The sequence below is a fragment of the Passer domesticus genome, unplaced genomic scaffold (assembly GCF_036417665.1).
Source record: "Passer domesticus isolate bPasDom1 unplaced genomic scaffold, bPasDom1.hap1 HAP1_SCAFFOLD_192, whole genome shotgun sequence".
In the NCBI taxonomy this organism is placed as follows: Eukaryota; Metazoa; Chordata; class Aves; order Passeriformes; family Passeridae; genus Passer; species Passer domesticus.
In genome coordinates this window covers 11315-74004 of record NW_026989973.1, presented here as the reverse complement: position 1 = coordinate 74004, position 62690 = coordinate 11315, and the positions used below count along the sequence as shown (strand labels likewise).

The 62690-nt window shown below is 56.1% G+C and overlaps 1 protein-coding gene and 1 long non-coding RNA gene across 2 annotated transcripts; one reads left to right on the top strand and one right to left on the bottom strand.

Annotated features, from left to right (window-relative positions):
* Positions 1 to 2185: 2185 nt before the first annotated feature.
* LOC135292062 (SH3 and multiple ankyrin repeat domains protein 1-like) lies at positions 2186 to 45955 on the bottom strand. Its single transcript, XM_064406307.1, is given in 15 exon segments — positions 2186 to 2292; positions 3487 to 3600; positions 8505 to 8683; positions 13012 to 13187; positions 13189 to 13289; positions 15677 to 15743; positions 17113 to 17190; positions 18279 to 18395; positions 21643 to 21810; positions 23057 to 23214; positions 26200 to 26308; positions 27733 to 27804; positions 29501 to 29704; positions 35142 to 35379; positions 45822 to 45955. Coding segments are annotated over 14 exon segments (1665 nt in total). The 5' UTR covers positions 35184 to 35379; positions 45822 to 45955; the 3' UTR covers positions 2186 to 2212.
* Positions 45956 to 48180: 2225 nt separating this feature from the next.
* On the top strand, positions 48181 to 51857 carry LOC135292061 (uncharacterized). Its single transcript, XR_010354614.1, has 2 exons — positions 48181 to 48339; positions 51470 to 51857. It is a non-coding gene; the product is annotated as an uncharacterized LOC135292061 (long non-coding RNA).
* The last annotated feature ends 10833 nt before the right edge of the window (positions 51858 to 62690 follow it).

Here is a 62690-nt window from a genome sequence, read left to right as displayed (position 1 = left end):
TTGGGAAATTCTGGGGGGATTTGGGAGGATTTTAGGCAAATTTTGGGGGGATTTAGGGGGATTTGGAGAATTTTGGGGGATTTAGGGGGATTTAGGGGAATTTTGGGGGGATTTAGGGGGATTTGGAGAATTTTGGGGGAGATTTTGGGGAATTTTGGGAGAATTTTGGGGGGATTTAGGGGGATTTGGGGGATTTGGGGGATTTGTGGTAAATTTGGGGAGGTTTAGGATGAATTTGAGGAACTTTGGGGGATCTGGGGAAAAACTGAGGGGAATTTGGGGGGATTTAGGGGAAATTTTTGGGGATTTTAGGGCAATTCGGGGGATTTTGGGGGGATTTGGGGTGAATTTAGGGGGATTTTAGGGAGATTTAGAGGAAATTTAGGGGATTTTGGGGTGATTTGGGAGGAATTTGGGGGATTTTGAGGGGATTTTAGGGGATTTGGGGTGGTTTGGGGGGATTTAGGAGAAATTCAGGGGATTTGGGGTTTTTCAGGAGGATTTAGGAGGAATTTGGGAGATTTTTGGGGGATTTTTGCAGGATTTGGGAGGAATTTGGGGGCATTTTAGGGTGATCTGGGAAGAATTTGGGGGAAATTTGGAGGATTTGGGGGATTTTAGGGCAATTTTGGGGGGATTTTGAGGGAATTTAAGGGAAATTTGGGCAGATTTGGTGGAAATTTGGGGGATTTTGGGGAGATTTTGGGGGGATTTAGGGGGGATTTGGGAGGAATTGGGGAGATTTAGGGGAAATTTGGGTGATTTGGGGGAATTTAGGAGCAGTTTGGGGGATATTTAGGTGATTTTATTGGGATTTGGAGGAATTTTGGGGAAATTTGGGGGATTTTAGGGTGATTTTTGGGGGGGTTTGAGGAATTGAGGGGCATTTATGGGAAATTTGGGGGATTTTAGGTTGATTTGGGGGATTTTTAGGGATTTTAGGTTGATTTGGGAGGAATTTGGGGGATTTGTGAAAGTTTAGGGGGCTCTGGGGCAAAATTCAGGAGGATTTGGGGAGATTTCAGAGGAATTTGGGGGATTTTAGGGTGATTTAGGGGTTTTTGGGTTATTTTTTTGGGATTGTGGGAATCCAGACAGAATTTTTGGGGTTTTTTGGGGTCCCCAGAGGGATTTTGGGGTCCTGGGGGGGTTTTGGGGTCTCAGGGAAGAGTTTGGGGAGATCCATGGGGGATTTTTTGGGGGATTTTTTTTTTTATTTTGGGGGTTTTTTTGGGGGGGTTTTGGGATTTGGTGAATCCAGAGCAAATTTTGGGGCTTTTTTTGGGGTCTGGGGGTTTTGGGGTCTCGGTCTCAGGGAGATTCATGGTGGTTTTTTTGGGATTTTTTTTTTTTTTGTTCTTTTGTAATTTTTTTGTGATTTTGGGTTTTTTTGGGATTGAGTGAATCCAGACGGAATTTTGGGTTTTTTTGGGGTCTGGGGGTTTTGGGGTCCAGGGGGTTTTGGGGTCTGGGATTTGGGGTGGGGGGTTTTGGGGTCTGGGATTTTGGGGTTCAGGGGTTTTGGGGTTCGGGGTTTTTGGGGTTGGGGGTTTTGGGGTCTGGGATTTTGGGGTTCAGGGGGTTTTGGGGTTCGGGGATTTTGGGGTCTGCGGGTTTTATGGGTCAGGGATTTTGGGGTCGGGTTTTGGGGTTGGGGATTTTGGGGTTGGGGGTTTTTGGGGTCTGGGTTTTGGGGTCAGGGGGGTTTTGGGGTCGGGATTTTGGGGTCTGGGATTTTGGGGTCCAGGGGGTTTTGGGGTGGGGTTTTGGGGGTGGGGGGTTTTGGGGGTCTGGGATTTTGGGGTCCAGGGGGTTTTGAGGTTCGGGGTTTTTGGGGTTGGGGGTTTTGGGGTCTGGATTTTGGGTTCAGGGGTTTTGAGGTTCGGGGTTTTTGGGGTCCAGGGGGTTTTGGGGTCAGGGTTTTGGGGTCGGGGGTTTTGGGGTTGGGCTTTTTGGGGTCCGGGGGTTTGGGGTTGGGGTTTTGGGGTCAGGGGGGTTTTTGGGGTCCGGGGGGGTTTTTGGGGTCCGGGGGGTTTTTGGGGTCAGGGTTTTGGGGTCGGGGTTTTTGGGGTCAGGGTTTTGGGGTTCAGGGGTTTTGGGGTCGGGGGTTTTGGTGTCCGGGGGTTTGGGGTCTGGGTTTTGGGGTCAGGGGGTTTGGGGTCAGGGGGGTTTTTGGGGTCAGGGGGGTTTTGGGGTCGGGGTTTTGGGGGTCTCACCTGGGGGCGTCGAAGCTGTCGTAGGATCCCACGGTGTAGTGGCGGAACAGACGCTTGGCTTTGTCACTGCGCGACTCTGGGGGCGGTTCGGGGTTTTTTGGGGTTTTTTTGGGGTTTTTGGGGGTCAGAGGGGTTTGGGGGAATTGGGGTCCAGGGAGGGGTTTGGGGTCCAGGGAGGGATTTGGGGTTTTTTGGGTTTTGGGGTTTTTGGGGTCCAGGGAGGGATTTGGGGGTCCAGGGAGGGATTTGGGGTTTTTTTGGGTTTTGGGGTTTTTGGGGTCCAGGGAGGATTTGGGGTCCAGGGAGGGATTTGGGGTTTTTTGGGGTTTTGGGGTTTTTGGGGTCAGAGGGTTTTTGGGGTCATGGGAAGGGATTTGGGGGTTTTTTTTTGGTTTTTGGGGGTCAGAAGGTTTTGGGGGATTTTTGGGTGTTTGGGCTCCAGGGAGAGTTTTGGGGTCCAGGGAGGAATTTGGGGGGTTTGGGGTTTTCGGGGTCCAGGGAGGGTTTTTGGGGTCAAGGGAGGAATTTGGGGTTTTTTGGGGTTTTGGGGTCAGAGGGGTTTGGGGATTTTGGGGGGGGATCAGGAATTTTGGGGTCAGGGGAGGGGTTTGGGGTCCTTGTGGAGTTTTTGGGGTCTGGGAGGGATTTTTGGGGTCCAGGGGGGGTTTTTGGGGTCAGGGGGAGTTTTGGGGTCGGGGGGGGTTTTGGGGGTCAGGGGTGGTTTTGGGATTGGCGGGGTTTTTGGGGTCGGGGGGTTTTTGGGGTCGGGGGGTTTTTGGGGTCGGGGGTTTTGGGGTCGGGGGTTTTGGGGTTGGGGGGTTTTTGGATCGGGGGGGTTTTTGGGGTTGGGGGTTTTGGGGGTCGGGGGGTTTGGGGTCGGGGGTTTTGGGGTCGGGGGGTTTTGGGGTCCAAGAAGGGATTTTTGGGGTCAGGGATGTTTTTGGGTCGGGGGGGGTTTGGGTCGGGGGGTTTTGGGGTCCAAGAAGGGATTTTTGAGGTCAGGATGTTTTTGGGGTCTGGGGGTTTTGGGGTCGGGGGGTTTTGGGGTCCAAGAAGGGATTTTTGGGGTCAGGGATGTTTTTGGGGTCGGGGGGTTTTGGGGTCAGGGGTGGTTTTGGGATTGGGGGGGTTTTTGGGGTCAGGGGGTTTGGGGTCAGGGGGTTTGGGGTCGGGGGGTTTTTGGGGTCGGGGGGTTTTTGGGGTCGGGGGTTTTTGGGGTCGGGGGTTTCTGGAGTCGGGGGGTTTTGGGGTCGGGGGGTTTTTGGGGTACCTGTTTTTCCCTCGGGGGTCCGGGGGGGCACCTCCTCCACGCACTCGGACGGGAACCAGCCGACCCGGCCGCGGGCCTGGCCCTCCCAAAATCCGCCCTCGCCCACGCTCAGCACTGCGGGGCACCCCAACGTCAGAGACACCCCAAAAACCCAAAAATGAGAAATTCCCACCCAAAAAAACCCTCAGAACCCCTAAAAACCCCAGAAACCCACCCAGAAACACCAAAAACCCCAAAAGGGACCCCAAAATCCCCCAAGGGACCCCAAAATCTGCCCTCGCCCCGCGCTCAGCACTGCGGGGCACCCCAAAGTCAGAGACACCCCAAAAACACCCCAAAAACACCCAAAACCCCCCCCAAAAATCCCTCCTCAGAACCCCTAAAAACCCCAAACCCCACCCAGAAACACCAAAAACCCCAAAAGGGACCCCAAAATCCCAAAATCCCCCAAGGGGACCCCAAAATCCGCCCTCGCCCGCACTCAGCACTGCGGGGCACCCCAAAGTCAGAGACACCCCAAAAACACCCAAAAACCCCCCAAAAATCCCTCCTCAGAACCACAAAAAAACCCCAAACCCCCCCAGAAACACCAAAAACCCCACAGGGACCCCAAAATCCCAAAATCCCCCACAGGGACCCCAAAATCCCCCCCAAGGGACCCCAAAATCCGCCCTTGCCAGCGCTCAGCACTGCGGGGCACCCCACAATCAGAGACATCCAAAAACACCCAAAAATCCCCAAAACGAGAAATCCCCACCCAAAAAAAACCCCTCAGAACCCCTAAAAACCCCCAAACCCCACCCAGAAACACCAAAAACCCCAAAAGGGACCCCAAAATCCCCCACAGGGACCCCAAAATCCGCCCTCGCCCACGCTCAGCACTGCGGGGCACCCCAAAGTCAGAGACACCCCAAAAACACCCAAAACCCCCCAAAAATCCCTCCTCAGAACCACAAAAAAACCCCAAACCCCCCCAGAAACACCAAAAACCCCACAGGGACCCCAAAATCCCCCCAGGGACCCCAAAATCCGCCCTCGCCCGCGCTCAGCACTGCGGGGCACCCCACAATCAGAGACACCCCAAAAACACCCAAAAAAAACCCAAAATGAGAAATTCCCACCCAAAAAAACCCCTCAGAACCCCTAAAAACCCCCAAAACCCACCCAGAAACACCAAAATCCCATAGAGACCCCAAAACCCCAAAATCCCCCACAGGGACCCCAAAATCCGCCCTCGCCCGCGCTCAGCACTGCGGGGCTCCCCAAAGTCAGAGACACCCCAAAAACACCCAAAAATCCCAAAAATCCCCTCCTCAGAACCCCTAAAAACCCCAAACCCACCCAGAAACACCAAAACCCCAAAGGGACCCCAAAACCCCAAAATCCCCCACAGGGGGCCCCAAAATCCGCCCTCGCCCATGCTCAGCACTGCGGGGCACCCCAACGTCAGAGACACCCCAAAAACACCCCAAAAATCCCTCCTCAGAACCCCTAAAAACCCCAAACCCACCCAGAAACACCAAAAACCCCAAAAGGGACCCCCAAAATCCCCCACAGGGACCCCAAAATCCCCCAAGGGACCCAAAATCCGCCCGCGCTCAGCACTGCGGGGCACCCCAACGTCAGAGACACCCCAAAAACCCAAAAATGAGAAATTCCCACCCAAAAAAACCCCCTCAGAACCACGAAAAACCCCAAAACCCACCCAGAAACACCAAAAACCCCAAAATCCCCCACAGGGACCCCCAAAATCCCCCAAGGGACCCCAAAATCCGCCCTCGCCCGCACTCAGCACTGCGGGGCACCCCAACGTCAGAGACACCCCCAAAAACACCCAAAAAAACCCCAAAATGAGAAATCCCCACCCAAAAAAAACCCCTCAGAACCCCTAAAAACCCCAAAACCCACCCAGAAACACCAAAAACCCCAAAATCCCCAAGGGACCCCCAAAATCCGCCCCCAACCCCCCCCCACAAAAAACCTTAAAATCCCCTAAAAAAACCAAAAATCCCATTAAAAAAAAAAAAAAAAAACAAACAAAAAAAACCCAACAAAATCCCCTAAAAAACGTCAAGACCCTTCCCCAAAAATCCCCCAAAAAATCCCCAAAAATATTTTTTTTTAGGAATTTCAGGGAGGAATCCCGGGATTTTTTGGGGAGGGGCACCGGGAGGTTTGGGGTTTTTTTGGGGTTTTTGGAGGTTTTTTCGGATTTTTTCAGGGTGGAATCCCGGGATTTTGGGGATTTTTGGGGATATTTTGGGGTTTTTTTGGGATTTTTTTAGGGAATTTCAAGGAGGAATCCGGGATTTTTTGGGGAGGGGTACCGGGAGGTTTGGGGGTTTGTTGAGGTTTTTTCAGGGATTTTTTTGAGGAAGAATCCGGGATTTTTTCAGATTTTTTTCAGGGTGGAATCCCGGGATTTTTGGGGTAATTTTTGGGGATATTTTGGGGTTTTTTTGGATTTTTTTAGGGAATTTCAGGGAGGAATCCTGAGATTTTTTGGGGCAGGAGTACTGGTTGTTTTGGGGTTTTTTGGAGGATTTTTCAGGGATTTTTTGAGGAAGAATCCCGGATTTTTTCAGGGTGGGATTCCCAGGATTTTGGGGGTTTTGGGATATTTTGGAATATTTGGGGTTTTTTGAGATATTTAGGGGTTTTTTTGGGATTTTTTGGGAGGAATCTTGGGAATTTTGGGACAGGAGTACTGGGAGTTTTGGGGTTTTTTGGAGGTTTTTTGAGGAAGAATCTGGGATTTTTTTGGGATTTTTTTCAGGGTGAAATCCCGATATTTTGGGGTTTTTTGGGGGGTATTTTTGGGGTTTTTTGGGGGCGCTGTGACCCACCCTTGATGCGCTCGCCCTTGCTGAGGCTGAGCTCGCCCTCGCCCTGCGGCCTGCGCGGGTCTCACAGCCCAAAATGCCGCAAATTTTGGGAGATTTGGGGTTTTTTGGGATATTTTTGGGCTTTTCGGATATTTTGGGGGTTTTTGGGATTTTTTTAGGGAATTTCAGGGAGGAATCCTGGGATTTTTTGGGGAGTGGTACCAGGAGTTTTGGGGGTTTTTTTTGAGGGTTTTTTGGGGGTTTTTTCAGCGTTTTTTGGAGGGTTTGTTTGGGTTTTTTGAGGAAGAACCCGGGATTTTTTCAGGACAGAATCCCAGGATTTTGGGGTACTTTTTAGGGTTTTTTGGGGTTCTTTGGGGCGCTGTGACCCACCTTGATGCGCTCGCCCTTGCTGAGGCTGAGCTCGCCCTCGCCCTGCGCCTGCCGGGGTCTCACGGCCCAAATGCTGCGGATTTTGGGACATTTTGGGGGATTTTGGGGTTTTTTGGGGTTTTTTGGGGATATTTTGGGTTTTTTTTGGGATTTTTTTAGGGAATTTTAGGGAGGAATCCTGGGATTTTTTAGGGCAGCGGTTCCGGGAGTTTTGGGGTTTCTTGGAGGGTTTTTCAGGGATTTTTTTGAGGAAGAATCCCGGGATTTTTTCAGAATTTTTTCAGGGTGGAATCCCGGGATTTTGGGGATTTTTTGGGATATTTTTGGGGTTTTTGGGGCGCTCCGACCCACCCTTGATGCGCTCGCCCTTGCTGAGGCTGAGCTCGGCCTTGCCCTGCGCCTGCCGGGGTCTCATGGCACGAAATGCCGCAAATTTTGGGAGATTTGGGGGTTTTTTGGGATATTTTTGGGCTTTTCGGATATTTTGGGGGTTTTTGGGATTTTTTTAGGGAATTTCAGGGAGGAATCCTGGGATTTTTTGGGGAGTGGTACCAGGAGTTTTGGGGTTTTTTTCAGGATTTTTTGGGGGTTTCTTCAGCGTTTTTTGGAGGGTTTGTTTGGGTTTTTTGAGGAAGAACCCGGGATTTTTTCAGGACAGAATCCCAGGATTTTGGGGTATTTTGGGGGTTTTTTGGGGTTCTTTGGGGCGCTGTGACCCACCCTTGATGCGCTCGCCCTTGCTGAGGCTGAGCTCGCCCTCGCCCTGCGCCTGCCGGGGTCTCACGGCCCAAATGCTGCGGATTTTGGGACATTTTGGGGGATTTTGGGATATTTTGGGGTTTTTTGGGGATATTTTGGGGTTTTTTTGGGATTTTTTTAGGGAATTTCAGGGAGGAATCCTGGGATTTTTTGGGGAGTGGTACCAGGAGTTTTGGGGTTTCTTGGAGGGTTTTTTGGGGGTTTTTTCAGCGTTTTTTGGAGGGTTTGTTTGGGTTTTTTGAGGAAGAACCCCGGGATTTTTTCAGGGTGGAATCCCAGGATTTTGGGGTATTTTGGGGGGTTTTTTGGGGCGCTGTGACCCACCCTTGATGCGCTCGCCCTTGCTGAGGCTGAGCTCGCCCTCTCCCTGCGCCTGGTAGGGTCTCACAGCCCAAAATGCTGCGGATTTTGGGACATTTTGGGGAATTTTGGGATATTTTGGGTTTTTTTTGGGATTTTTTGGGAGGAATCCTGTGATTTTTTGGGACAGGGGTTTCGGGAGTTTTGGGGTTTTTTTTGAGGGTTTTTTGGGGGTTTTTTCAGCGTTTTTTGGAGGGTTTGTTTGGGTTTTTTGAGGAAGAATCCCGGGATTTTTTCAGGACAGAATCCCAGGATTTTGGGGTATTTTTGGGGTTTTTTTGGGGTTTTTTGGGGCGCTCTGCCCCACCCTTGATGCGCTCGCCCTTGCTGAGGCTGAGCTCGCCCTCGCCCTGCGCCTGGTAGGGTCTCACGGCCCAAAATGCCGCAAATTTTGGGAGATTTGGGGTTTTTTGGGATATTTTTGGGCTTTTCGGATATTTTGGGGGTTTTTGGGATTTTTTTAGGGAATTTTAGGGAGGAATCCTGGGATTTTTTGGGGCAGCGGTTCCGGGAGTTTTGGGGTTTCTTGGAGGGTTTTTCAGGGATTTTTTTGAGGAAGAATCCCGGGATTTTTGGGGGGATTTTTTCAGGGTGGAATCCTGGGATTTTGGGGAGTTTTTGGGATATTTTTGGGGGTTTTTTGGGGTTTTTTTGGGGGTTTTTTGGGGCGCTGTGACCCACCCTTGATGCGCTCGCCCTTGCTGAGGCTGAGCTCGCCCTCGCCCTGCGCCTGGTAGGGTCTCACGGCCAGGAAGGTGCGGCCGGGCACGGCCGAGTAAAGTTTCCTCTTCACCCCCCGCGACCCCAAAGTGCCCCCGGGGGTCCCCCCCGGGCCGGGGTCGCGGCTGAGGCCGCTGGAGCTGGGGGGGCAGGGGGGGACACGCGTCAGACCCCCGGGAGGCGCCAAAATTGGGGTCCCCGGGTCCAAAATTGGGGTCCCAGGGTCACAAATTGGGGTCCCAGGGTCACAAATTGGGGTCTCAGGGTCTGAAATTGGGGTCCCAGGGTCACAAATTGGGGTCCCAGAGTCCAAAATGGGGGTCCCAGGGTCACAAATTGGGGTCTCAGGGTGAGAAATTGGGGTCCCCGGGTCCAAAATTGGGATCCCAGAGTCCAAAATTGGGGTCCCAGGGTCACAAATTGGGGTCCCAGGGTCACAAATTGGGGTCCCAGGGTCCAAAATTGGGGTCCCAGGGTCACAAATTGGGGTCCCCGGGTCCAAAATTGGGGTCCCAGAGTCCAAAATTGGGGTCCCAGGGTCACAAATTGGGGTCTCAGGGTCACAAATTGGGGTCCCAGAGTCAAAAATTGGGGTCCCAGGGTCACAAATTGGGGTCCCAGAGTCCAAAATTGGGGTCCCCGGGTCCAAAATTGGGGTCCCCGGGTCACAAATTGGGGTCCCAGGGTCCAAAATTGGGGTCCCAGGGTCACAAATTGGGGTCCCCGGGTCCAAAATTGGGGTCCCAGGGTCACAAATTGGGGTCCCAGGGTCCAAAATTGGGGTCCCAGGGTCCAAAATTGGGGTCCCAGAGTCTAAAATTGGGGTCTCAGGGTCAGAAATCGGGGTCCCAGGGTCACAAATTGGGCTCCCATGGTCACAAATTGGGGTCCCCGGGTCCAAATTTGGGGTCCCAGGGTCACAAATTGGGGTCCCAGAGTCCAAAATTGGGGTCCCCGGGTCCAAAATTGGGGTCCCAGAGTCCAAAATTGGGGTCCCCGGGTCACAAATTGGGGTCCCAGAGTCCAAAATTGGGGTCCCCGGGTCCAAAATTGGGGTCCCAGAGTCCAAAATTGGGGGTCCCAGGGTCCAAAATTGGGGTCCCAGGGTCACAAATTGGGGTCTCAGGGTCAGAAATTGGGGTCTCAGGGTCACAAATTGGGGTCTCAGGGTCCGAAATTGGGGTCTCAGGGTCAGAAATTGGGGTCCCCGGGTCCAAAATTGGGGTCCCAGGGTCCAAAATTGGGGTCCCAGAGTCACAAATTGGGGTCCCGGGGTCTAAAATTGGGGTCCCCGGGTCCAAAATGGGGGTCCCAGAGTCCAAAATTGGGGTCCCAGGGTCACAAATTGGGGTCCCAGGGTCAGAAATTGGGGTCCCCGGGTCCAAAATTGGGGTCCCAGGGTCAGAAATTGGGGTCCCCGGGTCCAAAATTGGGGTCCCAGAGTCCAAAATTGGGGTCCCAGGGTCACAAATTGGGGTCCCAGAGTCCAAAATTGGGGTCCCAGGGTCACAAATTGGGGTCCCCGGGTCCAAAATTGGGGTCCCCGGGTCCAAAATTGGGGTCCCAGGGTCACAAATTGGGGTCCCAGTGTCCAAAATTGGGGTCCCCGGGTCCAAAATTGGGGTCCCAGGGTCACAAATTGGGGTCCCCGGGTCCAAAATTGGGGTCCCTGGTCACAAATTGGGGTCCCCGGGTCCAAAATTGGGGTCCCCGAGTCCAAAATTGGGGTCTCAGGGTCAGAAATTGGGGTCCCGGGGTCCAAAATTGGGGTCCCAGAGTCCAAAATTGGGGTCCCAGGGTCACAAATTGGGGTCCCCGGGTCCAAAATTGGGGTCCCAGGGTCACAAATTGGGGTCCCCGGGTCCAAAATTGGGGTCCCCGGGTCACAAATTGGGGTCCCCGGGTCACAAATTGGGGTCCCCGGGTCCAAAATTGGGGTCCCAGGGTCACAAATTGGGGTCTCAGGGTCACAAATTGGGGTCCCAGGGTCACAAATTGGGGTCTCAGGGTCACAAATTGGGGTCTTAGAGTCCAAAATTGGGGTCCCAGGGTCACAAATTGGGGTCCCCGGGTCCAAAATTGGGGTCCCAGGGTCACAAATTGGGGTCCCAGGGTCACAAATTGGGCTCCCATGGTCACAAATTGGGGTCCCCGGGTCCAAATTTGGGGTCCCAGAGTCCAAAATTGGGGTCCCAGGGTCAGAAATTGGGGTCCCAGAGTCCAAAATTGGGGTCCCAGAGTCCAAAATTGGGGTCCCAGGGTCACAAATTGGGGTCCCAGAGTCCAAAATTGGGGTCCCCGGGTCCAAAATTGGGGTCCCCGGGTCACAAATTGGGGTCCCCGGGTCCAAAATTGGGGTCCCAGGGTCACAAATTGGGGTCTTAGAGTCCAAAATTGGGGTCTCAGGGTCACAAATTGGGGTCTCAGGGTCCGAAATTGGGGTCCCCGGGTCCAAAATTCGGGTCCCCGAGTCCAAAATTGGGGTCCCAGAGTCCAAAATTGGGGTCTCAGGGTCCGAAATTGGGGTCCCCGGGTCCAAAATTTGGGTCCCCGAGTCCAAAATTGGGGTCCCAGAGTCCAAAATTGGGGTCTCAGGGTCCGAAATTGGGGTCCCCGGGTCCAAAATTGGGGTCCCAGAGTCCAAAATTGGGGTCCCCGGGTCACAAATTGGGGTCCCAGGGTCCAAAATTGGGGTCCCAGAGTCCAAAATTGGGGTCCCCGGGTCACAAATTGGGGTCCCAGAGTCCAAAATTTGGGTCCCAGGGTCACAAATTGGGGTCCCCGGGTCCAAAATTGGGGTCCCCGGGTCACAAATTGGGGTCCCAGTGTCCAAAATTGGGGTCCCCGGGTCCAAAATTGGGGTCCCAGAGTCCAAAATTGGGGTCCCATGGTCACAAATTGGGGTCCCGGGGTCATAATTTGGGGTCCCAGGGTCACAAATTGGGGTCCCAGAGACACAAAATGGGTCCTGACCCCTAAAATTGGGGTCCCGGGGTCACAAATTGGGGTCCCAGAGACACAAAATGGGTCCTGGGGTCCCGATTTGGAGTCCCCGACTCAGAGACCCCCACCCAAACCCCAAATTTGGGGTCCTGGATCCTCAAATGGGGCACCCAGACCCCCCAAAAGGGGGCCTAGACCCCAACCCAAGGCTCCCAGCCCCCCAAAAATCCCCCCCAAAACCCCCCCAGGTGCCCCCCCCATACCTGGGACCTCTCAGGGTGCCTTTTCCAGGGGTCCCAGCCCCCCAAACCCCCCCAAATCCATTCTGGACCCCTCCAGGACCCCCCCAAACTGGTCCCCCGTACCTGGGCCTGTCCTGGAGCTCTTCCAGGTGCCTTTTCCAGGGGTCCCAGCCCCCAAATCCCCCCCAAATCCCCCTCAAACCCCCCCAAATCCCTCTCAACCCCCCCCAGATCCCCCTCAAACCCCCCCAAACCCACTCTGGACCCCCCAGGTGCCCCCTCCCCTACCTGGGGGCTCCTCTGGATGACTTTTCCAGGGGTCCCAGCCCCCAAATCCCCCCCAAATCACCCCCAAACCCCCCCAAACCTACTCTGGACCCCCCCAGGACCCCCCCAAACGCCCCCCCGTACCTGGGCCGGCCCCGGGGCTGTCTCTGGGGCTCCTCTGGGTGCCGCCCCTGGGGGTCCCAGCCCCCCAAACCCCCCCAAATCCCCCCAAACCCACTCCAGATCCCCCCAGGCGCCCCCCCCATACCTGGGGGGCTCCTCTGGGTGCCTTTTTCAGGGGTCTCAGCACGCCAAATCCCCCCCAAATCCCTCCAAACCCATTCTGGACCACCCCAAGCCCCCCCAGGACCCCCCCCAGACCCCCCCAGGACCCCCCCAGACCCCCCCGTACCTGGGCCGGCCCCGGGGCTGCCTGCGGGGCTCCTCGGGGTGCCGCCCCCGGGGGTCCCAGCCCTCCAAATCCCCCCCAAATCACCCCCAAACCCATTCTGGACCACCCCAAATCCACTCTGGAGCCCCCCAAACCCCCCCAGGTGCCCCTCAGGTGCTCCCCCCATACCTGGGGGGCTCCTCCGGGTGCCTTTTCCAGGGGTCCCAGCCCCCCAAATCCCTCCCAAACCCCCTCAGATCCACTCTGGACCCCCCCAAACCCCCCTAGGACCCCCCCAGGTGACCCCCCCTTGCACCTGAGCCTGTCCTGGGGCTCCTCCGGGTGCCTTTTCCAGGGGTCCCAGCCCCCCAAATCCCCCTCAACCCCCCCCCCAAATCCCCCCAAGCCCCTCTAAACCCACTCTGGACCCCCCCCGGACCCCCCAAACCGTCCCCCCCATACCTGGGCCTGTCCTGGGGCTCTTCCAGGTGCCTTTTCCAGGGGTCCCAGCCCCCCAAATCCCCCCCAAATCCCCCTCAAACCCCCCCAGACCCACTCTGGACCCCCCCAAATCTACTCTAGACCCCCCCAGGACCCCCCCCGGACCCCCCCAGACCCCCCGTACCTGGGCCGGCCCCGGGGCTGCCGCCGGGGCTCCTCGGGGTGCCGCCCCCGGGAGGGGGAGCGGGCCCGAGCCCCCCGGGGGGAGCTGGAGCTGCGCAGGGTGCCCGAGGGGGGCCGGGGGGCCGGGGGGGCCCCGGGGGGGCCCCTGAGCACCCACTCGGGCAGGGCCCCCCCCCCCGGTGTCGCTGTTGGCCCGAAGCAGGCGCTGGGGGGGGAGGGGCAGCGCCCGGAGCCCCTCCCGGCGGCGCCCGGCGAACTGGGGGCTCTCCTGGAAGGGAACTGGGGGGATTGGGGGGTCAGGGGGGGCTTTGGGGGGGTTTAGAGGGGTCTGGGGGCTCTCCTGGAAGGGAACTGGGGGGATTGGGGGGTCAGGGGGGGCTCTGGGGGGGTTTAGAGGGGTCTGGGGGCTCTCCTGGAAGGGAACTGGGGGGATTGGGGGGTCAGGGGGGGCTCTGGGGGGGTTTAGAGGGGTCTGGGGGCTCTCCTGGAAGGGAACTGGGGGGATTGGGGGGTCAGGGGGGGCTCTGGGGGGCTCTGGGGGGCATTGAGGGGTCTGGGGGCTCTCCTGGAAGGGAACTGGGGGGATTGGGGGGTCAGGGGGGGCTCTGGGGGCATTGAGGGGTCTGGGGGCTCTCCTGGAAGGGAACTGGGGGGATTGGGGGGTCAGGGGGGGCTTTGGGGGGCTCTGGGGGGGTTTGGGGGGTCTGGGGGCTCTCCTGGAAGGGAACTGGGGGGGGTTGGGGGGGATTAGAGGGGTCAGGGGGGGCTTTGGGGGGCTCTGGGGGGGTTTAGAGGGGTCTGGGGGCTCTCCTGGAAGGGAACTGGGGGGATTGGGGGGGCTTTGGGGGGCTTTGGGGGGTCTGGGGGCTCTCCTGGAAGGGAACTGGGGGGATTGGGGGGTCAGGGGGGGCTCTGGGGGGGTTTAGAGGGGTCTGGGGGCTCTCCTGGAAGGGAACTGGGGGGATTGGGGGGGATTAGAGGGGTCTGGGGGGGCTTTGGGGGGTCTCCTGGAAGGGAACTGGGGGGATTGGGGGGTCAGGGGGGGCTCTGGGGGGGTTTAGAGGGGTCTGGGGGCTCTCCTGGAAGGGAACTGGGGGGATTGGGGGGTCAGGGGGGGCTCTGGGGGGCTCTGGGGGGCATTGAGGGGTCTGGGGGCTCTCCTGGAAGGGAACTGGGGGGATTGGGGGGTCAGGGGGGGCTTTGGGGGGGTTTGGGGGGTCTGGGGGCTCTCCTGGAAGGGAGCTGGGGGGTTTGGGGGTCAGGGGGGGCTTTGGGGGGCTTTGGTGGGTTTAGAGGGGTCTGGGGGCTCTCCTGGAAGGGAACTGGGGGGATTGGGGGGTCAGGGGGGGCTTTGGGGGGCTCTGGGGGGGTTTAGAGGGGTCTGGGGGCTCTCCTGGAAGGGAACTGGGGGGATTGGGGGGGTCAGGGGGGGCTCTGGGGGGCTCTGGGGGCATTGAGGGGTCTGGGGGCTCTCCTGGAAGGGAACTGGGGGGATTGGGGGGGATTAGAGGGGTCTGGGGGGGCTTTGGGGGGTCTGGGGGCTCTCCTGGAATGGAACTGGGGGGATTGGGGGGTCAGGGGGGGCTCTGGGGGGCTCTGGGGGGCATTGAGGGGTCTGGGGGCTCTCCTGGAAGGGAACTGGGGGGATTGGGGGGTCAGGGGGGGCTCTGGGGGGCTCTGGGGGGCATTGAGGGGTCTGGGGGCTCTCCTGGAAGGGAACTGGGGGGATTGGGGGGTCGGGGGGGCTCTGGGGGGGTTTGGGGGGTCTGGGGGCTCTCCTGGAAGGGAGCTGGGGGGTTTGGGGGGATTTTTGGGGGATTTGGGGGGCTCTGGGGGAAGGAAGGGCCGGATCCCCCCAAGCTCCTCCCATCCCCAAAACCCCCCAGTGTCCCCAATGTCCCCAGTGATGTCCCCGCTGTCCCCAATGTCCCCATGTCCCAATGTCCCCATGTCCCCAATGTCCCCAATGTCCCCATGTCCCAATGTCCCCATGTCCCCAATGTCCCCAATGTCCCCATGTCCCCGCTGTCCCCATGTCCCCGCTGTCCCCAATGTCCCCAATGTCCCCGCTGTCCCCAATGTCCCCAATGTCCCCAATGTCCCCAATGTCCCCAGTGTCCCCATGTCCCCGCTGTCCCCTCAGTGTCCCCAGGCTCACCCACGTCGCTGTCCCGGTGTCCCCATGTCCCCTCACTGTCCCCATGTCCCCAGGGATGTCCCCAATGTCCCCTCAGTGTCCCCCGGGCTCACCCACGTCGCTGTCCCCAGTGTCCCCAGGGATGTCCCCATGTCCCCAGTGTCCCCGCTGTCCCCTCACTGTCCCCATTGTCCCCAGGGCTCACTCACGTCACTGTCCCCAGGGATGTCCCCATGTCCCCAATGTCCCCAGTGTCCCCAATGTCCCCAGTGTCCCCTCACTGTCCCCTCAGTGTCCCCAGGGCTCACCCACGTCGCTGTCCTGGTGTCCCCATGTCCCCTCACTGTCCCCATGTCCCCAGGGATGTCCCCATGTCCCCATGTCCCCAATGTCCCCATGTCCCCATGTCCCCGTGTCCCCTCACTGTCCCCATGTCCCCAGTGTCCCCAGTGTCCCCAATGTCCCCAGTGTCCCCAGTGTCCCCTCACTGTCCCCATGTCCCCAGTGTCCCCATTGTCCCCAGGCTCACCCACGTCGCTGTCCCGGTGGTTCTTGATCAGCTCCCCCAGCTCGAAGTTCCCGGCGATGACGGCGACCTGAGGGGACAGAGGGGACAGAGGGGACAGAGGGGACAGAGGGGACAGAGGGGACAGGGGACAGGGACAGGGACAGAGGGGACATTGGGGACATTGGGGACAGGGACAGGGGACAGGGACAGAGAGGGGACATCGGGGACAGTGGGACAGGGGACAGGGACAGGGAGGGGACAGGGACGGGACATTGGGGACAGGGGACAGGGACAGGGGACAGCAGGGACAGGGACAGGGACAGGAGACAGGGACAGAGAGGGGACATTGGGGACAGCGGGACAGGGACAGGGACAGGGACAGGGAGGGGACAGAGGACAGTGGGACAGGGACAGGGGACAGGAGGGGACAGGGACAGGAGGGGACAGGGACAGGGGACAGGAGGGGACAGGGGACAGCGGGACAGGGACAGGGACAGGGACGGGGACGGGGACGGGGGGGAAAGAGGGACAGGGGGGACAGGGACAGGGAGGGGACAGAGGGGACAGGAGGGGACAGAGGGGACATTGGGGACAGGGGACAGAGAGGGGACATTGGGGACAGGGACACAGGACAGGGACAGAGGGACAGGGACAGGAGGGGACAGAGGGGACAGGGGAGAGAGAGGGGACATTGGGGACGGTGGGAGACAGGAGGGGACAGAGAGGGGACAGGGACAGGGGGGACAGGGACAAGAGGGGGCAAGGATGGGGGAAAAAAGGGGACAAAGGGACAGAGAGGGGACACTCACATGGGGGGTCACCCCCTGCACAGTGACCCCAATGTCCCCATGTCCCCAGTGTCACCTGGAACAGCGTCTGCTCCCAGTGTCCCCAGTGTCCCCAGTGTCCCCAGTGTCCCCAGTGTCACCTGGAACAGGCTGTGTCCCCATGTCCCCCAGTGTCCCCCGTGTCCCAGTGTCCCCATGTCCCCTCAGTGTCCCCATGTCCCCAGTGTCACCTGGAATGGCGTCTGCCCTCAGTGTCCCCATGTCCCCCCAGTGCCCCCATGTCCCCGCAGTGTCCCCAGTGTCCCCTGGAGCAGGTTGTGTCCCCATGTCCCCAGTGTCACCCCACTGTCCCCATGTCCCCCGTGTCCCCTCAGTGTCCCCAGTGTCACCTGGAACGGCGTCTGCCCTCAGTGTCCCCATGTCCCCCCAGTGTCCCCCCACTGTCCCCATGTCCCACCAGTGTCCCCAGGCCCCCACTGTCCCCAGCTGTCCCCATGTCCTCCCAGTGACCCCATGTGCTCAGTGTCCCCGTGTCCCCAGTGTCCCCTCAGTGTCCCAATGTCCCAATGCCCCCATGTCCCCCCAATGTCCCCAGTGTCCCCCCAGTGTCCCCAGTGTCACCTGGAGCAGGCAGTGTCCCCCGTGTCCCCTCAGTGTCCCCAGTGTCACCTGGAACGGCGTCTGCCCGCTGTTGTTCTTCACCTCCTTGTTGGCCCCTCGGTACAGGAGGATCCGGGCGCAGCTCTCCTGGGGACACCGGGGACACCGGCGTGTCACCAGCGCGGTGGCACCGGCGTGGCACCAACGTGGCACCAACATGGCATCAAAGTGTCACCAGCGTGGTGGCACCAACGCGGCATCAAAGTGTCATCAGCATGTCACCAACGTGGCACCAATGCGGCATCAAAGTGTCACCAGCGTGTCACCAACATGGCACCGCGTGTCACCAGAGCGGTGGCGCCAATGTGGCACCAACGTGGCATCAAAGTGCCATCAGTGTGTCACCAACATGGCACCAATGTGGCACCAACGTGTCACCAACGTGTCACCAGCATGGTGGCACCCACATGGCACTGTGTGTCACCAGCATGGCACCAACGTGGCACCAACGTGGCATCCAAGTGTCACCAGTGTGTCACCAATGTGTCACCAACGTGTCACCGGCGTGTCACCAACGTGGTGGCATCAATGTGGCACCGTGTGTCACAGGTGTGTCAGCAGTGTGTCACCAACGTGGCACCAACGTGGCATCAAAGTGTCACCAGCGTGTCACCAGCGTGTCACCAATGTGGCACCAACGTGTCACCAATATGCTGTCACCAACGTGGTGGCACCAGTGTGGCATCAGCGTGGCACCAAGGTCCCCAATCCCCCGGATCCCCAGTGCCCTCAGTGTCCCCATGATGTCCCCGATGTCACCCCAATGTCCCCAATCCCCTCAATGTCCCCCATGTCCCCAATGCCCTCAGTGTCCCCAATGTCCCCGGGGTGTCACCTTGTTGTAGAGGGCGCAGACGTGCAGCGCGCTGGTGCCGGACATTCCCGTGTCCCCGTGTCCCCAGTGTCCCCAATCCCCTCAATCCCTCAATGTCCCCGATGTCCCCAATCCCCCCGGTGTCCCTGATGTCCCCAGGGTGTCCCCAGGGTGTCCCCAGGGTGTCCCCGGGGTGTCCCCAAGGTGTCACCTTGTTGTAGAGGGTGCAGATGTGCAGCGCGGTGTTGCCGGACACGTTCTGTGTCCCCGTGTCCCCAATGTCCCCTATCCCCTCAATGCCCTCAATGTCCCCGATGTCCCCAGGGTGTCCCCAGTGTCCCCAATGTCCCCGGGGTGTCACCTTGTTGTAGAGGGCGCAGATGTGCAGCGCGGTGTTGCCGGACGCGTTCTGTGCCGCCGCCTCGGCGCCGTAGAACAGCAAATGCTCCAAGTGCTGCGAGTGGCCGTGCTGGCACGCCTGGGGACACGGGGACGTCAGCGGGGACACCGGGGGCATTGGGGACACTGGGGACATCAAGGGCACCAGGGACACCAGGGACATCGGAGGGACTGGGGACATTGGGGACATCAGATTGATTGGAGTCTTGGGGGCATTATGGGGACATTGGGGACATTTGGGGACACTGGAGGCATTGGGAACATTGGGGACATCAGGGACATTGGGGGCATTGGGGACATCGGGGACACCAGGGACATTAGGGACACTGGGGACATTGGGGGGACTGGGGGCATTGGGGACGTTGGGGGTGTTGGGAATATTGGGGACATCAGGGACATTGGGAGTGTTGGGGACATCGGGAGTGTCGGGGACATTGGGGACATCGGGAGTGTTGGGGACATCGGGGACATTTTGGACATTGGGGGTTTGGGGACACTGAAGACATTGGGGACATTGAGGGTGTTGGGGACATTGGGGACATCAGGGACATTGGGGGCATTGGGGACATTTCGGACATTGGGGGTTTGGGGAAATTGGGGGTGTTGGGGACATTGGGGCATTGGGGACATTGGGAGGATTGGGGACATCGCGGAGGGTTGGGGGGTGTTGGGGACACTGGGGGGATTGGGGACATTGAGGTCATTGTGGGGACATCAAGGGCATGGGGGACATTGGGACTTTGGGGACATCGAGGGAGATTGGGGCATTGGGGACATTGAGGGGGATTGGGGACATGGGGGAATATTGGGGACATTGGGGACATTGTGGGGGCAATGAGGACATCAAGGGCATCAGGGACATTGGGACTTTGGGGACATTTGGGGACATTGGGGGTGTTGGGGACATTGTGGGGATTGGGGACATTGGGGACAGGGATGATGGGGTGACGCAGTGACACGGTGATGTGGCAGCGTGACAGAGTGACACGGTGACATCTGCCACGGGCAGGGTGATTCAGTGACAGGGTGACAGCAGGGTTGGGTGACACAGTGACAGGGTGACAGGGTGACACGGTGACAGCAGGGTTGGGTGACACAGTGACACAAGGACAGGGTGACACGGTGGCAGTGTGACAGGGTGGCACTGTCCCTGTCACCTGGTGGATCTGACAGCCGTTCTTGTGGGGGTGACACGGGGTGACACGGGTGGGATGGTGGGGTGACAATGTGACACGGTGACAGTGGCAGTTTGTCACCTGGTGTATCTCCTGCCAGCCGTTCTCGTCGGCTGTGCCAATGTGACAGTGACACAGTGACACAGGGACACAGTGACACAGTGACACGGTGACACAGTGACACAGGGACACAGGGACACAGTGACACGGTGACACAGTGACACAGGGACACAGGGACACAGGGACACAGTGACACGGTGACACAGTGACACAGTGACACAGGGACACAGTGACACAGTGACACAGGGACACAGTGACACGGTGACACAGTGACACAGGGACACAGGGACACAGGGACACGGTGACACAGTGACACAGGGACACAGGGACACAGGGACACAGTGACACGGTGACACAGTGACACAGTGACACAGGGACACAGGGACACAGTGACACAGGGACACAGGGACACAGTGACACGGTGACACAGTGACACAGTGACACAGGGACACAGGGACACAGTGACACAGTGACACAGTGACACAGTGACACGGTGACACAGTGACACAGGGACACAGGGACACAGTGACACAGGGACACAGTGACACGGTGACACAGTGACACAGGGACACAGGGACACAGGGACACAGTGACACGGTGACACAGTGACACAGTGACACAGGGACACAGGGACACAGTGACACAGTGACACAGGGACACAGTGACACGGTGACACAGTGACACAGTGACACAGGGACACAGTGACACAGGGACACAGGGACACAGGGACACAGTGACACGGTGACACAGTGACACAGGGACACAGGGACACAGGGACACAGTGACACGGTGACACAGTGACACAGTGACACAGGGACACAGGGACACAGGGACACAGTGACACAGTGACACAGGGACACAGTGACACGGTGACACAGTGACACAGGGACACAGGGACACAGGGACACAGTGACACAGTGACACAGGGACACAGTGACACGGTCACACAGTGACACAGTGACACAGGGACACAGGGACACAGTGACACGGTGACACAGTGACACGGTGACACAGTGACACAGGGACACAGTGACACAGTGACACAGTGACACAGTGACACGGTGACACAGGGATGAGATAACGGGGTTTCATGGTGACAATGTGACACGGTGGCCAGGTGACAGTGACACGGCTGTCACCTGGTGTATCTCCTGCCAGCCGTTCTCGTCGGACGTGCCAATGTGACAGTGACACAGTGACACGGTGACACAGTGACACAGGGACACAGGGACACAGGGACACAGTGACACGGTGACACAGTGACACAGGGACACAGGGACACAGGGACACAGTGACACGGTGACACAGTGACACAGTGACACAGGGACACAGGGACACAGGGACACAGTGACACGGTGACACAGGGACACAGTGACACGGTGACACAGGGACACAGGGTGATGATGGGATAACAGGGTGATGGGGTTACACAGTGATGGGATAACGGGGTCCCACAATGACAGGGTGACACGGTGACACGGTGCCAGGTGACAGTGACACGGCTGTCACCTGGTGTATCTCCTGCCAGCCGTTCTCGTCGGCTGTGCCGATGTGACAGTGACACAGTGACACAGGGACACAGGGACACAGGGACACAGTGACACAGGGATGGGATAACGGGGTGATGGGGTCCCACAGTGACACGGTGATGGGATAACGGGGTGACACAGTGGTCCCACAGTGACACGGTGACACGGTGCCAGGTGACAGTGACACGGCTGTCACCTGGTGTATCTCCTGCCAGCTGTTCTCGTCGGCTGTGCCGATGTGACAGTGACACAGTGACACAGTGACACAGTGACACAGTGACACAGTGACACAGGGACACAGGGATGGGGTGATGACAGGATAAGGGGGTCCCACAGTGACACGGTGATGGGATAACGGGGTCACACAGTGACAGGGTGACACGGTGCCAGGTGACAGTGACACGGCTGTCACCTGGTGTATCTCCTGCCAGCCGTTCTCGTTGGCCATGCCGATGTGACAGTGACACAGGGACGCAGGGACACAGTGACACAGGGATGGGATAACGGGGTTTCATGGTGACAATGTGACACGGTGACACGGTGACAGTGACACGGCTGTCACCTGGTGTATCTCCTGCCAGCCGTTCTCGTCGGCCGTGCCGATGTGCGCGCGGTTGTAGAGCAGCAGCTCGCAGCACCGCGGGTCGCCCCCCACCATGGCCGTGTGGTACAGGGGGGTCAGGCCCCGCCGGTCCTTGTAGTTCGGGGACCCCCCCAGGTCCAGCAGCGCCTGCGGGGACACGGGGACACCCGTGGGACACCCGTGGGACCCTCCCATGGCACCTCAGACCCCCCTGTGCGACACCCAAAGATCCCCCAGCTGCACCCAGGGGTGTCACCCCCTTTATTCGGGGAACCCCCCCAGGTCCAGCAGCGCCTGCGGGGACACGGGGACACCCGTGGGACACCCGTGGGACACCCTGGGGACACCCGTGGGACCCTCTGTGATATCCTTGGGACCCCCTGGTGACACCCATGGACACCCCATGGTACCCAAAAATCCCCCTGTGGCACCCAGAGGTGTCACCCCCTTTATTTGGGGACCCCACCAGGTCCAGCAGCGCCTGCGGGGACACGGGGACACCCGTGGGACACCCTGGGGACATCTCCAGACCCCCCGTGGCACCCATGGGTGTCACCTCCATGTCCCCAGGTGTGCCCAGCTGTGCTCAGCTGTGCCCAGGTGTGGCTGTGGCTGTCCCCAGGTGTGCCAGGTGTGTCCCCAGGTGTCCCCAGGTGTCCCCAGGTGTGTCAGGTGTGTCCCCAGTGTCCCCAGGTGTCCCCAAGTGTGCCCAGGTGTCCCCAGGTGTGCCAGGTGTGTCCCCAGGTGTCCCCAGGTGTCCCCAGGTGTGTCAGGTGTGTCCCCAGGTGTCCCCAGGTGTCCCCAGGTGTTCCAGGTGTCCCCAGGTGTCCCCAGGTGTGTCCCCAGCTGTCCCCAGGTGTGCCAGGTGTGTCCCCATGTGTCCCCAGGTGTGTCCCCAGGTGTGCTGTGGCTGTCCCTATGTGTCCCATGTGTCCCCAGGTGTCCCCAGGTGTGTCCCCAGCTGTCCCCAGGTGTCCCCAGGTGTGTCCCCAGGTGTGCCAGGTGTGTCCCAGGTGTGTCCCCAGGTGTGTCCCCAGGTGTGTCCCCAGGTGTGTCTCACCAGCAGGGCGGGGTAGCGCCGCGTGCACACCGCCCGGTGCAGCGCCCGCCCTGTGCCAGCCCTGTGTCCCAGCGGTCCCCAGGTGTGTCAGGTGTGTCCCCAGGTGTCCCCAGGTGTGTCAGGTGTGTCCCCAGGTGTGTCAGGTATGTCCCCAGCTGTCCCCAGGTGTGCCAGGTGTGTCCCCAGGTGTGTCAGGTGTGTCCCCAGGTGTCCCCAGGTGTGTCAGGTGTGTCCCCAGGTGTGCCCAGGTGTCCCCAGGTGTGCCCAGGTGTCCCCAGGTGTGTCCCCACGTGTGTCCCCAGGTGTGCCCAGGTGTCCCCAGGTGTGTCTCACCAGCAGGGCGGGGTAGCGCCGCGTGCACACCGCCCGGTGCAGCGCCGTGGCTCCGTCGCGGGCGCGGAAGTCCAGGTGAGCCCCGCCCAGGCAGAGCAGGCGGATGATCTCCACCTCGGCCGGGCCCTCGCGCTGTGCCGCCAGCGTCAGCGGCGTCTCTGGGGACACCATTGGGGACGTTGGGGACATCGGGGACATTGGGGACGTTGGGGACATCGGGGACATTGGGGACGTTGGGGACATCGGGGACATCGGGGACATCGGGGACATCGGGGACATCGGGGACGTTGGGGACATCGGGGGCGTTGGGGACATTGGGGACGTTGGGGACATCGGGGACGTTGGGGACATCGGGGGGCGTTGGGGACATCGGGGGCGTTGGGGACATTGGGGACGTTGGGGACATCGGGGGCGTTGGGGGGATTGGGGGACATTGGGGACATTGAGGGGATTTGGGATGTGGGGGACATTGGGGGCGTTGGGGGTGTCAGGGACATTGGGGACATTGGGGACATTGGGGATGTTTGGGACATTGGGAGGATTTGGGGACACTGGGGCGTTGGGGACATCGGGGGCGTTGGGGGGATTGGGGGACATTGGGGACATTGGGGACATCAGGGGCGTTGGGTGGAATTTGGGACATTGGGGACATCGGGGCGTTGGGGACATCGGGGACATTGGGGACATTGGGGACATCGGGGCGTTGGGGACATCAGGGGCGTTGGGTGAATTTGGGACATTGGGGACATCAGGGGCGTTGGGGACATCGGGGACATTGGGGACATTGGGGGCGTTGGGGACATTGGGGACATTGGGGGCGTTGGGGACCCTGAGGCTCCACCTCGGCCAGGCCCTCATGCTGCGCCGCCAGCGTCAGCGGCATCTCTGGGGACACCATTGGGGACATCAGGAGGATTTGGGGACATTGGGGGGATTTGGGATGTGGGGGACATTGGGGACATCGGGGGATGTTGGGGGCATTGGGGACATTGGGGACAATGAGGACGTTGGGGGGATTTGGGGACATTGAGGGTGTTGGGGACACGGGAAATTTGGGGTGTTGGGGACATTGAGTATCTTGGGGACACTGAGGGAATTTGGGGACATTGGGGACACTGGGGATGTTTGGGGCGTTGGGGGGATTTGGGGACACTGGGGACGTTGGGGACATTGGGAGCGTTGGGGACATTGGGGACGTTGGGGACATTGAGGAAATTTGGGGACACTGGGGACGTTGGGGGATTTGGGGACATTGGGGACATTGGGGGGATTTGGGGTGTTGGGGACACTGGGGACCTTGGGGACATTGAGGGAATTTGGGGACATTGGGGCAATTTGGGACACTGGGGACATTGGGGGTGTCCCCAAGGATTTTGGGGGCGTCCCAAATGATTTTTGGGGTGACTTTGGGGGTTTTTGGGCCTCACCCCCCGAGTCCGAGTCGTGGTAGTTGGGAATTTTTCGAGGTGATTTTGGGGTGATTTTGGGGATGATTTTTTGGGGTGATTTTGGGGTGATTTTGGGGGGTGATTTTGGGGGTGATTTTTGGGGTTCACCCCCCGAGTCGGAGTCGTGGTAGTTTGGGACGGTTTGGGGATGATTTTTGGGGTGATTTTGGGTGAATTTTGGGTGGTTTTGGGGTGATTTTTTGGGTGATTTTTCAGGTGATTTTGGGATGATTTTTGGGGTGATTTTGGGGTGAATTTGGGTGATTTTGGGGCTCACCCCACGAGTCCGAGTCATGGTAGTTTGGGATGATTTTGGGGTGATTTTGGGGTAAATTTTGGGGTTTTTGGGGCTCACCTCCCTAGTCAGAGTCGTGGTAGTTTGGGATGGTTTGGGAATGATTTTTGGGGATGATTTTGGGGTGATTTTTGGTTGATTTTGGGATGATTTTGGGATGATTTTTGGGGTGATTTTGGGGGGTTTTGGGGCTCACCCCCCGAGTTGGAGTCGTGGTAGTTGGGGATGGTTTGGGGATGATTTTTGGGGTGATTTTTTGGGGTGATTTTGGGGTGATTTTGAGGTGGTTTTTTTGGATGATATTGGGATGATTTTTGGGGTGATTTTGGGGTGAATTTGGGTGATTTTGGGGCTCACCCCCCGAGTCAGAGTTGTGGTAGTTGGGGATTTTTTGGGATGATTTTTGGGGTGATTTTTGGGGTGATTTTTGGGGTGATTTTTGGGGTGATTTTGGGCTCACCCCCCGAGTCGGAGTCGTGGTAGTTGGGGATTTTTTGGGATGATTTTGGGGATTATTTTGGGGTGAATTTTGGGGTTTTGGGCTCACCCCCCAAGTCGGAGTCGTGGTAGTTGGGGATGGTTTGGGGATGATTTTTGGGGATGATTTTGGGGTGGTTTTTTTGTGATTTGGGGTGATTTTTTGGTGATTTTGGGGATGATTTTTGGGGTGAATTTTGGGGTTTTTGGGGCTCACCTCCCTAGTCGGAGTCGTGGTAGTTTGGGATGGTTTGGGAATGATTTGTGGCGTGATTTTTGGGGTGATTTTTGGGTTGATTTTGGGGTGATTTTGGGGTGTTTTTTTGGATGATTTTGGGGTGATTTTTGGGGTGATTTTGGGGTGAATTTGGGTGATTTTGGGGCTCACCCCCCGAGTCCGAGTCATGGTAGTTTGGGATGATTTTGGGGTGATTTTGGGGTGAATTTTGGGGTTTTTGGGGCTCACCTCCCTAGTCAGAGTCGTGGTAGTTTGGGATGGTTTGGGAAATGATTTTTGGGGTGATTTTTGGGGTGATTTTTGGGGTGATTTTTGGGGTGATTTTGGGGGAATTTAGGTGATTTTGGGGCTCACCCCCCGAGTCCCAGTCATGGTAGTTTGGGATGATTTTGGGGTGATTTTTTGGGTGATTTTTGGGGTGATTTTGGGCCTCACCCCCCGAGTCCGAGTCGTGGTAGTTGGGGATTTTTTGGGATGATTTTGGGGATTATTTTGGGGTGATTTTTTTGGGTGATTTTGGCTCACCCCCCGAGTCGGAGTCTTGGTAGTTGGGGATGGTTTGGGGATGATTTTGGGGACGATTTTGGGGTGAATTTTGGGTGATTTTTGGGGTGATTTTTGGGTGATTTTTGAGGTGATTTTGGGATGATTTTTGGGGGTGAATTTTGGGGGTTTTTGGGCTCACCCCCCGAGTCGGAGTCGTGGTAGTTGGGGTCCAGCCCCCGCTCCAGCAGCCGCGCCACCTTCTCGGCCGAGCCGTGCTGGACGTAATCCAGAAACTTCCGCAGCCCCGTCTGGGGACACCGAGGGGACAGCGGGCACATTGGGGACATTGGGGACACCGAGGGGACAACGGGGGACAACGGGGACATTGGGGACATTGGGGACAGTGGGGACATTGGGGACACCGAGGGGACATTGGGGACATTGGGGACACCGAGGGGACATTGGGGACATTGGGGACAGTGGGGACAGTGGGGACATTGGGGACATTGGGGACACCGAGGGGACAACGGGGACATTGGGGACAGCTGGGACATGGGGGACACCGAGGGGACAACAAGGACATTGGGGACACTGGGGACATTGGGGACATTGGGGACACTGGGGACATTGGGGACACTGGGGACACTGGGGACATTGGGGACATTGGGGACATTGGGGACACTGGGGACATTGAGGACACTGGGGACACTGGGGACACTGGGGACATTGGGGACACTGGGGACATTGGGGGACACTGGGGACACTGGGGACATTGGGGACATTGGGGACACTGGGGACACTGGGGACACTGGGGACATTGGGGACATTGGGACACTGGGGACACTGGGGACACTGGGGACATTGGGGACACTGGGGACACTGGGGACATTGGGGACATCAGGGGACGTTGGAGACAGGAGGGACACCAGGGGACACTGGGGACATCAGGGCACAGGAGAGGACAGGAGGGGACATCAGGGGACATGTGCGGGACACTGGGGACATTGGGGACACCAGGGCACAGTTGGGGACAGGAAGGGACATTGAGGACACCGAGGGGACATCGAGGGCATGAGGGGATGCTGGGGACACCGGGGGGGGCATTGGGGGGACATGGGGGACAAACAGGATGGGGGAGGGACCCTCGGGGACATGTGGGGACACTTGGGGACACTTGGGGACCCTCGGGGACATTTGGGGACCCTCGGGGACACTTGGGAGTCCCCTGGGGTCATCTGGGGACATCCAGGAGGGGCGTGGCCATGCAGGCTGGGGGCGTGGCCAAAGGGAGGAGGGGTGATGGCATCATTTAATGGGCGTGGCCAAGCCACAAAGGGGTGTGGCCAGGGTGGGGTGTGGTCATGACCTAAGGGGCGTGGCCACAGAGAGGGGCGTGGCCAGGTGAGTTGTGGATTTTAAAGGGGCGTGGCCAAGGTGCAGGGGGTGTGGCCAAAGAGCAGAGGGGTGTGGCCCACACACAGGGGCGTGGCCACAGGAAAAGGGGGCGTGTCCAGGGATTTGGGAAGTCCAAGGGGCGTGGTCAACGACCAGAGGGGGCGTGGTCAGAGATTCAGGGGCGTGGCCAGAGCTGGGTGCGCTGCTGAGGAAAAGGGGCGTGGCAAAAACACAGGGAGGGCGGGTCCAGGAACCCGGGGCGTGGTCAATGATCGGAGGGGCGTGGCCGGGAGGCGGAGGGGGCGTGGCCTCGGGGCAGGGGGCGTGTCCCACGCACCTTGGTGTGCAGCTTGGCCAGCTGCTTCTCGTCCAGGTTGGTTTGTTTGTACACCCGGGTCTTGTACCGGAACTGGGGGCGGGGTCAGCACGGGGACACGCCCCCCAGCCGGGGGACACGCCCCCTCCCTGCCCGCACCACGCCCACCCCGCGGGAAACACCCTACGCCTGCCTCAAGCCACGCCCACCCTGCCTGAGACCCCCTAAGCCACGCCCACTCTTCTGACCACACCCTACACCTGCCCCAGGCCACGCCCACTAGGTAGGACACGCCCATAACCTGTTCCTGACCACGCCCACCTCACTAAACACAGTCACTCAAGCCCCTCCCCTTTCCTGGCCACACCCCTTTCACCCAAACCTAGCTCCGCCCCTTCCCCCAAATGTTCCCCCTTTGGCCCCGCCCCTTTCACATCTCCCTGCCAAAGCCACGCCCACTCCATGACCACGCCCACTCACCACCATTTAAACCTCAAATTCACCATTTTTACCCAAATTCTCCTCACTAACCCCGCCCCAAATGGAAACCACGCCCCTGGAACCACGCCCATGGTGGCCACGCCCATCAACCAATAGGCCACGCCCACCCCATCAATCTAACTCTAAATTTGCCACTTTGATCCAAATTTTATCCACTTAGCCCCTCCCCAAATGGAAACCACGCCCCCTATGACCACACCCACCACATAAACCACACCCACATTGGCCACGCCCCCAGGGCCACACCCAAACCCTGGCCACGCCCACTGTCCATCATTTTAAACCCAAATCTGCCACTTTTACCCCAAATCTGCCCCATGAGCCCCACCCCAAACTGACACCGCACCCCCTGGACCACACCCACAGTGACCACGCCCACCCGCCAACAGGCCACGCCCACCCCGCGCCGTTTTAAACCCCAAATCTGCCACTTTTACCCCAATTCTCCCTCATTTATCCCATCCCTAATTGGTGCTAAATCCCCAGGACCGCCCCCACTGTGGCCACGCCCTTGGGACCACACCCACTATGACCACGCCCACCAGGACCACACCCAAACCCTGACCACGCCCACTGCACATCAATCTAACCCCAAATTCTCCACTTTTACCCCAATTCTCCCCCATGTACCCCACCCCAAATTGACACCACGCCCCCCAGGACCATTCTCACCGTGACCACGCCCATTAGGCCACGCCCACTCCTCATCATTTTAACCCCAAATCTGCCATTTTCACCCCAATTCTCCCCCATGCACCCCACCCCAAATCAACACCCCCAAATCAACACGACCCCCAGGACCGCCCCCACCGTGACCACGCCCCCCGGGCCCGCCCCCAGAGGCTGACCACGCCCACCTCACATCATTTAAACCCCAAATTCTCCAGTTTTACTCAAATTCTCACTTATTAACTCTACCCCAAACTGACACCACGCCCCCCAGGACCACCCCCACCGTGACCACGCCCCTGAGACCACACCCAAACCCTGACCACGCCCACTCTCCTTCATTTTAACCCCAAATTCTCCACTTTTACCCCATTTCTCCCCATTTATCCCACCCCAAACTGACACCACGACCCCAGGACCGCCCCCACCGTGACCACGCCCCCGAGACCACACCCAAACCCTGACCACGCCCACCTCATATAAACTTAACCCCAAATTCTCCACTTTTACCTAATTTTTTCCCCACGTACCCCACCCCAAATTGACACCACGCCCCCCAGGACCGCCCCCACAGTGACCACGCCCCCCGGCCCCGCCCCCAACCGCTGGCCACGCCCACCTCGAGGTAGGGCACGCCCTGGTCGAAGCTCTGGGGGTAGTCGCGCAGCGGGCGCTCCTCGTCCAGGAACTTGGCGTCGCGGCCGGCGGCGGCGGGCTGGAAGAGGCCGTAGTTGAGGCCGTCGTGGAGCCCCTCGGTCAGCGCGCAGAGCAGCTGCTGCTTGGCCGCCCACACCGCCGCGCCCGGGTCGAAGCGCAGGCACTTCTGGGGAGGGGGAGACGGGGGGTCAGGGCCCCGAAAACCCGCCCGGAAATGAGGGAAATTGAGAAAAAAACGAGTTTGGGGGTGTTGGGTGGGGAAATTGCCTCAAATGGCCTCAAAATGGCCCAAAATGGCCCTGGGATGAGATCCCCAGCACTTCTCGGGGTAAAAAATGGGGGGTCAGGGCCCCGAAAACCCAGACGAAAATGAGGGAAATTGAGAAAAAAAACGAGTTTGGAGGCACCAGGTGGGGAAATTGCCTCAAATCTCCTCAAATTGGGCCAAAATGGCCCTGGGATGAGACCCCCAGCACTTCTGGGGAGGGGGAGACGGGAGGTCAGGGCCCCGAAAACCCGCCCGGAAATGAGGGAAATTGAGAAAAAAACGGGGGTTTGGGGGGTGTTGGGTGGGGAAATTGCCACAAATCTCCTCAAAATGGCCCAAAATGGCCCTGGATGAGACCCCCAGCACTTCTGGGGGTGAAAAATGGGGGGTCAGGGCCCTGAAAAGCCAGCCGAAAATGAGGGAAATTGAGAAAAAAACGAGTTTGGGGGGTGTTGGTGGGGAAATTGCCACAAAGGGCTTCAAAATGGGCCAAAATGGCCCAAAATGGCCCTGGGATGAGACCCCAGCACTTCTCGGGGTAAAAAATGGGGGGTCAGGGCCTTGAAAAGCCAGCCGAAAATGAGGGAAATTGAGAAAAAAACGGGTTTGGGGATGTCGGGTGGGGAAATTGCCACAAATGGCCTCAAAATGGGCCAAAATGGCCCAAAATGGCCCAAAATGGCCCAGGGATGAGACCCCCAGCACTTCTCGGGGGGGAGAAACGGGGGGTCAGGGCCCCGAAAACCCACCCAGAAATGAGGGAAATTGAGAAAAAACCCGGGTTGGGGGGTGTTGGGTGGGGAAATTGCCACAAATGGCCTCAAAATGGCTCAAAACCCCTAAAATGAGGCACAAAAATGTGGATTTGGGGGGTCAGGGCACGGGGAACCCGAAATGAAACCCCCAAATGAGGGGATCGCAAAAAATCCCGAGTTTGGGGAGCACTGGGTGGGGAAATTGCCACAAATGGCCTCAAATTACCCCCAAAATGGCCCTGGGATGAGACCCCCGGCACTTCTGGGGGAGTGAAAAATGGGGGGTCAGGGCATGGGGAGCCCCGAAAATCCACCCAAAAATTAAGAAAATTGAAAAAAACCCAGGTTTGGGGGGTCCCAGGTGGGAAATTGCCACAAATGGCCTCAAAATGCCCCCAAAATGGCCCAAAATGGCCCCAAATGGCCCTGGGATGAGACCCCCGGCACTTCTTGTGGGGGGGAAACGGGGGTCAGGGCCCCGAAAATGAAGAAAATTGAAAAAAAACCTGGGGTTGGGGGGTGTCGGGTGGGGAAATTGCCCTAAATGGCTTCAAAATTGCTCAAAAACCCCAAAAATGAGACACAAAAATGGAGATCTGCGGGCTCAGGGCATGGGGAGCCCCAAAAATCCACCCACAAATGAAGAAAATTGAAAAAAAACTGGGGTTGGGGAGCACTGGGTGGGGAAATTGCCACAAATGGCCTCAAAATGCCCCCAAAATGGCCCAAAATGGGCCAAAATGGCCCTGGGATGAGACCCCCGGCACTTCTTGGCGGGGGGAAACGGGGGTCAGGGCCCTGAAAATCCAGACGAAAATGAGGGAAATTGAGAAAAAACCCGGGGTTGGGGGGTGTCGGGTGGGGAAATTGCCACAAATCTCCTCAAATCGCTTCAAAATGCCCCAAAAAACCCCCTTGGATGTGTCCCCAAAAGGGGAGCCAGACTGATTTTGGGGGGGGTCAGATCACGAGGAACCCCAAAAGTGAAACCCCGGAGGGTTTCGGGGTGAGGGGATCCTAAAAAACTCCGGGTTTGGGGGGTGTTGGGTGGGGAAATTGCCTCAAATCTCCTCAAAATTGGCCAAAAATGGCCCAAAATGGCCAAAAATGGCCAAAAATGGCCCAAAATGGCCCCGGGATGAGACCCCCAGCATTTCTGGGGGGGGGGAAAATGGGGGGTCAGGGCACGGGGAGCCCCGAAAATCCACCCGAAAATGAAGAAAATTGAAAAAAAACCCCAGGGTTGGGGGGTGTGTCGGGTGGGGAAATTGCCCTAAACGGCTTCAAAATGGCTCAAAAAACCCTAAAATGAGGCACAAAAATGTGGATTTGGGGGGTGAGGCCACGGGGAACCCCAAAAGTGAAACCCCAAATGAGGTTTTTCCCTCCTCCCGCAGTGTTTTTGGGAAAAATTCTGAATTTTTGGGGGAAAATTTCTGAATTTTTTTTGCACTTCCCCCAATCTTTTAGGACAAATCCCCAATTTTTTTTGTGTTTCCCCCCCCAGTTTTTTTGGGGAAAATCCCACATTTTTCCCCTCCTCCCGCGGTGTTTTCGGAGAAAATTCTAAATTTTTGGGGGGGAAAATTTCTGAATTTTTTTTGCACTTCCTCCCCATTTTTCAGAAGAAAATTCCCAATTTTTTTGCGCTTCCCTCCAATTTATTTTTGAGAATTTCCCAATTTTTTTAGAGGAAAATTCCCAAATTTTTTTGCACTTCCCCCCAGTTTTTTGGGGTGAAAATCCCCAGATTTTTCCCTCCTCCCACAGTATTTTGGGGGAAAATCCCCAGATTTTTTCCTCCTCCCGCAGTGTTTTTGGGGAAAATTCTGAATTTTTGGGGGGAAAAGTTCTGAATCTTTTTTCTACATCCTCCAATTTTTTAGGACAAATTCCCAAATTTTTTTGCGCTTCCCCCCAGGTTTTTGGGGAAAATCCCCAGATTTTTTCCCTCCTCCCGCAGTGTTTTTGGGGAAAATTCCTGAATTTTTTTTTGCCCTCCTCCCAATTTTTCAGAGGAAAATTCCCAATTTTTTTTTGAGAAATACCCAATTTTTTTAGGGGAAAATTCCCAAATTTTTTTGTGCTTCCCCCCAGTTTTTTGGGTGAAAATCCCCACATTTTTTTGCACTTCCCCTCAGTTTTTTGGTGAAAACCCCCGTATTTTTTTCCTCTTCCTGCAGTGTTTTTTGGGGAAAAATTTCTGAATTTTTTTTGTACTTCCCCCCAGTTTTTTGGTGAAAATCCCCAAATTTTTTTGCGCTTCCTCCAATTTTTTTTGAGAAATTCCCAATTTTTTTAGGGGAAAATTCCCAAATTTTTTCCCTCCTCCCGCAGTGTTTTCGGAGAAAATTCTAAATTTTTGGGGAGAAAATTTCTGAATTTTTTTGCACTTCCCCCCAGTTTTTTGGGAGAAAATCCCCAGATTTTTCCCCTCCTCCCGCGGTGTTTTTGGGGAAAACTATAATTTTTTTGGGGAAAAATTTCTGAATTTTTTTTCTACATCCCCCAATTTTTTAGGACAAATTCCCAAATTTTTTTTGTGTTTCCTCCCCACATTTTTCCCCTCCTCCCCAAAGTGTTTTTGGGGGAAAATCCCCACATTTTTCCCCTCCTCCCGCGATGTTTTCAGAGAAAATTCTAAATTTTTGGGAGAAAATTTCTGAATTTTTTTGCGCTTCCCCCCTGTTTTTTTGGTGAAAATCCCCAGATTTTTTCCCTTTTTCCACCAGTTTTTTGGGTGAAAATCCCAAATTTTTTTGGCTCCTCCCCGAGTTTTTTGGGGGACAATCCCCAGATTTTTCCCTCGTCCCCCCAGTTTTTTAGGGTACACTCCCCACATTTTTCCCCTCCTCCTGCAGTGTTTTTGGGGTACAATCCCCGGATTTTTTCCCTTTTTCCCCCCAGTTTTTTGGGGTACAATCCCCGGATTTTTTCCCTTTTTCCCCCCAGTTTTTTGGGGTACAATCCCGGATTTTTTCCCTTTTTCCCCCCAGTTTTTTGGGCTCAATCCCCAAATTTTTCCCCTCCTCCCGCGGTGTTTTTGGGGAAAATCCTAAATTTCTCGGGGGAAAATTTCTGAATTTTTTTCTGTTTCCCCCCAATTTTTTAGGACAATTTCCCAAATTTTTTTGTGTTTCCCCCCCCCCAAATTTTTTTGCTCCTCCCCCAGTTTTTTGGGTGAAAATCCCCACATTTTTTTGCACTTCCATCCAATTTTTTAGGGGAAAATCCCCATATTTTTTCCCTCTTCCCGCAGTGTTTTTGGGTGAAAATCCCCAGATTTTTTCCCTTTTTCCCCCAGTTTTTTGGGGGAAAATCCCCAAAGTTTTTCCCCTCCTCCCCCCAGTTTTTTGGGGTACAATCCCCGGATTTTTTCCCTTTTTCCCCTCAGTTTTTTGGGGTACAATCCCCGGATTTTTTCCCTTTTTCCCCCCAGTTTTCGGGGTACAATCCCCGGATTTTTTCCCTTTTTCCCCCCAGTTTTTCGGGGAACAATCCCCGGATTTTTTCCCTTTTTCCCCCAGTTTTTCGGGGTACAATCCCCACATTTTTCCCCTCCTCCCCCCAGTTTGTCGGGGTACAATCCCCGGATTTTTTCCCTTTTTCCCCCCATTTTTTCGGGGTACAATCCCCGGATTTTTTCCCTTTTTCCCCCCATTTTTTCGGGGTACAATCCCCGGATTTTTTCCCTTTTTCCCCCCAGTTTTTTGGGGTACAATCCCCGGATTTTTTCCCTTTTTCCCCCCATTTTTTCGGGTACAATCCCCAGATTTTTTCCCTTTTTCCCCCATTTTTTCGGGGTACAATCCCCGGATTTTTTCCCTTTTTCCCCCCAGATTTTGGGGGACAATCCCCGGATTTTTTCCCTTTTCCCCCCATTTTTTCAGGGTACAATCCCCGGATTTTTCCCCTCCTCCCCCCATTTTTTCGGGGTACAATCCCCGGATTTTTTTCCCTTTTTCCCCCCAGTTTTTTGGGTGAAAATCCCCACATTTTTCCCCTCCTCCCCCCAGTTTGTCGGGGTACAATCCCCGGATTTTTCCCCTCCTCCCCCCAGTTTTTTGGGGTACAATCCCCGGATTTTTTCCCTTTTTCCCCCCATTTTTTCAGGGTACAATCCCCACATTTTTCCCCTCCTCCCCCCAGTTTTTTTGGGGGACAATCCCCACATTTTTCCCCTCCTCCCCCCAGTTTTTTGGGGTACAATCCCCGGATTTTTTCCCTTTTTCCCCCCATTTTTTCGGGGTACAATCCCCACATTTTTCCCCTCCTCCCCCCATTTTTTCGGGGTACAATCCCCGGATTTTTTCCCTTTTTTCCCCCATTTTTTCGGGGTACAATCCCCACATTTTTCCCCTCCTCCCCCAGTTTTTTGGGGTACAATCCCCGGATTTTTTCCCTTTTGCCCCCCAGTTTTTCGGGGTACAATCCCCGGATTTTTTCCCTTTTCCCCCCCCAGTTTTTCGGGGTACAATCCCCGGATTTTTTCCCTTTTTCCCCCATTTCTTCGGGGTACAACCCCCACATTTCCCGCGCTGTTCCGGGGCCGTTGCCGCGGGCTGGGGGTCCCCGCTCACCGTCTGGTGCAGGTCGGGGATGCCGATGCGGAACACCATCATGCTGAAATGGTCCTCGGGGGCCGGCGGCGGCCGGGGGGGGCCCCGGGGGGCGCGGAGGGGGGGCCGGGGTTGGCCCCGGGGGGGCCCTCGCGGGAGCTCCCCGAGTCCGAGTCGGCCTCGGGGTACTCGGAGCCCCGACCCCCCTCCTCCTCCTCGCTGGAGGCCGGCGTGCGCGGCATGGCCTCACCATGCCAGGCTGGGGAAGAACACAAAATCCACAAAATCGGCACGAAATTCACCAAAAGGGGGGAAAAACCCACAAAAACCAGGTCAAAATCCACAAAAACTGGGTCGATACCCACAAAAACGGGCTCAAAACCAAACCAAAACTCATTAAAACCAGACCAAAACTCATCAAAATCTCTCCAAATGTCCTTAAAACCAGCCCAAACCTCCTCAAAACCACCCAAAAACCTCCTCAAAACCAGCCTGAACTTCCTCAAAATTCCCCAAAACCTCCTTAAAACCAGCCCAAAACTCCTCAAAACCACCCAAAACCTCCTCAAAACCAGCCTGAACTTCCTCAAAATCCTCCCAAACATCCTCAAAATTCCCCAAAACTCCTCAAAACCACTCCAAAACTCATCAAAAACATCCGAAAACTGATAAAAATCCCCCCAAATGTCCTTAAACCCACCCCAAACCTCCTCAAAACCATCCTGAACTTCCTCAAAATCCCCCAAATCTCCTCAAAATCCCCCAAAATGGCCCCAAAATCCCTGGGTGTGGCCATGGGTGGGGGAGGGGAGGGCATGGCCTCACCTGCCAGGCTGGGGCAGAAACACAAAATCCACAAAAAGTGGCACAAAATCCACAAAAAACGGGCCAAAATCCACAAAAAGTGGGGAAAAATCCACAAAAACCAGGTCAGAATCCCAAAAACGGGCTCAAAATCGCAGCAAAACTCATCAAAATCTCACCAAAACTCATTAAAACCAGACCAAAAACTCATCAAAATCCTCCCAAGTGTCCATAAATCCATCCCAAAACTCATCAAAAGCCCGAAAAATCTCCTCAAAAGCCGCCAAAATTGACTCAAAACTGCCCCAAATGTCCTCAAAACCATCCAAATGTCATCAAAACCAGCCCAAAACTCATCCAGGTCATCCCAAAACTCATCAAAAACCCCCAAAACCACATCAAAATCCCCAAAACTGGGCTCAAAATCACAGCAAAACTCATTAAAACCAGACCAAAACTCATCAAAAAATCCAAAAACTCATCCAGATCCCCAAAACTGATAAAAAATCTCCCCAAATGTCCTTAAACAATCCCAAACATCCTCAAACCCACCCAAACATCCTCAAAATTCCCCAAAACCTCCTCAAAATTCCCCAAAACCTCCTCAAAACCAGCCCAGAATTCATCAAAATTGTCCCAAACTTCCTCAAAATGGCCCCAAAATCTCCGGGTGTGGCCAAAATCCACAAAAAGTGGCAGAAAATTCCACAAAAGTGGCACAAAATCCACAAAAACGGGCCCAAAGTCGCAGCAAAACTCATCAAAACCTCACCAAAACTCATTAAAACCCCCCCCAAATCTCCTCAAAATCCCCCAAAATTCCTTAAAACCAACCCAACCTTCTTTAAAATCACCCAAAACTCCTCAAAATCCCCAAAATTTCATCAAAACCAACCCAAACTTCCTCAAAATCCCAAAAAATGTCCTCGAAATTGTCCCGAAGCTCCTCAAAACGAAACCAAACCTCCTCAAAATCCAAAAAACTCCGCAAAATCCCCAAAAATGCCCCAAAATTGCCCCAAAAATCCCCAAATTTTCCAAAATTCCCCAAAATTTCCCAAAATCCCCCAAAACTTCTCCCAAAATTCCCCCAAAATCTCCTCAAAATCCCCCAAAATTCCCCGCAAATCCCCCCAAAAATGCCCCCAAAACGGCCTCAAAATCCCCCAAAAATCCCCCAAATTTTCCAAAATTGGCCCAGAATTTCCAAAATCTCCCAAAACTTCCCCCAAATCCCTCAAAATTCCCCCAAAATCTCCTCAAAATCCCCAGAATTCCCCAAATCCCCCCAAAAATGCCCCCAAATCCCCAAAACGGCCTCAAAATCCCCCAAATCCCAAAAATTGCCCCAAATTCCGGAAAAAAATCCCCCAAAATCCCCCTCAAAGCCCCCCGGACCCCCTGGCCTTGCACGCCCCTCTTGCACACGCGTGTGCAAAGCCCCCCGCAGCCCCCAGACCCATTTGGGGACCCCCCCACCCCTTGCACACGCGTGTGCAAAACCCCCAGACCCATTTTGGGGACCCCTCCACCCCTTGCACACGCGTGTGCAAAGCCCCCAGACCCAAATGAAGACCCCTCATACTCTTGCACACAGCCGTGTGCAAAGCCCCCCGAAGCCCCCAGACCCAAATGAGGACCCCTCCCCCCTTGCACGCGCGTGTGCAAAGCCCCGGGAGCGGAACTGGGAGGGACTGGGAGGGGACACTGCGGGTGACACCAGCGGGGACACCGGGGGTGGCACTGGGGTGGCACTGGGATCCCAGAGGTGACACCAGGGGTGACACCGGCACCCTGGAGGTGACACTGGTGTGACACTGGGGTGACACTGGGACCCTGGGGTGACACTGGGAGTGGCACTGGGGTGGCACTGGGATCCCAGAGGTGACACCGGGGGTGACACCGGCACCCTGGAGGTGACACTGGTGTGACACTGGGGTGACACTGGGACCCTGGGGTGACACTGGGAGTGGCACTGGGGTGGCACTGGGATCCCAGAGGTGACACCAAGGGTGGCACTAAAGGGGTGGCACTGGGGGTGGCACTAAAGGTGACACCAGGGGTGGCACTGGGACCCTGGAGGTGACACTGGGGATGGCACTGGGGTGGCACTGGGACCCCCCATGTGTGACACTGGGACCCTGGAGGTGACACCGGTGTGACACTGGGGGTGGCACTGGGACCCCCCATGTCTGACACTGAAGGTGACACTGGAGGTGGCACTGGGGTGACACTGGGATCCCAGAGGTGACACCAGGGGTGGCACTGGGACCCTGGGGGTGGCACTGGGGATGGCACTGGGGTGACACTGGGGTGACACTGGAACCCCTCATGTGACACCGGGGTGACACTGGGACCCTGGAGGTGACACCGGGCGTGACACTGAAGGTGACACCAGGGGTGGCACTGAGGGTGGCACTAAAGGTGACATTAGGGGTGGCACTGGGACTCTGGGGGTGACACTGGGGGTGGCACTGGGGTGACACCGGAACCCCAGGTGTGACACTGGGGGTGGCACTGGGACTCTGGGGGTGACACTGGGGGTGGCACTGGGGAGGCACTGGGGGTGACATCAGGGCGCCCCACGTGTGACACTGGGGTGGCACTGGGACCCTCGTGTGACACTGGGAGTGACACTGGGACCCTGGAGGTGACCTCAGGTGTGACACTAAAGGTGACACCGGGGGTGGCACTGGGATCCCAGAGGTGACACTAAAGGGAGTGGCACTGGGGGTGGCATTGGGACCCCCCCATGTGACATTGGGGGTGGCACTGGGGGTGGCACTGGGACCCTGGGGTGACACTGGGAGTGACACTGGGGTGACACTGGGATCCCAGAGGTGACACTGGGGGTGACACTGAGGGTGGCACTGGGGGGTGACATCAGGGCGCCCCACGTGTGACACTGGGGTGGCACTGGGACCCCTCATGTGACACCGGGGGGTGGCACTGGGATCCCAGAGGTGACACCAGGGGTGACACTGGGGGTGGCACTGAGGGTGGCACTGGGGGTGGCACTGAGGGTGGCACTGGGAGTGACACTAGAGGTGACACTGGGGCCCTCCACGTGTGACATTGAGGGTGGCACTGGGACCCTCGTGTGACACTGGGGGTGGCACTGGGACCCTGGGGTGACACTGCAGGTGGCACTGGGGTGACACTGAGGGTGACACTGGGACCCTCGTGTGACCCTAGGGGTGGCACTGGGACCCTGGAGGTGACACCAGGGGTGACACTGGGACCCCCATGTGTGACACTGGGACCCTGGAGGTGACACCCGGTGTGACACTGGGGGTGGCACTGGGACCCCCCATGTGTGACACTGGGGGTGACACTGGAGGTGGCACTGGGACCCTGGAGGTGACACCGGGCGTGACACTGAAGGTGACACCAGGGGTGGCACTGAGGGTGGCACTAAAGGTGACATTAGGGGTGGCACTGGGACCCTGGGGTGACACTGGGGGTGGCACTGGGGTGACACTGGGATCCCAGGTGTGACACCGGGTGTGACACTGATGGTGACACTGGTGTGACACTGGGGGTGGCACCGGGACCCTCATGTGACACTGGGGGTGGCACTGGGACCCCCGGGGGTGACCCGGTGCCCTCACGTGTCACCCTCCCCGAAAAATGTGTCACCTCAAAAATGTCACCTCTGAACGTGTCACCCCAAAAAATTGTCACTCAAAAAAATGTCACCCCAAAAGTGTCACCCCAAAATTGTCACCCAAAAGTGTCACCCAAAATTGTCACCTCCAATAAATGTCACCCAAAAGTGTCACCCAAAAATGTCACCCAAAAATGTCACCCGAAGTGTCACCCAATAAATGTCACCGCCCAAAAGTGTCACTCGAGTTGTCACCTCCAAGTGTCACCCCCCCAAAATTGCCAACCCCAGACTGTCACCCCAAAAGTGTCACTCAAAAAGTGTCACAGCCCCAAAGGTGTCACCCCAATAAAGGCCACCCCAAAAATGTCACCCAGAAAGTGTCACCCCCCAAAAAATGTCACACCCAAAATTGTCAACCAAAAATGTCACCCTCCAAAAGTGTCACCCAAGAATGTCACTCAATAAATGTCACCCCCAAAAGTGTCACCTGCCAAAAATTGTCACCCAAAAAGCGTCACTGCCCAAAAGTGTCACCCCAATAAATGTCACCCCCTCAAAAAGTGTCACCCGGAAAGTGTCACACCCCAAAGTGTCACCCCAATAAAGCCACCCCAAAAGTGTCACCTGCAATAAATGTCACCCAAAAATGTCACCCAAAATGTCACCACCCAAAAGTGTCACCCAGAAAGTGTCACTGCAAAAGTGTCACCCCAAAGACTGTCCCAAAAAGTGTCACCCTAAGAGTGTCACCCCTCAAAAGTGTCACGCCCAAAAGTGCCACCCCCAAAAGTGTCACCTCCAAAAGTGTCACCCCCAATGTCACCCAAAATTGTCACCCAATAAATGTCATAAACCCAAAAACTGTCCCAAAAAATGTCACCCCCAAAAGTGTCACCCCCCAATTCATGTCACCCCAAAAGTGTCACCTAAAAAGTGCCACCCAAAAACTGTCCCCAAAAGTGTCACCCAAAAGCTGTCACCCAAAAAAGTGTCACCTCAAAGTGTCGCCCAAAAATTGTCCCAAAAAGTGTCACCCGTAAAGTGTCACTGCCCAAAAGTGTCACCCCAATAAATGTCACCCCCAAGTGTCACCCCCCTCAAAAAGTCACCCAGTGTCACACCCCAAAGTGTCACCTGCAATAAATGTCACCCAAAAATGCCACCCAAAAGTGTCACCACCCAAAAAGCGACACTCAGAATTGTCACCCCCAAGTGTCACACCCCCCCAAAACCCAGAAAGTGTCACCCACAATAAATGTCACCCCAAAAATTGTCACCCCGAAAGTGTCACCCAAAAAGTGTCACCTCAAAGTGTCACCAAAAAACTGTCCCAAAAAGTGTCACCCCAATAAATGTCACCCTAAAAGTGTCACCCGCAATAAATGTCACCCCAAAAATTGTCACACAGAAAGTGTCACCCAAAAGTGTGTCACCTCAAAGTGTCACACCCCAAAAGTGTCACAGCCCAAAGTGTCACCTGCAATGAATGGCACCCAAAAGTGTCACCCAAAAAGCGTCACCCTCCAAAAAGTGTCACCCAAAGGGAAAGTGTCACCCCCCCGAAAAAATGTCACCCCAGAAAGTGTCACCCGCCAAAAATTGTCACCCAAAAAGTGTCACCACCCCAATAAATGTCACTCCCAAAAACTGTCCCAAAAAGTGTCACCCCTAAAAGTGTCATCCCAATAAATGTCACCCTAAAGACTGTCCCAGAAAGTGTCACCTCAAAAATGTCACCCCAAAAATTGTCACACAGAAAGTGTCACCCAAAAGTGCCACACAAAAATGTCACCTAAAAAGCGTCACATCCTCAAAATTGTCACCCCAATGAATGTCACCCAAAAGTGTCACCCTAAAAGTGTCACCCCCAATAAATGTCACCCCAATAAATGTCACCCCAAAGTGTCACCCAAAATTGTCACCCATGCAAGAGTGTCACCCCAAAAGTGTCACTGAAAAAGTGCCACCTCCAAAAGTGTCACCCTGAAATTGTCACCCAATAAATGTCACCCAAAAAGTGTCACCTCAAAGTGTCACACCCCAAAAAGTGTCACCCTCAATAAATGTCACACAAAAAGTGTCACCCAAAAATTGTCACCCCAAAAACTGTCCCAAAAAGTGTCACCCCAAAAGTGCCACACAAAAATGTCACCTAGAGTGTCACATCCTCAAAATTGTCACCCCCAATGAATGTCACCCAAGAGTGTCACCCAAAAGTGTCACCCCAATAAATGTCACCTCAAAGTGTCATCCTGAAAGTGTCACCCCAAAAGTGTCAGCTCAAAGTGTCACCCCAAAAATTGTCCCAAAATGTGTCAGCCCAAAAGTGTCACCCCTCAAAAAGTGTCACCCAAAAATAAATGTCACCTTAATAAAAAAATAAAAAAATAAAAAATAAGTGTCACCTTAATAAATGTCACCCTGAAAGGTGTCACCCCCAAAGTGTCACACCCAAAAGTGTCACCCAAAAGCTGTCACCCAAAAAAGTGTCACCCCAAAGTGTCAGCCAAAAACTGTCCCAAAAAATGCCACCCCCAATAAATGTCACCCTAAAGACTGTCCCAGAAAGCGTCACCTCAAAAATGTCACCCAATAAATGTCACCCCAAAAATTGTCACACAGAAAGTGTCACCCAAAAGTGCCACACAAAAGTGTCACCTGCAATGAATGCCACCCAAAAGTGTCACCCAAAAAGTGTCACCCAAAAGTGCCACACAAAAATGTCACCTAAAAAGCGTCACCCCAAAAAGTGTCACCCAAAAAGTGTCACCCAAAAAGTGTCACCCCAATAAATGTCACCTCAAAGTGTCATCCTGAAAGTGTCACCCCAAAAGTGTCAGCTCAAAGCGTCACCCCAAAAATTGTCCCAAAATGTGTCACCCGCAAAAGTGTCACCCCTTCAAAAAGTGTCACCTCAGTAAATGTCACACCCCAAAAAGTGTCACCTTTAATAAATGTCACCCTGAAAGGTGTCACCCCCAAAGTGTCACACTCCAAAAGTGTCACCCCAAAAGCTGTCACCCAAAAAAGTGTCACCCCAAAGTGTCACCCAAAAATTGTCCCAAAAAAATGCCACCCAACAATAAATGTCACCCTAAAGACTGTCCCAGAAAGCGTCACCCTCAAAAAATGTCACCCAATAAATGTCACCTCCAAAAGTGTCACCCAAAAAGTGTCACCCAAAAGTGCCACACAAAAATGTCACCTAAAAAGCGTCACATCCTCAAAATTGTCACCCCAATGAATGTCACCCAAAAGTGTCACCCTAAAAGTGTCACCCCAATAAATGTCACCCCAAAAAATGTCCCCCAATTCCCCCAATAAATGTCACCCCAAAGTGTCACCCCAATAATGTCACCCCAATAAATGTCACCCCAATAATGGTCCCCCGCCAAAGCTGTCCCCGCCAAAGTGTCACCTCCAATAAATGTCACCCCAATAATGTCACCCCAAAGTGTCACCCCAATAATGTCACCGCCAATAAATGTCACCCCAATAATGTCACCGCCGAAGTGTCACCCCAATAATGTCACCACCAAAGTGTCCCCCCCAATAAATGTCCCGCCCAAAGTGTCACCCCAATAATGTCTCCCAAAAATGTCACCCCAAATTGTCACCCCCAATAAATGTCACACCCCAATAAATGTCACCCCAATAATGTCACCCCAAAGTGTCACCCCAATAATGTCCCCCCGCGGTGTCCCCCCCCCCCCCCCCCCCCCGCGGTGGCGCTGGCCCCGCCCCCCGGGCCCAAAACGAGGCCGAGCGGGGCCAGAACGAGGCCGCGGGCTCCCACGGGGCGGCGCCCCGCCCCCAGCCAGGGCCGCTAATTAGGGAGCGTTAATTAGGCCTGCAGTTGGGGAAGGGGTCATTGCATTGGGGGAGGGGCGAAATTGGGGAAGGGTCGTTAATTGGGGGGAGCGTTAATTAGAGTGAGGGCATTAATGGGGGCATTAATTAGAGAGGGGTCATTATTGGGGGTATTAATTAAAGAGGGGCCATTAATTGGGGGAGTCATTAATTAGAGAGGTCATTCATTGGGGGAGTCATTAATTAGAGAGGTCATTAATGGGGGCATTAATTAGAGAGGGGTCATTATTGGGGGTATTAATTAAAGAGGGGCCATTAATTGGGGGAGTCATTAATTAGAGAGGTCATTCATTGGGGGAGTCATTAATTAGAGAGGTCATTAATTGGGGGAGCCATTAATTAGAGTGAGGTCATTATTGGGGGAGTCACTAATTAAAGACGGGCCATCAGTTGGGGGAGTCATTAATTAGAGAGGTCATTAATTGGGGAGCAGTCATTAATGGGGGTCCTTAATTAAAGAGAGGTCATTAACAGGGGGACATTAATTAGAGAGAGGTCATTAATGGACAGTATTAATTAGAGAGGGGTCATTCATTGGGGGAGTCATTAATTAGAGAGGGGCCATCAGTTGGGGGAGTCATAATTAGAGAGGTCATTAATTGGGGAGGGGTCATTAATGGGGGGTCCTTAATTAAAGAGGGGTCATTAACAGGGGACATTAATTAGAGAGAGGTCATTAATGGAGAGCATTAATTAGGAAGGGGTCATTAATGGGCGGGCATCAATTTGAACGGGGTCGTTAATGGAGAATATTAATGAGAGAGGGGTTGGGGGGCATTAATTAGAATGAGGTCATTAATAGGGTCATTAATTACAATGGGGGTAATTAATTGGGAGAGGGTCACTAATTAGAGAGGGGTCATAAATGGGGGGGTCATTAATTAGGCCCTTAAATTGGAGAGGGGTCCTTAATTAGAGAGGGGTCATTAATTGGGAGGGTCGTTAGTTAGGAGGGTTCAGTAATTGGGGGGCATTAATTAAAGAGGGGTCATAAATGGGGGGGTCATTAATTAGGCCTTGAACTGGGGAGGGGCCCTTCATTAGAGAGAGGTCATTAATTAGGGAGGGGTCATTAATTAGTGGGGGTCATTAATTAGGGAGGGGTCATTAATTAGTGGGGGTCATTAATTAGGGAGGGGTCATTAATTGGGGGAGAGTCATTAAATTGGGGGGGGCGCTTAATTAGGCAGGTGCTCTGAAATTGGGGAGGGGCCACTAATTGGGGAGAGGGTGATTAATTAGGGAGGGGGCAATTAATTAGGGACGGTGCCTTAATTAGGGAAAAGGGCGTGAAATTGGGGAGGGGTCCTTAATTAGGGAGGGATCCTTAATTAGGGAGGGGTCCCTAATTAGGGACAGGCCTTAAATGGGGTCATGAAATTGGGGAGGGGTCTCTTAATTAGGGAGAGGGTGCTTAATTAGGGAAAGGTCACTTAATTGGGGAAAGGTCACTTAATTGGGAATGGATCCTTAATTGGGGAGGGGTCCTTAATTAGGAAGGGGTCCTTAATTGGGGGACAGGCCTTAAACTGGGGAGGGGTCCCTAATTAGGGCAGGGTCTTTAATTACAGAGGGGCCTCTTAATTGGGGAGGGGTCGCGAAATGGGGACAGCCTCAAATTGGGGAGGGGTCCCTAATTAGGGCAGTGTCCTTAATTACGGGCGGGTCTCTTAATTGGGGCGGGGGGTCGCGAACCGGGGGGGGGGGCCTTAATTAGTGACGCCCCCCTTAATGAGGCAGGGGTCGCCAAATTGGGGCGGGGCCTCAATTAGCGGAGGGGCTCCTTAATGAGGGGAAGGGTCGGGATTTGGGGAGGGGTCTCCGGGGCGGGGGGGAGGGGAGGGGGGGAGGGGGCGTGGCTTCGCCCCCCCCCCCGCGTTCTCGCGCCCATCCCCCCCCCACGTGTCACTGCAGCGACCCCTCCCCCCCCCCAAAATTTGCACGCGCGCGCCCCTCCCCCCCCCCCCGCACGCCCACCCCCCCCACCCCCGCGCGCGCGCCGCGACCCCTCCCCCATTTCCCCGTCCCCCTCCCCCCACCCCCCGCACGCCCACCCCCCCTTTTTACACCCCCCCCTCCCCCCACGCGCCCCCTCCCCCTTTTCGCACCCCCCCCACGGCCCCGTTCCGCCCCTCCCCCCACCCCTCCCCGCGCGCGCGGCCCCGCTCCCGCCGCCCCCTCCCCCACCCCCGCCGCGACCCCTCCCCAAATTCCCCCCCCCGCCGCTCGCCCTCCCCCCCCCCCCAAAATCCGTCCCCGCTCCGCCGCCCCTCCCCTCCCCCACCCCGACCCACCCCCCACCCAACCCCACCCCTCCCCCCCCCCCCCCCCCGCGCGCCCCCCTCCCCAGCAGCGCCGCCCCTCCCCCACCCCGGGAGCGCCCCCTCCCCTCCCCCCCGCCCCCTCCCCCCCCGTACCTGCCGGGGCTCCGCGCGCGCCGGGGGCGGCCGAGAGCGGCCGAGAGCGAGCGGCCCGGCCGGCCCCGCCCACCGCGGCCACGCCCACCCCGCGCCACGCCCCACCGCGCCCCCCGCCGCCAATGGCAGCCGCCGCCCGGCCCCCGCCGGCACCCGCCCCCCGGCCACGCCCATCGCCGGCCACGCCCCCGCCGCCAATGGGAACCGCCTGGCACCCGCCCCCCGCCACGCCCACTCATGGGGACACGCCTACGCAGAAGACACGCCCACTCTATGAAGCCACACCCACCGATCGGTAGAGGGCACGCCCAGACAACAAAGCCACACCCCCGCGGCAGAGGGCACGCCCCCAAAACGGAGGGATGGAGGCCACGCCCACCCGGGAAAGCCACGCCCAGGATGGGGATTGAAGCCACGCCCGCCTGGAAAGACACGCCCCCGCGGCACAGGACACGCCCAAAAGCGGGGCAGGAAACCACTCCCACCCGGGGAAAACCACGCCCCCATCACCAGAAGGCACGCCCAGAATGGGGGACGGGAAACCACGCCCATTCGGGAAAGCCACGCCCCCCGCATTAAGACACGCCCCCAAACGGGGGGAGGGGGCCACGCCCAGCGGGGAAAGCCACGCCCCCACCGCAGAGGACGTGCTTGAATGAGGGGGGAAGCCACGCCCATGATGCGAAGCCACGCCTACTGAGGGAACCACGCCCATCTGGCAAAGCCACGGCCCCGATCGGCCGTGGGCACGCCCAGGATTTGGTAATGAGGCCGACGCCCACCCATCCAAGTCAATTCCCCAATTAGCTGAGGACACGCCCAACACGGGGGAGGGAGGCCACGCCCACCCAGCAAGGACACGCCCCCCACTGTGGCTGAGGCCCTCAGTGGGCCGGGGAAGCCACGCCCACTGTGTGAAGCCACGCCCACTGCGTGAAGCCACGCCCACTGAGGGGTCGAGGGAACACGCTCCTACAAGGCAAAGCCACGCCCCCAATCAGCAGAGGACACGCCCAACATGGGGAGAGGCCACGCCCCCTCTGTGCTGGAGTGGGACGGGGAAGCCACGCCCACATCACAAAGCCACGCCCACTAATGAGTTGCTGGCATGCCCCAAATGTGGCAGGGAAGCCACGCCCACTCCTCAAAGCCACGCCCACAATCAGGATACATCCAAGTCGAGGGGGAGAAGCCCCCTCCCACTCCTCAAAGCCACGCCCCTTCAGCACAGGACACGCCCAAAACGGTTGCATTTAAGCCACGCCCACATTGTGAAAGTCACGCCCACTGAGTGGCCGAGTAAGCCACACCCACCCCACAAAGCCACGCCCCCAAGTGGCTTAGGCCCTGCCTGTAAAGGGAGATTTACCATATAAGGGCAGGCCACGCCCACCAACTCACCTTGGACTGAGTCCAGGCCACGCCCCCAGGCACGCCCCAATTTCCTGAGCTGGTGTTGGCCACGCCCCCTTTGACACCACGCCCCCATGGCCTCAAAGCACCTGCGAGGCCACGCCCACCACAGCTGGGCCACGCCCCTCCATGAGACCACGCCCCCATTTCCATAGGGGAAACTGGGAGGGGCTTGGGCAGGCCCAGCTCCGCCCTCATGAATATTAATTAGCTGTTGGTTATTGGTCACTCTCCTAATTAAGACGCTGTTGTGGGCAGCAGGTCAATTATGAATATTAATGAGCCAGTGATTTTTAATTACCACAGACTCATGAATAGTAATTAGGAGTTCGTCTAATTACCATCTCATTAATATTAGCGACAATAACGACCAATGGCCAATTACAATGAACGTTAATGAGCCACAGCTCATTAGTAGGCTAATTAATGAGACCTACTCCAATGTAATTTACCTAACGCTTCATGAATATTAATGAGTTGGCCGCAATCATTACCCACCCCTTGTGAATATTAATGAGCCTGCCCCTCATTAACGTTAATTAGCATCACCTACCAAGCCCAGCCTCATTATCATTGTTAACGAGCTGCCACATGACGCGTCCTGCCCCTCATTAATATTCATGAATTGTTTTTCCAGTTAGAGCTGCCCGATATTTAAATGTGTGGCCCCGCCCCCTCATTAATATTAATTATAGGCAGTGGAGCAGCCAATCAAGTGGGTGTGGCTTAATAAAGGGGCGGGGTTAGAGAAGGGGCGGGGCTCCACGACATGTATTTTATAATTAAGGGGGCGTGGCTCTATGCGAAGGGGCGTGGCTTAAACGAGGGGCGTGGCCTCAGCAGGGGGCGTGCCCGCTCGTAGCGCCCCCTTGCGGCGCGCGGGCGCCATCTTGCGCGATGCGCAGGGCTTTCTGCCGCCAGGGGGGCGCCGCCGTTCCCCGCCGTCCCCTCACGGCGCTCCCCCCCAGGACAGCCCAAAACCGCCCCGAAAATACCCAAAACCGCCCCAAAAATACCCAAATCCGCCGCCAAAAATACCCAAAACCGCCCCGAAACCACCATAAACCACCCGAAAAGCACCTCCGGGACCGCCTTTGGAGCTCAGGTGAGACACTTCCACATCCCCTCTCCATGACATCGCCGGGACCCCCCCAAAACCACCCCAAAAACATCCACAAACACCCCCAAAAAACACCAAAAAACACCCCAAAAGCACCCTCTTGGATCCGCTTTGGAGCTCAGGTGAGACATCCCCAAATCCCATCCTGGACGCCACCGGGACCCCCCCAAAAACCACCCTCAAAACACCCCAAAACAGCCCCGAACACCGCAGAACTCACCCAAACCCACCCCAAAATCACCCCAAAACCACCCCAAAATCACCCCAAGGGCATCCCCGGAGCCCCCTTGGGAACCCAGGTGAGACAGCCCCAAATCCTCTCCCCGGGACCCCCCAAAACCACCCCTGGGACCCCCAAAACCACCCCCACAAACACCCCCCAAAAAACCCCGAACACCCCAAAAAAACCACCCCAAAACCCCCCAAAATCACCCCCAGGACCCCCTTTAGAACCCAGCCGAGACAGCCCCAAATCCTCTCTCCCGGGACCCCCAAAATCACCCCCAAAACCACCCCGGGACCCCCCCAAAAACACCTCAAAACCACCCTGGGACCCCCCAAAAAACACCCCCCACACCAAACACCCCCCAAAAAACCCCAAACACCCCAAAAAAACCACCCCAAAACCCCCCAAAATCACCCCAAAAAACACACCCGGGACCCCCCCAAAAACACCTCAAAACCACCCCTGGTACCCCCCAAAACCACCCCCAAATCCCCTCCCCGGGACCCCCAAAACCACCCCTGGGACCCCCCAAAAAACCCCAAACACCCCAAAAAAACACCCCAAAAACCCCCAAAACCCCCCAAATCACCCCCAGGACCCCCTTGGGAACCCAGTGAGACAGCCCCAAATCTCCTCCCCGGGACCCCCAAAATCACCCAAAAAACACACCCGGGACCCCCCCAAAAACACCCCCAGGACCCCCCCAAAAAAACCCCAAAACCACCTCAGGGACCCCCCAAAACCACCCCCAAATCCCCTCCCCAGGAGCCCCAAAATCACCCCAAAAAACACCCCTGGGACCCCCCCCAAAACCACCTTGGGACCCCCCAAAATCACCCCAAAACCACCCCCAACCCCCCCCCCCCAAACCACCCCAAAACATCCCCGGGACCCCCAAAACCACCCCCACAAACACCCCCCAAAAAACCCCGAACACCCCAAAAAACCACCCCAAAACCCCCCCAAAATCACCCCCAGGACCCCCTTTGGAACCCAGCCGAGACAGCCCCAAATCCTCTCTCCGGGACCCCCAAAATCACCCCAAAAAACACCCCCGGGACCCCCCCAAAAACACCCCAAGACCACCCCTGGGACCCCCCAAAACCACCCCCAAATCCCCTCCCCGGGACCCCCAAAACCACCCCTGGGACCCCCCCAAAAAACCCCAAACACCCCAAAAAAAACACCCCAAAAACCCCCAAAACCCCCCAAAATCACCCCCAGGACCCCCTTGGGAACCCAGGTGAGACAGCCCCAAATCTCCTCCCCGGGACCCCCAAAATCACCCAAAAAACACACCCGGGACCCCCCCCAAAAACACCCCAAGACCACCCCTGGGACCCCCCAAAACCACCCCCAAATCCCCTCCCCGGGACCCCCCCCAAAACCACCTTGGGACCCCCCAAAAAACCCCAAACACCCCAAAAAAACACCCCCAAAACCCCCAAAACCCCCCAAAATCACCCCCAGGACCCCCTTGGGAACCCAGGTGAGACAGCCCCCAAATCTCCTCCCCGGGACCCCCAAAAACACCCCCAGGACCCCCCCAAAAAAACCCCAAAACCACCTCAGGGACCCCCCAAAACCACCCCCAAATCCCCTCCCCAGGAGCCCCAAAATCACCCAAAAAACACCCCTGGGACCCCCCCCAAAACCACCTTGGGACCCCCCAAAATCACCCCAAAACCACCCCCAACCCCCCCCCAAAACCACCCCAAAACCACCCCCGGGACCCCCAAAAACACCCCAAAATCACACATGGGACCCCCCAAAACCACCCCCAAATCCTCTCCCCGGGACCCCCCAAAAATACCCCAAGGACCCCCCAAAAACACCCCAAAACCACCCCCGGGACCCCCCAAAATCTCCTCAAAACTCCCTTGGGACCCCCCCAGAATCCCCCTGAGACCCCAATTGGGACCCCCCAAAATCCCCTTTGGGACCCCCCCCAAATTCCTCCCAAAATCCCCTCGGGACCCCTCAAAATCTCCCCAAAATCCCCCTTGGGACCCCCCAAAATCCACCCGAGACCCCCAAAATCTCCTCAAAACGCCCTTGGGACCCCCAAAAATCCACCCGAGACCCCCAAAATCTCCTCAAAACGCCCTTGGGACCCCCCAAAATCCACCCGAGACCCCCAAAATCTCCTCAAAACGCCCTTGGGACCCCCAAAATCCACCCGAGACCCCCAAAATCTCCTCAAAACGCCCTTGGGACCCCCCAAAATCCACCCGAGACCCCCAAAATCTCCTCAAAACGCCCTTGGGACCCCCCCAAAACCCCCTCAAGGACCCCCTGAGACCCCAATTGGGACCCCCCCAAAATCTCCTCAGGACCCTCCCCCAAATTCCCCCCAAGACCCCCCAAAATCCCCTCGGGACCCCCCAAAATCTCCCCAAAACCCCCTTGGGACCCCCCCAGAATCCCCCTGGGACCCCAATTGGGACCCCCCCAAAAAATCCACCAGGGACCCCCCCCCCCAAATTCCCCTTGGGACCCCCCCAAAATCTCCCCAAAATCCCTCAAAAATCCCCCAAATTCTCCCCAAAATCCCCCAAAATCTCCCCAAAAATCCTCCAAAAAATCCTCCCACAATCCCCTATAAATAATACATTGTTATTAATATGTTTTAATCATTATTAATATATTTAATACATTATTAATATATTTAAATATATTCATAAAATCTCTATGTAAAACTCATTGCTATTAAAACACATTAGCATATTTTAAAAAAATTAAAATAAATTTATGCGCTATATTTCACACCCAATTACACATAAACTTAATTTATTTACAGTGTCAAATACGCAGTTTATATCATCCTATTAATTAATTAATTGATTAATTAATTAACAACCATTAATTACGCTGCTCTTCCTTTTCCAGCTGTCCGTGTGTCCATCCCGGGGGCCACGCCCCCAGCGCTTCCCCGACCCGTTAATTAATTCATTCATTGATTAATGGATGGATTAATTAGCGCGGCGGTAATTGGGGGGCGGCGCTCATCGGAGCATTACGGCAGCGCGCATGCGCGGATTCGGCCGCTGCCGTAATTACGGGAGGAGCGAGCGCTCCCCAAATTCCCCCAAAAATCCCCAAAAATCACAAAGGGAAACAAATAAAATAAAGCCCAAAACAGCCAAAAATCCCTGAAAATCCACAAATCCCAAAAGTCCCAAAGAACTCGAACTGCCCCAAAAATAACTCAAGAAAATCTCCCAAAAAACCCCAGAAAATCCCCCCAAAATTAAAAAAAAAAAAAAACAAAAAAAAACCCACCAAAACCTCAAAAAAACCCCAAAAATCAAAAAAAAATCCCAAAAAATCCCTAAAAATCCCCAAATCCCAAAAATCCCAAAGAACTCAAACTCCTCCCCAAAAAAACCTCAAGAAAATTCCCCCAAAAAATCCCCAAAAATCAAATAAAATAAACCCCAAAACCCCCCAAAAATCCCTAAAAATCCCCAAACCCCAAAAAATCCCGAAGAACTCAAACTGCCCCAAAAAACTCAAGAAAATCTCTCAAAAACCCCAAAAATAAAATAAAATAAAGCCAAAAACCCCCAGAAAATCCCTAAAAATCCCCAAAATCCCAAAGAACTCGAACTGCCCCAAAAAACTCAACAAAATCTCCCAAAAAATCCCCAAAAATAAAATAAAATAAACCCCAAAAAATCCCTGAAAATCCTCAAACCTCCAAAAATCCTAAAGAACTCGAACTGCCCCAAAAATAACTCAAGAAAATCTCCCAAAAAACCCCAGAAAATCCCCCCAAAATTAAAAAAAATAAAACCAAAACCTCAAAAAAAACCCCCAAAAAAATCCCTAAAAATCCCCAACCCCCCAAAATCCCAAATAATTCAAACTGCCCCAAAAAACACAAGAAAACTCCCCAAAAAAAACCCAACATAACCAAAAAAGCCCCAAATCCCTCCAAAACACCCCAAAATCCCCAAATGCCCCAAAATTCCCCAAAATTCCCCCAAAAAAACCCTCAAACCCCCCAAATTTCCCCCCAAAAATAGAAAAAAAACCCAAAAAAAAACAACAACAAACCCCCCAAAAAACCCAAAACAAAAAACAAAATCCCCAAACCCCCCAAATTCCCCCCAAAATTCCCCCAAAAATCCCCAAAATTCCCCCAAATTCCCCAAAATTCCCCAAAATTCCCCCATTTCCGTCGGGTTCCAACGATTTTAATGCAGCACAGGGAGGGGGAGGGGCAGAACCAGTTCAGCTCCCAGTGCTCCCAGTTTGGGATCCCAGTCCCTCCCAGTGCTCCCAGTTTGGGATCCCAGTCCCTCCCAGTGCTCCCAGTTTGGGATCCCCAGTCCCCTCCCAGTGCTCCCAGTTTGGGATCCCAGTCCCTCCCAGTGCTCCCAGTTTGGGATCCCCAGTCCCTCCCAGTGCTCCCAGTCTGGGGCTCCCAGTGCTCCCAGTTTGGGATCCCAGTCCCTCCCAGTGCTCCCAGTTTGGGCTCCCAGTGCTCCCAGTCTGGGCTCCCAGTGCTCCCAGTCTGGGCTCCCAGTGCTCCCAGTTTGGGATCCCAGTCCCTCCCAGTGCTCCCAGTTTGGGCTCCCAGTGCTCCCAGTCTGGGCTCCCAGTGCTCCCAGTTTGGGATCCCAGTGCTCCCAGTATAACCCAGTCCCTCCCAGTGCTCCCAGTTCAGCTCCCAGTGCTCCCAGTTTGGGCTCCCAGTTTGGGCTCCCAGTGCTCCCAGTCCCTCCCAGTCCCCCCAGTTTGGCTCCCAGTCCTTTCCATTTCCCCCAGTTTGGCTCCCAGTCCCTCCCCAGTCCCCCCCAGTTTGGCTCCCAGTGCTCCCAGTTGCCCCAGTTTGACTCCCAGTCCCTCCCAGTATATCCCAGTATCCCCAGTTCAGGTTCCCAGTCCCTCCCAGTGCTCCCAGTTTGATCCCAGTATAACCCAGTATGCCCAGTTTGGCCCCCAGTTTGATCCCAGTCCCTCCCAGTATAACCCAGTATCCCCAGTTCAGGTTCCCAGTCCCTCCCAGTGCTCCCAGTTTGATCCCAGTATAACCCAGTATGCCAGTTTGGCTCCCAGTTTGATCCCAGTCCCTCCCAGTATATCCCAGTATCCCCAGTTCAGGTTCCCAGTCCCTCCCAGTGCTCCCAGTTTGATCCCAGTATAACCCAGTATGCCCAGTTTGGCTCCCAGTTTGATCCCAGTCCCTCCCAGTATATCCCAGTCCATCCCAGTCCCTCAGGGTTTTTCGGGGGGCGGCTCCGGGGGGGGTTGGGGCCCCCCCCAGTCCCAGCAGCTCCTGCAGCGCCGGGGGCAGCTCCTGGGGACAGGGGTCACACCGGGGTCACACCGGGGTCACCCGGGGTCACACGGGGGTCACACAGGGGTCACCGGGGTCACTCAGGGGTCACTGGGGTCACTCTGGGGTCACTGGGGGTCACCCTGGGGTCATTTGGGGTCATTTTGGGGTCATTGGGGTCACACAAGGTCACCTGGGGTCACTCAGGGGTCATTTGGGGTCTCTTTGGGTCACTCAGGGTCACTCTGGGGTCACTCTGGGTCAGTTCTGGTCATTTGGGGTCACCCTGGGGTCACTGGGGTCACTCAGGGTCACCCGGGGTCACTGGGGGTCACTCTGGGTCACCCAGGGGTCACCCTGGGGTCACTCTGGGTCACTGGGGGTCACTCTAGGTCACCCAGGGGTCACCCTGGGGTCACTCTGGGGTCATTTTGGGGTCATTGGGGTCACACAGGGGTCACTGGGGTCACTCAGGGGTCACTGGGGTCACACAGGGTCAGTTGTGGTCATTTGGGGTCACTCTGGGGTCATTTGGGGACAATTTTGGGACACTCGGGGACACTTTGGGGTTAACTCCGGGGACACCTTGGGGACACTTTCAGGTCAGTTCTGGGGTCACTGGGGACAGTTTTGGGGTCACTTTGGGGACATTTCTGGGGTCACTCAGGGGACACTCTGGGGGACACCTTGGGGACATTTCTGGGGATCAGTCCTGGGGACAGCTTGGGGTCACCTTGGGGTCACTCAGGGGACACTTTGGGGACACTTTGGGGTCACTCAGGGGACACTTTGGGGACACTTTCAGGTCAGTTTTGGGGACACCTTGGGGACACTCTGGGGACGTTTCTGGGGTCACAGTGGGGTCACTTTGGGACATTTTGGGGACATTTCTGGGGTCACTTCTGGGACAATTTGGGGACATTCTGGGGACACCTTGGGACACCTTGGGGACACTTTGGGGGACACTTTGGGGACACTGTGGGGACATTTCTGGGGTCACTTCTGGGACATTTCGGTGACACTCAGAGGACAGTTTGAGGACACCTTGGGGACACTCTGGGGACACCTTGGGGACACTTTGGGGACAGTTTTGGGGTCACTTCTGGGACAGTTTGGGGGACATTCTGGGGACACCTTGGGGACACTCTGGGGTCAGTCTGGGGACAATTCTGGGGTCACTTCTGGGACAATTTGGGGACACTTTGGGGACACTCTGGGGTCACTTTAGGGACACTTTGGGGACATTTTGGGGACATTTCTGGGGTCACGTCTGGGACAGTTTGGGGACACCTTGGGGACACTTTGGGGGACATTTTGGGGCCAGTTTTGGGGTCACTTTCAGGTGAGTTTTGGGGTCACCTTGGGGACATTTTGGGGACATTTCTGGGGTCACTTCTGGGACAATTTGGGGACATTCTGGGGACACCTTGGGACACTCTGGGGGTCAGTCTGGGGACAATTCTGGGGTCACTTCTGGGACAATTTGGGGACACTCTGGGGACACCTTGGGGACACTTTAGGGACACTTTGGGGTCAGTGTGGGGACATTCCTGGGGTCACTTTGGGGACACTTCTGGGGTCAGTTGTGGGGAAACTTTTGGGACACTTTGGGGACACTTTGGGGACACTTCTGGGACATTTCTGGGGTCACTCTGGGGACACTTTTGGGGACACTCCGGGGACAATTTAGGGACACCTTGGAGACACCTTGGGGGCACTCAGGGGACAGTTTGGGGACACTTGGGGACACTCTGGGGACAATTCTGGGGTCACTTCTGGGACAATTTGGGGACATTCTGGGGACACCTTGGGGACACTTTAGGGACACTGTGGGGACAGTTTTGGGGTCACTTTCAGGTCAGTTTTGGGGACACCTTGGGGACACTTTGGGGACATTTCTGGGGTCACTTCTGGGACACTTTGGGGACATTCTGGGGACACCTTGGGGACATTTCTGGGACACTCTGGGGACACTCTGGGGACAAGTTGAGGACACCTTGGGGACACTCTGGGGACACCTTGGGGACACTTTGGGGTCAGTCTGGGGACAATTCTGGGGTCACTTCTGGAAAAATTTGGGGACACTCTGGGGTCACTTTGGGGACATTTTGGGGACGTTTCTGGGGACAGTTTTGGGGTCACTCAAGGGACACTCAGGGAAGAGTTTGGTGACACTTTTGGGGACACTTTGAGGTCAGTTCTGGGGTCACTCAGGGGACACCTTGGGGCACTCAGGGGACAGTTTGGGGACACTCAGGGGACAGTTTGGGGACACTCAGGGGACAGTTTGGGGACAGTTTGGGGACACTCAGTTTGGGGACACTGACCTTGGTGGCCGCCAGCTGCAGGAAGATGGCCTCAGCCCTGCTGAGCACCTCCTCCACCTGCAGGGACACCCCCGGGGACACCTGGGGACACCAGGGACACCTCAGTGCCACCTGTGCCACCTCAGTGCCACCTCAGTGCCACCTCAGTGTCACCAACCCCATCCCAGTGTCACCTCAGTGTCACCCCGGTGTCCCTGCTGAGCACCTCCCCCACCTGCAGGGACACCCCCGGGGACACCTGGGGACAGCAGGGACACCTCAGTGCCACCTCAGTGTCACCTCAGTGCCACCTGTGCCACCCCTGTGTCACCTCAGTGCCACCTCAGTGTCACCAACCCCATCCCAGTGTCACCTCAGTGTCACCCGGTGTCCCTGCTGAGCACCTCCCCCACCTGCAGGGACACCCCCGGGGACACCTGGGGACACCAGGGACACCTCAGTGCCACCTCAGTGTCACCTCAGTGCCACCTGTGCCACCTCAGTGTCACCTCAGTGTCACCCGTGTCACCTCAGTGTCACCCCTGTGTCACCTTAGTGCCACCTCAGTGTCACCCCCTGTGTCACCTCAGTGTCACCTCAGTGTCACCAACCCCACCCAGTGTCCCCAGTGCCATCCCAGTGTCCCCAGTGTCCCCACCCCAATGTCCCCAAACCCACCCCCCTTGTCCCCAGTGCCACCCCCAGTGTCCCCAACCCTGTTCCCATCCCAGTGTCCCCAGCCCTGTCCTCAGTGCCACCCCAGTGTCCCCAGTGCCACCCCAGTGTCCCCAGCCCCCCCTGGTGTCCCCCAGTGCCACCCCGGTATCTCCAGCCTTGTCCCCATGTCCCCAACCCTGTCCCTATCCCGATGTCCTCAGTGTCCCCAACCCAGTGTCCCCACCACTTTGTCCCCATCCCAGTGTCCCCCAACCTTGTCCTGATGTCCCCCAGTGCCACACCCAGTGTCCCCAGCCTTTGTCCCCACCCCAGTGTCCCCAACCCTGTCCCAGTGTCCCCCCTCCCAGTGTCCTCAAACCTGTCCTGATGTCCCCAACCCTCTTCCAGTGTCCCCCAGCCCCAGTGTCCCCAACCCCATCCCAGTGTCCCCAGTGTCCCCCAGTGCCACCCTGATGTCCCCAGTGCCACCCCCAGTGTCCCCAGTGCCATCCCCATGTCCCCGTCCCAATGTCCCCAAACCCATCCCAGTGTCCCCAGTGTCCCCAGTGCCACCCCAGTGTCCCCATCCCAATGTCCCCAAACCCAGCCCAGTGTCCCCAGTGCCATCCCAGTGTCCCTCACCCCTTTGTTCCCACCCCAGTGTCCCCAACCCTGTCCCCAGTGCCATCTCAGTGTCCCCAGTGTCCCCCAACCCTGTCCTGGTGTCCCCAGCCCCACCCCCGATGTCCCCAGCCCTGTCCCAGTGTCCCCACCCCAGTGTCACCAGTGCCACCCCAGTGTCCCCAGTGTCCCCATCCCAGTGTCCTCAAACCCGTCCCAATGTCCCCAACCCCATCCCAGTGTCCCCAGTGCCACCCCTTTGTCCCCACCCCAGTGTCCCCACCCCAATGTCCCCATCCTGGTGTCCCCCAGCCCCACCCCAGTGTCCCCAACCCTGTCCCAGTGTCCCCATCCCAGTGTCCTCAACCCTGTCCTGATGTCCCCAAACCCATCCCAGTGTCCCCAGTGCCACTCCACTGTCCCCATCCCTGTCCTGGTGTCCCCAGTGCCACCCCAGTGTCCCCAACCCTGTCCCCCACCCCAGTGTCCCCAACCCTGTCCCCAGCTCCATCCCAGTGTCCCCAGTGCCACCCCAGTGTCCCCAACCCTGTCCCCACCCCCAGTGTCCCCCAACCCTGTCCCCAGCTCCATCCCAGTGTCCCCAGTGCCACCCCCAGTGTCCCCAACCCTGTCCCCAGCTCCATCCCAGTGTCCCCCAGTGCCACCCCAGTGTCCCCAACCCTGTCCCCACCCCCGGTGTCCCCAGTGCCACCCCCAGTGTCCCCAATGTCCCCAACCCTGTCCCAGTGTCCCCAGTGCCACCCCTAGTGTCCCCATCCCGGTGTCCTCATCCTGATGTCCTCAGTGTCCCCACCCCAGTGTCCCCATCCCAGTGTCCCCAACCCTGTCCTGATGTCCCCAGCCCAGTGTCCCCAGCCCCCCCCAGTGCCACCCCAGTGTCCCCAGTGTCCCCATCCCAGTGTCCCCACCCCAGTGTCCCCAGTGCCACCCCGGTGTCCCCACGCCGCTGTCCCCACCTTGTCCCCGTCGCTGTCCTCGCTGTCCGTGTCCCCCTGGGCCGTGTCCCCGTCGCTGTCACTGTCCCCAGGGGTGTCCCCAGGGGTGTCCCCGAGGGTGTCCCCAGGGGTGTCCCCGAGGGTGTCCCCGAGCAGCTCCAGGAGGGCGCAGGTGACCAAGAGCAGGAAGTTGGGGCAGGGCAGCCCCGTCCAGAGCACCTGGGGACACCAGGGGACACTGGGGGACACTGGGGACACTGGGGACACCAGGGAACCCCAAATGGCCACAAAACGGCCCCCAAGTGTCCCCAAAATGGCCCCAAAGCCCCTCAGAACCACCCCAAATGTCCCCAAAGCCCCACAAAGCCCACAAAGCCACCCCCCAAAGTCCCAAAATGACCCAGGTGTGTCCCCAGGTGTGTCCCAGGTGTGTCCCCGGTGTCCCAGGTGTGTCCCCCGGTGTCCCCAGTGTCCCCAGTGTCCCAGGTGTTGTCCCCGTGTCCCCAATGTCCCCAATGTCCCCAGTGTCCCCAATGTCCCCAGTGTCCCCGGTGTCCCCAGTGTCCCCAGTGTCCCAGGTGTGTCCCCGGTGTCCCCAATGTCCCCAATGTCCCCAGTGTCCCCAGTGTCCCCAATGTCCCCCAGTGTCCCCAGTGTCCCCCAATGTCCCCAATGTCCCCAGTGTCCCCAATGTCCCCAGTGTCCCCAGTGTCCCCAGTGTCCCCAATGTCCCAATGTCCCCAGTGTCCCCAATGTCCCCAGTGTCCCAGGTGTGTCCCCAGTGTCCCCAATGTCCCCAATGTCCCCAGTGTCCCCAATGTCCCCAGTGTCCCCGGTGTCCCCAGTGTCCCCAGTGTCCCAGGTGTGTCCCCGGTGTCCCCAATGTCCCCAATGTCCCCAGTGTCCCCAATGTCCCCAGTGTCCCCAGTGTCCCCAATGTCCCCAATGTCCCCAGTGTCCCCAATGTCCCCAGTGTCCCCAGTGTCCCCAGTGTCCCCAATGTCCCAATGTCCCCAGTGTCCCCAATGTCCCCCAGTGTCCCAGGTGTGTCCCCAGTGTCCCCAATGTCCCCAGTGTCCCCAATGTCCCCAGTGTCCCCAGTGTCCCCGGTGTGTCCCCAGGTGTGCCCCAGGTGTGTCCCCAGTGTCCCCATGTCCCGGGTGTGGCTGTGGCTGTCCCCAGCTGTCCCAGGTGTGTCCCCGGTGTCCCCGGTGTCCCCGGTGTCCCCGGTGTCCCAGGTGTGTCCCCGGTGTCCCAGGTGTGTCCCAGGTGTGTCCCCATGTCCCGGCTGTGGCTGTCACCTCCCAGAGGCGCCGTGTCCCCTCCAGGCCGAGCTGGGGCTGCGTGCGGAGCTGGAGCCAGCGGCGACAGCAGCGCCGGGGCCACCCCCGCCCTGGGGACATGAGGGGGACATCAGTGGGGACACTGGGGACACTGGGGACACTGACAGGGCAGGGGGACATGAGAGGATATGGGGACACTGGGGACTTGAGGGGATATGGGGACATTGGGGACACTCAGGGGACACTGAGGGGACATTGGGGACACGGACAGGGCAGGGGGACACTGAGGGGGACATTAATGGGGGACACTGGGGGGGACACTGAGGGCATTGGGGACACCGGGGACTGAGGGGATGTGGGGGGGACACCTCCCCCAAAACAGGGCCTGGGGACATGGGGACATTGGGGACAATGGGGACACTGGGGACACTGAGGGGACATTGGGGACACTTGGGACACTGACAGGGCATGGGGGGACACTGAGGGGACATTGGGGACACTGGGGACACTGGGGACATTGGGGACATTGGGGACACGGACAGGGCATGGGGGACACTGAGGGGACATTGGGACACTCAGGGGACATTGGGGACATTGGGGACATTGGGGGACACGGACAGGGCATGGGGGACACTCAGGGGACATGGGGACAGTGAGGGGACATTGGGGACACTATGACATTGGGGACATTGGGGACACTTGGGGACACTCAGGGGACACTGAGGGGACATTGGACACTGAGGGACACTGGGGACACTGAGGGGACACGAGGGGACACTGGGGACACTGAGGGGACACTGAGGTGGACATTGGGGACACTGAGGGGACACTGAGGGGGACAGTGGGGACACTGACAGGGCATTGGGGACACTGAGGGGACATCAGAGACATTGGGGACACTCGGGGGACAGTGGTGACATCATTGGGGACACTGGGGACACTCGGGGGGAACCCCAAACCCAGCTCCCCCCCCCCGCCCCAGCACTTCGGGGGTTTTTCCCATTTTTGGGATTTTTTTCCCCAATTTTTTGAGTTTTTTTCCCCATTTCTTGGGTTTTCAATTTCTTTGGGTATTTTTCCCAGGTGGTTTTTTTGTTTGTTTTTCCCCCAATTTTTCTTTTCCAAATTTTTGGGTTTTTTCCCCAATTTTTTTGTGGTTTTTTGTGGTTTTTTTTAATTTATTTTTTTTCCCTCCAACTTTTGGGTTTTCCATTTTTTGGGTTTTTTCCCAAATTTTTGGGTGTTTTTTTTCCATTTCTTTGGGGTATTTTTCCCAACTTTTTTTTTCTTTTTTTTGTTTTTTTTTTTCCCCATTTCTTTTGTGGTATTTTACTTTTTTTTTTTACCCAATTTTGAGGTATTTTTCCCCAATTTTTGGATTTTTTTCCCCAATTTTTTTTGGTTTTCCCCCATTTTTGGGTGTTTTTTTTTCCATTTCTTTAGGGTTTTTTTCACAATTTTTTTTGTTTTTCCCCATTTTTTTTTCCCCCAAGTTTTGGGGGTTTTCCCAGTTTTTAAGTTTTTTTTCCCCAGTTTTGGGTGTTTTTTTTTTTCCATTTCTTTGAGGTATTTTTCCCAATTTTTTTTTGTTTTTCCCCAATTTTTTGTTTGGGTTTTTTTTTTCTTTTTTTGTGTTTTTTCCCAATTTTTTGTGTTTTTTTCCTTTATTTTTTTTTCCCAATTTTGGGGTATTTTTCCAAATTTTTTTTTGTTTTTTTCCCAATTTTTTGTGGCTTTTTTTCCCCAATTTTTGGGGGTTTTCCCATTTTTTTGGGTTTTTTCCCCCCATTTCTGGGTGTTTTTTTCCCATTTCTTTTGGGGTATTTTCCCCAATTTTTTGGGGTTTTTTTTTTTCCTTTTTTTTTTTCCCCAATTTTAGGGTATTTTTCCCAATTTTTTTTTGTTTCCCCAATTTTTTTTTTTCCCTTTTTTGTGTTTTTTTTTTTTTCCCCATTTTTTTTCCTTTTTGTTTTCTTTTTTTTTTCCTCCAATTTTGGGGTATTTTCCCAAATTTTTTGTTTTGCTTTTCCCCAATTTTTTTCCCAAATTTTGGGTTTTTTTTCCTTTTAAAAAATTTTTCCCCCCAATTCAATCTGTAAACCCAAATTTTTTTAACCCAAAATTTTTGAATTTTTCCCCAATTTTTGGTGTTTTTCCCCAATTTTTGTGTTTTCCCCAATTTTTTGTTGTTCTTTCCCCCAATTTTTTGGTTTTTTTCCCCATTTTTTGTTACTTTCCCCAAATTTTTGGTTTTTTCCCCCCATTTTTTGGTGTAATCTTTTCCCCAAATTTTTGTGTTTTCCCCCCAATTAATTTGTTTTCCCCCCAATTTTTTTTGTTTTCCCCCAATTTTTTTTTTCCCCATTTTTAAGTTTTCACCCCAATTATTCCCCCATTTTTTTGTGTTTTCCCCCCATTTTTTTTGTGTTTTCCCCCATTTTTTGTGTTCCCTTTTTGTTTCTCCCGCCCGCTATCGCTACACCCTCAAGTCTCCAGTCCTCTTTCCCTGCCTGTTTCCCGCCCATTTTTTTCCCTGTTCATCCCAATTTGGTGATCCCCCCCAAAACCCCAAAATACTCCAAAAAAACCCCCAAAATATCCCCCAAATTCCACCCCAAACCCTAAATCTCCATACCAAAACCCACAACCCCCCAAACCCCCCACAACCCCCCACAACCCACCCAAAATCCCCACCCCCCATACACCCAAATCCCCCCCAAAACCACCCAAAACACAACCCCCAACCCACCAAACACCCCAAAACCCCAAATACCCCCAACACACCCCCAATCCACCCCCAACACCCAAATTCCACCCCCAACACCAAATCCCCCCCACAAAACCCCCACCAATTCCCCCCCAAACCCCCCAAATTCCCAACCCCAACCCCAAACCACCCAAACACCCCCAAAACACCCACAAACCCAATTCCCCCCCAAAACACCCAAAATACCCCAAAACACCCCAAAAACCCAAAATACCCACAACACCCCAACACACCCC